The sequence below is a fragment of the Triticum urartu genome, chromosome 7A, assembly GCF_056163025.1.
Source record: "Triticum urartu cultivar PI428250 chromosome 7A, HENAU_Tu73, whole genome shotgun sequence".
In the NCBI taxonomy this organism is placed as follows: Eukaryota; Viridiplantae; Streptophyta; class Magnoliopsida; order Poales; family Poaceae; genus Triticum; species Triticum urartu.
This window is the reverse complement of record NC_141879.1, coordinates 169,172,963-169,245,051: the sequence shown is the minus strand read 5'-3', so window position 1 is coordinate 169,245,051 and position 72,089 is coordinate 169,172,963. Positions and strand designations below refer to the sequence as shown.

Below are 72,089 nucleotides of genomic sequence, written 5' to 3'. Positions count from 1 at the left end.
TAAGTCTGTGCCCAGGCCCTCTCAATGAGCCTCATGATGAATGGACCATATATAGGGCACTTGTGCTCAGACACGGCAGAGAGAAGTTCAGACCACATGACATGAGAAATATCCAGGCTCTCTCCAGTGCTTGCTTCCTTCTCATGCTGACAGAAAAGGAGCATGTCCACAAGGTAAGAGTGGACCATATCCAGATTCCCGATCTGAGGGAAGAGAGTCTCACGGAAGATGCGATGAAGAATGTCCAGATACGGAGACAGCTCATAGGTCTTCTTCTCAGTTACTGGGTGAACTTTCACAATGCAGTAGGGCCAAAGGGCTTGCTTGTGGGTGGACGTAGCATTGCGGTGAGGGCGGAAACCGATAGGAGTCTCAAGCCCGTGATCCACCACATCAAGTAACTCCATGAAAGCCTTCCACTTGACAGAAAGTAGCTTGCCATTGGTCATCCATGTCAGAGTCCTGTCGACATCCGTCCCAAGATGGACGGTGGCATAGAATTGAGCCACCAAATCCGCATCGAAATCCTTGTTGAATTGCATGATCCTGAGAATGTTCAGCTGAGTGCACATCTGAAGGGCTTTGCCAAAGTACTCTGGGTCCTTCTCCATAGCATCAGTGTCAATGGAGCGAACATCAACAAAAAGATTCTTCTTGGCCTTGATCACATCAAAGTAGATGGCAAACTGAAAATAGTTCCAGAACGGGCGGTTGACCAAAGTGGGTTCTTGGTCCACCGCATAGGGGTTGCGGCGACGCTTCTCCCAAAACTCCTTGTTGGTCATCTCAGTCATAGTCTTCCCCTTTGGCTTGTTGGCGGGTCACTTCGATTGCTGAGGAGGTGGAGGAACACTTGCAGATGCACTTGCTGGAGGCGGTTGGGTGCTCGAGGAACCACCGGCTGGCTCTGAGGTGCGGTAGCGTTTTGATGTAGCACGCCCGGGGTTGATACGGTGACCTTGCTGCTCGAAATGGTCATCACCTGGAGCCAAACACAAGAACACGCAAAACAACCAGAAAGAACGAGCATAAGCCAACAAACTCAACAAAAATGATCAAGGTAAGGCAGGAAAATAATGGAATTTGGCATGCAGCGGTAGTACCATGACATGCCCGCGGTAGTACCGCCCCAAGCGGTAGTACCGCCCCAAAGAGAGCGGTAGTACCGCTCGAGGTCAAGTGGTAGTACCGCTCCAATGAGAGCGGTAGTACTGCTCGAGGCGGAGAAACAACAGTTTCCTACATCACGAGGCGGTGAAACAGCGGTTTCCTACTACCGTGGTCAGATCCGGCACTACCGGCCTACCAAATTCAAAAATATTCCTACCAAACTCTAATCGAGATAGTCTAGTTGCCTTCTCCCACCAACTCAAGCCTAGATTTGGCCAAAAATCTAGAGATGCAACCACCATTGCCCCTAAGAAACAAGATCTGAAAACGAGACAAAAGGAAAGAAGGAACGGGGGCAATACCGGCATCCATGGCAAGAGAACGGGGTGGGGATCGACTCCACCAAAGGAAATGGAGAGGAATGCCCCGGAGACGGAGATCCGCCGGAGCCCTCCCGCGGCGAGTGGAGGCTAGAGAGAGGAAGAGGAAAGAGGGGGCGAAGTGAATGGGTATGGGGGAGAAGAAACCTCCCCCTGCCCCGACTTAACCCCCTGGTCCCGTCTCTCAGCGGTAGTACCGCTCATGAGCGATAGTACCGCGCACCACCAGTGGTAGTACCGCCCAGCACACCATGGCAACCAAACCAACAAGGCTTTTGCTCGAAGGAACGACAAAAACGGCAAGAGAAAAAAGAGAGCCAGCAAAAAGACCAAGACACACCTCTTCAAACGAGGGCGGTAGCCGAGGCCACCTATGTTTGAGTCAAAAGTATGGCGCCGCGAAGATTTTAACCTTGGGCCCATGACCAAAACTCGTCTTTGAAGCACAAGTACCATCAACAATGGCTAAAGTGAAAGACTTGATCAATTTATGCATAATGGAGGGAGGGAGAGTTCATTGAGAGAACAACACTCCCCCTATGTCCATGCCTACACCTAAACTAGACAACAAATTGAGCGTGGTGGGGTGTGCAAGGATTCAACCCACATTGCTCGAATCAATGGTATTTAGCTCATGCCTTAACTCGCGAAATCTTGCTTCATCCAAGGGCTTCGTGAAAATATCTGCAAGGTTGTCATGAGTGTTGACATAGTTGAGCTCGATCTCTCCTCGCCTAATGTGATCCCGGATGAAGTGATACTGAATCTCAATATGCTTCGTCTTGAAGTGTTGCACCGGGTTGAGAGAGATCTTGATGGCACTTTCATTGTCACACCAAAGAGGCACTTTGTCACAAGTGACACCGTAATCCTTTAAAGTTTACCTCATCCATAGGAGTTGTGCACAACAACTACCGGCGGCAACATACTCTGCCTCAATGGACGAGAGAGACACACAACTTTGCTTTTTGGAAGACCAACTTACCAAAGAGCAACCAAGGAATTGGCACCCTCCGGAAGTGTACTTCCTATCTACTTTGTCTCCCGCCCAATCGGAATCCGAGTACCCTACAAGCTTGAAGTTTGATCCTCTTGGGTACCATAAGCCAAAGTTTGGGGTATGAGCCAAATATCGAAAGATTCATTTGACCGCCACATAGTGACTTTCCTTAGGTGCGGCTTGAAACCGTGCACAAATTCCCACACTTAACATGATGTCTGGTCTAGATGCACAAAGGTAAAGAAAGGATCCAATCATGGAACGATATACCTTTTGATCCACCACTTTACCATTGGGATCTAAGTCAAGTTGGCACTTGGTGGGCATTGGAGTGGAGGCCGGCTTGACGTCACTTATCTTGAATCTCTTGAGCATGTCTTGAGTGTATTTTGATTGATTGATGAAGGTTCCTTCTCTTATTTGCTTCACTTCGAACCCTAGAAAGAACTTCAACTCTCCCATGGAGGACATCTCGAACTTTGAGGTCATGAGAGCGGCAAATTCCTCATTGAAAGCTTTGTTAGGAGAACCAAAGAGAATATCATCAACATATAATTGGCACACAAACAACTCCCCTTTGACCTTCTTAGTAAAAAGAGTGGGGTCGATTAGCCCAACTTCAAAACCACGGTCTTGTAACAACTCGGTAAGGTGGTCATACCATGCACGTGGGGCTTGTTTAAGGCCATAGAGTGCCTTATCGAGTTGATACACATGATCGGGAAAGTAGGGATCCTCGAACCCGGGGGGTTGCTTGACGTAAACCAATTCATTAATAGGACCATTAAGAAAAGCACTCTTCACATCCATTTGTTGTAACTTAAAGTTATGATGAGAAGCATATGCAATCAACATGCGAATGGATTCAAGACGAGCAATGGGAGCAAAGGTTTCACCTAGTCGATACCCTCGACTTGGGAGTAGCCTTGTGCTACCAAACGAGCCTTGTTGCGAATGATAATCCCATGGGCATCTTGCTTGTTCTTAAATATCCACTTGGTTCCTATGACATTGTGATTCCCAGTCGGTCTTGGCACCAATCTCCACACTTTGTTGCGCTCGAAGTTGTTGAGTTCTTCATGCATGGCATTGAGCCAATCTGGATCTTCTAGCGCTTCATAGACCTTGTGGGGGTTCCACACAAGAGGCAAATGCGTGATGCTCACAATAATTTGCTAATTGTTTATGAGTGCTTACCCCCTTTCTTAAGCTTCCAAGCACATTCGTCATGAGATGATCCTTGGTGGAGAGCTTGGAAGCAACCTTGGCGACATGACGCTCTAATTCCTCCTCGGGGGTGAGACAAGGAGTGGTCACTTGATCATCTTGAGCGTCGTCTTGGGCTTGTTCTTGTTCTTGAACTTGCTCGGAGGAGAGAACTTGACCTTGGGCATCACTTGATGTGTCAACACCGTCTTGAGCGTGATCTTGCCCTTGGTCATGTTCTTGAGGATGAGGGCCTTCATGTTGTTCTTCGGAAGCGTGTGGGCCTTGGGTTGGTGATGTCTCCACTTGAATGGAGCTTTGTCCTTCTCCTTCGGCCACAAGGGGTTTCTCAATGGGTAGGATAAAGCCAACACCCATTCTTCTTATGGCTTGGGGAGGAATTTCATCACCTACATCACAAGTGCCACTTTGCTCCACTTGGGAGCCGTTATTCTCATCAAACTCCACGTTACACGTCTCCCCAATAAGTCCCATGGATTTATTGAGGACACGGTAAGCATGAGAGTTTGTAGCATAGCCAACAAATATGCCCTCATAAGCTCTAGCCTCAAATTTAGACAACCGAACACCTTTCTTGAGAATGAAACACTTACACCCGAATACCTGGAAGTACTTGAGATTGGGCTTGTTACCGGTGAGTATCTCATATGGAGTCTTGTTCAAGGCCTTGCGGAGGTAGAGCCGATTAGATGCATGACACGCGGTGTTGATGGATTTGTCCCAAAAGTTGTACGGAGACTTGAACTCCGCCATCATGGTCCTTGCCGCATCCATCAACGTCCGGTTCTTCCTCTCCGCAACACTGTTTTGTTGAGGGGTGTAGGGTGCGGAATATTGATGCTTGATTCCCTCATCACTAAGAAATTCATCCAAGGTGTAGTTCTTGAACTCGGTGCCGTTGTCACTTCTTATTGGCAAGATCTTTGCATTGTGTTGACGTTGTGCTTCATTTGCAAAGTCAATGACGGTTTGTTGGGTCTCGCTCTTCCTCTTGAAGAAATACACCCAGGTGTACCTTGAGTAGTCATCCACAATCACCAAGCAATACTTCCTACCTCCAAGACTATCGAAAGATGGAGGCCCAAAGAGATCCATGTGAAGGAGCTCCAAAGGCCTCTTCGAATAAATGATCATCGTGGGAGGGTGAGCCTTCTCATGTAGCTTTCCTTCGATACAGGCACTTCAAGCACGATCTTTAGCAAAACTAACATTCGTTAGTCCACGGACATGGTCCCCCTTGAGGATACTTTGCAAAGATCTCATATTGACATGGGCTAAACGGCGATGCCAAAGCCATCCCACATCAACTTTAGCCATTAGGCACGTCGCGGTCTTAGTGGGTCGCTCCGAAAAGTTAATCACATATAGACCGTTCTCGACATGTCCAACAAAGGCTACTTTAAGAGTCTTGCTCCACAAGAGGGCCACGGTATCGATATCAAAGAAAGTGGCAAAACCCATGATTGCAAGTTGACGAACGGAAATTAAATTGTATGCAAGGGACTCAACAAGCATGACCTTCTTGTTGGGGAACGTTGCAGAAAACAAAAAATTTTCCTACTCGTTTCACCAAGATCCATCTAGGAGTTCATCTAGCAACGAGTGATTATATGCATCTACGTACCTTGTAGATCGCGAGCGGAAGCGTTCAAAGAACGGGGATGATGTAGTCGAACACGACGTGATTCAAATCACCGATGATCAAGCACCGAACGGACGGTGCCTCCGCGTTCAACACACGTACGGAACGGATGACGTCTCCTCCTTTCTTGATCCAGCAAGGGGGGAAGAGAGGTTGATGAAGATCCAGCAGCACGACGGCGTGGTGGTGGATGCAGGGCGTCATAGTAGCAGGGCTTCGCCTATACTACGAGAGAGAGACGTAACGGGGAGAGAGGAAGCACCAAAGGCTGAGGTATGAAATCCCTCCTCTCCCCCACTATATATAGGAGGGCCAAGGGGGGTGGTGCGCAGCCTAGGAGATCCAATCTCCTAGGTGCGGCGGCCAGGGGAGGGTTTCCCTCCCCCCCAAGGCACCTCGGGGTGCCTTCCACCACTTGGACTCCTCCGTGGTGGAAACCCTAGGCGCATGGGCCTAGTAGGGCTGGTGCCCTTGGCCCATATAGGCCAAGGCGCACCCCCTACATCCCATGTGCCCCCCGGGACAGGTGGCCCCACCCGGTGGGCCCCCGGGACCCCTCCGGTGGTCCCGGTACAATACCGATAACCCCGAAACTTGTCCCGATGGCCGAAACAACACTTCCTATATATAATTCTTTACCTCCGGACCATTCTGGAACTCCTCGTGACGTCCGGGATCTCATCCGGGACTCCGAACAGCATTCGGGTTTCTGCATATACATATCTTCATAACCCTAGCGTCACCGAACCTTAAGTGTGTAGACCCTACGGGTTCGGGAGACAAGCAGACATGACCGAGAAGACTCTCCGGTCAATAACCAACAGCGGGATCTGGATACCCATGATGGCTCCCACATGCTCCACGATGATCTCATCGGATGAACCACGATGTCGAGGATTAATCAACCCCGTATACAATTCCCTTTGTCAATCGGTATGTTACTTGCCCGAGACTCGATCGTCGGTATCCCAATACCTTGTTCAATCTCGTTACCGGCAAGTCACTTTACTCGTACCGTAACGCATGATCCCGTGACCAACCACTTGGTCACCTTGAGCTCATAATGATGATGCATTACCGAGTGGGCCCAGTGATACCTCTCCGTTATATGGAGTGACAAATCCCAGTCTCGATCCGTGTCAACCCAACAGACACTTTCGGAGATACCTGTAATGCACCTTTATAGTCACCCAGTTACGTTGTGACGTTTGATACACCCAAGGCACTCCTACGGTATCCGGGAGTTACACGATCTCATGGTCAAAGGAAAAGATACTTGACATTGGAAAAGCTCTAGCAAACGAACTACACGATCTTTGTGCTATGCTTAGGATTGGGTCTTGTCCATCACATCATTCTCCTAATGATGTGATCCCGTTATCAATGACATCCAATGTCCATAGCCAGGAAATCATGACTATCTGTTGATCAACGAGCTAGTCAACTAGAGGCTTACTAGGGACATATTATGGTCTATGTATTCACACGTGTATTACGATTTCCGGATAATACAGTTATAGCATGAATAAAGACAATTATCATGAAGAAAGAAATATAATAATAATGCTTTTATTATTGCCTCTAGGGCATATTTCCAACAGTCTCCCACTTGCACTAGAGTCAATAATCTAGTTACATTATGATGAATCGAACACCCATGGAATTCTGGTGTTGATCATGTTTTGCCCTAGGGAGAGGTTTAGTCAACGGATCTGCTACATTCAGGTCCGTATGTACTTTACAAATCTCTATGTCTCCATTTTGAACATTTTCATGAATGGAGTTGAAGCGACGCTTGATGTGCCTTGTCTTCTTGTGAAACCTGGGCTCCTTGGCAAGTGCAATAGCTCCAGTGTTGTCACAAAAGAGTTTGATTGGCCCCGACGCATTGGGTATGACTCCTAGGTCGGTGATGAACTCCTTCACCCATATTGCTTCATGTGCTGCCTCTGAGGCTGCCATGTACTCCGCTTCACATGTAGATCCCGCCACGACGCTCTGTTTGCAGCTGCACCAGCTCACTGCTCCACCATTCAACATATACACGTATCCGGTTTGTGACTTAGAGTCATCCAGATCTATGTCGAAGCTAGCGTCGACGTAACCCTTTACGACGAGCTCTTCGTCACCTCCATAAACGAGAAACATGTCCTTTGTCCTTTTCAGGTACTTCAGGATATTCTTGACCTCTGTCCAGTGTTCCTTGCCGGGATTACTTTGGTACCTTCCTACCAAACTTACGGCAAGGTTTACATCAGGTCTGGTACACAGCATGGCATACATAATAGAACCTATAGCTGAGGCATAGGGGATGACACTCATCTCTTCTATTTCTTCTGCCGTGGTCGGACATTGAGCTGAGCTCAATTTCATACCTTGCAAAACAGGTAAGAACCCTTTCTTGGACTGATCCATTTTGAACTTCTTCAAAATTTTATCAAGGTATGTGCTTTGTGAAAGACCTATGAGGCGTCTTGATCTATCTCTGTAGATCTTGATGCCTAATATATAAGCAGCTTCTCCAAGGTCCTTCATTGAAAAACTTTTATTCAAGTAGGCCTTGATGCTGTCCAAGAGTTCTATATCATTTCCCATCAAAAGTATGTCATCTACATATAATATGAGAAATGCTACAGAGCTCTCACTCACTTTCTTGTAAACGCAGGCTTCTCCATAAGTCTGCGTAAACCCAAACGCTTTGATCATCTCATCAAAGCGAATGTTCCAACTCCAAGATGCTTGCACCAGCCCATAAATCGAGCGTTGGAGCTTGCACACCTTGTTAGCATTCTTAGGATCGACAAAACCTTCCGGCTGCATCATATACAATTCTTCCTTAAGGAAACCATTAAGGAATGCCGTTTTGACGTCCATTTGCCATATTTCATAATCATAGAATGCGGCAATCGCTAACATGATTCGGACGGACTTCAGCTTCGCTATCGGTGAGAAAGTCTCATCGTAGTCAACCCCTTGAACTTGTCGATAACCCTTAGCGACAAGCCTACCTTTATAGATGGTCACATTACCATCCGCGTCTGTCTTCTTCTTAAAGATCCATTTATTTTCTATGGCTCGCCGTTCAACGGGCAAGTCAGTCAAAGTCCATACTTCGTTTTCATACATGGATCCTATCTTGGATTTCATGGCTTCTAGCCATTTGTCGGAATCCGGGCCCGCCATCGCTTCTTCATAGTTCGAAGGTTCACTGTTGTCTAACAACATGATTTCCAAGACAGGGTTGCCGTACCACTCTGGTGCGGAACGTGTCCTTGTGGACCTTCGAATTTCAGTAGGAGCTTGATCAGAAGTATCTTAATCATCATCAATAACTTCCTCTCTAGTCGGTGCAGGCACCTCAGGAACATTTTCTTGAGTTGCGCCATTTACCGGTTCAAGAGGCAATACTTCATCAAGTTCTACTTTCCTCCCACTTACTTCTTTCGAGAGAAACTCTTTCTCTAGAAAGGACCCATTCTTGGCAACAAAGATCTTGCCTTCGGATCTGAGGTAGAAGGTATACCCATAAGTTTCTTTAGGGTATCCTATGAAGACGCATTTTTCCGACTTGGGTTCGAGCTTTTCAGGCTGAAGTTTCTTGACATAAGCATCGCATCCCCAAACTTTTAGAAATGACAGCTTAGGTTTCTTCCCAAACCATAATTCATACGGTGTCGTCTCAACGGATTTCGACGGAGCCCTATTTAAAGTGAATGCGGCAGTCTCTAAAGCATAGCCCCAAAAAGATAGCGGTAAATCGGCAAGAGACATCATAGATCGCACCATATCTAATAGAGTGCGATTACGACGTTCGGACACACCGTTACGCTGAGGTGTTCCAGGCGGCGTGAGTTGTGAAACTATTCCACATTTTCTTAAGTGTGTGCCAAATTCATGACTCAAGTATTCTCCTCCATGATCTGATCGTAGAAACTTGATTTTCCTGTCACGTTGATTTTCAACCTCACTCTGAAATTCTTTGAAATTTTCAAAGGTTTCAGATTTGTGTTTCATTAAGTAGACATACCCATATCTACTCAAGTCATCAGTGAGGGTGAGAACATAACGATAGCCTCCGCGAGCCTCAACACTCATTGGACCGCACACATCAGTATGTATGATTTCCAATAAGTTGGTTGCTCGCTCCATTGTTCCTGAGAACGGAGTCTTGGTCATTTTTCCCATGAGGCATGGTTCGCACGTGTCAAATGATTCATAATCAAGAGACTCTAAAAGTCCATCTGCATGGAGCTTCTTCATGCGTTTGACACCTATGTGACCAAGGCGGCAGTGCCACAAGTATGTGGGACTATCATTATCAACCTTACATTTTTTGGTGCTCACACTATGAACATGTGTAGTAATACGCTCGAGATTCATTAAGAATAAACCATTGACTATCGGAGCATGACCATAAAACATATCTCTCATATAAATAGAACAACCATTATTCTCGGATTTAAATGAGTAGCCATCTCGTATTAAACGAGATCCTGATACAATGTTCATGCTCAGACATGGCACTAAATACAATTATTGAGGTTTATAACTAATCCCGTAGGTAAATGTAGAGGTAGCGTGCCGACGGCGATCACATCGACCTTGGAACCATTCCCGACGCGCATCGTCACCTCGTCCCTTTCCAGTTTCCGTTTATTCCGCAGCTCCTGTGGTGAGTTACAAATATGAGCAACGGCACCGGTATCAAATACCCAGGAGTTACTACGAGTACTGGTAAGGTACACATCAATTACATGTATATCAAATATACCTTTGGTGTTGCCGGCCTTCTTGTCCGCTAAGTATTTGGGGCAGTTCCGCTTCCAGTGACCCTTCCCTTTGCAATAAAAGCACTCTGTCTCAGGCTTGGGTCCATTCTTTGACTTCTTCCCGACAGCTTGCTTGCCGGGCGCAGCAACTTCCTTGCCGTCCTTCTTGAAGTTCTTTTTACCCTTGCCCTTCTTGAACTTAGTGGTTTTATTCATCATCAACACTTGATGTTCCTTCCTGACTTCTACCTCTGCTGATTTCAGCATAGCAAATACTTCAGGAATGGTCTTTACCATCCCCTGCATATTGAAGTTCATCACAAAGCTCTTGTAGCTTGGTGGAAGCGACTGGAGGATTCTGTCAATGACCGCGTCATCCGGGAGATTAACTCCCAGCTGAGTCAAGCGGTTATGTAACCCAGACATAGTGAGTATGTGCTCACTGACAGAACTATTTTCCTCCATCTTACAGCTAAAGAACTTATCGGAGACTTCATATCTCTCAATCCGGGCATGAGCTTGAAAAACCATTTTTAGCTCTTCGAACATCTCATATGCTCCATGTCTCTCAAAACGCTTTTGGAGCCCCGGTTCTAAGCTGTAAAGCATGCCGCACTGAACGAGGGAGTAGTCATCAGTACGTGTCTGCCAAGCGTTCATAGCGTCTTGGTTCTGTGGGACGGGTGGATCACCTAGCGGTGCTTGTAGGACATAATCTTTCTTGGCAGCTATGAGGATGATCCTCAGGTTCCGGACCCAGTCCGTATAGTTGCTGCCATCGTCTTTCAGCTTGGTTTTCTCTAGGAACGCGTTGAAATTGAATACAACGTTGGCCATTTGATCTACAGGACATATTGTAAAGATTTTAGACTAAGTTCATGATAATTAAGTTCATCTAATCAAATTATTAATGAACTCCCACTCAGATTAGACATCCCTCTAGTCATCTAAGTGTTACACGATCCAAGTCAACTAATCCGTGTCCGATTAACACGTGAGACGGACTAGTCATCGTCGGTGAACATCTCCATGTTGATCGTATCTTCCATACGACTCGTGTTCGACCTTTCGGTCTCTGTGTTCCGAGGCCATGTCTTCACATGCTTAGGCTCGTCAAGTTAACCCTAAGTGTTTTTGCATGTGTAAAACTTCTTACACCCGTTGTATGTGAACGAAAGGATCTATCACACCCGATTAACACGTGGTGCTTCGAAGCGACGAACTGTAGCAACGATGCACAGTTAGGGGAGAACACTTCTTGAAATTGTTGTAAGGGATCATCTTATTTACTACCGTCGTTTTAAGTAAACAAGATGCAAAACATGATAAACATCACATGTAATCAAATAATAATAGTTACATGATATGGCCAATATCACATAGCTCCTTTGATCTCCATCTTGGGGCTCCATGATCATCCTTGTAGATCGTCATACTCATCTACATGTAAGTCGTGATTCCTTGTACAAGAACATGATCAATCTCATACATCACATATATCATTCATCACATCCTTTTGGCCATATCACATCACATCGCATACCCTGCAAAAACAAGTTAGACGTCCTCTAATTGTTGTTTGCATGTTTTACGTGGCTGCTATGGGTTTCTAGCAAGAACGTTTCTTACCTACGCAATGACCACAACGTGATATGCCAATTGCTATTTACCCTTCATAAGGACCCTTTTCATCGAATCCGATCCGACTAAAGTAGGAGAGACAGACACCCGCTAGCCACCTTATGCAACTAGTGCATGTCAGTCGGTGGAACCTGTCTCACGTAAGAGTACGTGTAAGGTCGGTCCGGGCCGCTTCATCCCACGATGCCGCCGAATCAAGATAAGACTAGTAACGGCAAGCATATTGAACAAAATCAACGCCCACAACTACTTTGTGTTCTACTCGTGCAAGAGAACTACGCATAGACCTAGCTCATGATGCCACTGTTGGGGAACGTTGCAGAAAACAAAAATTTTCCTACTCGTTTCACCAAGATCCATCTAGGAGTTCATCTAGCAACGAGTGATTATATGCATCTACGTACCTTGTAGATCGCGAGCGGAAGCGTTCAAAGAACGGGGATGATGTAGTCGAACACGACGTGATTCAAATCACCGATGATCAAGCACCGAACGGACGGTGCCTCCGCGTTCAACACACGTACGGAACGGATGATGTCTCCTCCTTTCTTGATCCATCAAGGGGGGAAGAGAGGTTGATGAAGATCCAGCAGCACGACGGCGTGGTGGTGGATGCAGGGCGTCACAGTAGCAGGGCTTCGCCTATACTACGAGAGAGAGACGTAACGGGGAGAGAGGAAGCACCAAAGGCTGAGGTATGAAATCCCTCCTCTCCCCCACTATATATAGGAGGGCCAAGGGGGGGTGGTGCGCAGCCTAGGAGATCCAATCTCCTAGGTGCGGCGGCCAGGGGAGGGTTTCCCTCCCCCCCAAGGCACCTCGGGGTGCCTTCCACCACTTGGACTCCTCCGTGGTGGAAACCCTAGGCGCATGGGCCTAGTAGGGCTGGTGCCCTTGGCCCATATAGGCCAAGGCGCACCCCCTACAGCCCATGTGCCCCCCCGGGACAGGTGGCCCCACCCGGTGGGCCCCCGGGACCCCTCCGGTGGTCCCGGTACAATACCGATAACCCCGAAACTTGTCCCGATGGCCGAAACAACACTTCCTATATATAATTCTTTACCTCCAGACCATTCCAGAACTCCTCGTGAAGTCCGGGATCTCATCCGGGACTCCGAACAACATTCGGGTTTTTGCATATACATATCTTCATAACCCTAGCGTCACCGAACCTTAAGTGTGTAGACCCTACGGGTTCGGGAGACAAGCAGACATGACCGAGACGACTCTCCGGTCAATAACCAACAGCGGGATCTGGATACCCATGATGGCTCCCACATGCTCCACGATGATCTCATCGGATGAACCACGATGTCGAGGATTAATCAACCCCGTATACAATTCCCTTTGTCAATCGGTATGTTACTTGCCCGAGACTCGATTGTCGGTATCCCAATACCTTGTTCAATCTCGTTACCGGCAAGTCACTTTACTCGTACCGTAACGCATGATCCCGTGACCAACCACTTGGTCACCTTGATCTCATAATGATGATGCATTACCGAGTGGGCCCAGTGATACCTCTCCGTTATATGGAGTGACAAATCCCAGTCTCGATCCGTGTAAACCCAACAGACACTTTCGGAGATACCTGTAATGCACCTTTATAGTCACCCAGTTACGTTGTGACGTTTGATACACCCAAGGCACTCCTACGGTATCCGGGAGTTACACGATCTCATGGTCAAAGGAAAAGATACTTGACATTGGAAAAGCTCTAGCAAATGAACTACACGATCTTTGTGCTATGCTTAGGATTGGGTCTTGTCCATCACATCATTCTCCTAATGATGTGATCCCATTATCAATGACATCCAATGTCCATAGCCAGGAAATCATGACTATCTGTTGATCAACGAGCTAGTCAACTAGAGGCTTACTAGGGACATATTATGGTCTATGTATTCACACGTGTATTACGATTTCTGGACAATACAGTTATAGCATGAATAAAGACAATTATCATGAACAAAGAAATATAATAATAATGCTTTTGTTATTGCCTCTAGGGCATATTTCCAACACTTCTCGATCGTGAGATCATGAGAGATGACCACCTTGCCAAGTCCCAATTGTCGTGGTAACGATTCCGACAATAAAAGAGGGGTAGGATAAAGGAGCATGATCTATCGAGATGCATATGGGTGACACGGTGGTTTTAGCGAGTTCGGGCCTCTCATGGTGGAGATAACAACCCTATGTCTCGTGCTCCGGAGAGGCTTTGTTTTATCTTAGAATGTATCCGGAGATTACAATGAGAGGGGAACAGATCCCCGTAGTCCTGAGACTAATGGTGAAAGAGAGAGAGAGATGGAAGAAGAAGGACCCCTTAGTCTAGCGGTGGGGGTGGCTTATATAGAGTGCGCCACCCCCTCACCTCCTATGTTACAAAGTGGGGGCGTTAATGCCATAACTCAGCCTACTACTAAGATGATGCTTCGCGTGCCTTGTCGACTGCTGGTCTGCGCATATCTGAGTGAGTTACACGGCCGAGTGGAATGAGTTCGTCGAGTGGAGTGACGTGCTCCGTGTGGTTGATGCCGTCCGAGTGACTTTCAAGTTGCGGTACATCTGGACGGCAATCTGGCCCAGGGGCCCAGTACAAAGTGTATGGTGCCCATGGGTAGGGTCTTTAGGTCAGGCCTGTTACCCTACCCCCAATACATGTCCTCGTCATTAGCCCCCGAATCGGTCGAGGTTGAGCGGGTCGAGTCGAGGTGAATTCTTAGATGAGTCGAGTGCTACGGAGGCACTTATGAACTCCCTTTAGTCACCCGGCGGTCTTAGCTCCGCATGTTGCCTTGACGGATTCTGGACTGCATGGTGTCCGAGTGAAATGAGCTCAAATGGGTCCGCGGAGGAGCGTTAAACTCACCTTATAGCAATTTTTTTGGAGTGATTTGGAGCTGGTCCTGCATCGAGTAACTGATTACTCGGAATTTCTTCACGTGTGGAACGTGTCCTTTTTATTGTTTGGCCGTCACTCGGACCGAGCGGACCATTCCGAGTGGATAGCATTCCAGTGGGGGCACGCTGAGTTTGGAGCTGGTCCTGCATCGAGTAATCTGATTACTCGGAATTTCTTCATGCCTGGAACGTGTCTTTTTTTTATTGTTTGGCCGTCACTCGGACTGGGCGGACCGTTCCGAGTGGATACCATTCCAGTGGGGGCACGCTGAGTGCACCCACTGGGTGTAGTCCCTGAGACTGTCGTCGACTGCGGGTAGTCGGTGGGAGTCTTAGAGCCTATCTTTTTTGTTGTTGTTCATCACTCGGACTGGTCAGGCCGTACCGAGTGGAGATTACTCCAGTGGGGGCACGCTGAGTGCACCCACTGGGTGTAGTCCCCGAGACCGCCGTCGACTGCGGGCAGTCGGCGGGGGTCTGAGAGAACTAAAAATCTTCTTAGCTGGTACTGATCGAACTTGTTCTTCTCTGACTCTGAGGTCGAGTAATTCTGGAGCTTGTTTTGCATCGAGCAAAATGTTTCTTTATGAGTTCTCTTCCAGTGGGGGCACGCTGAGTGCACCCACTGGGTGTAGTCCCCGAGCCTCTGTCGGACTAGATGAGTCGGGCAGAGGGTTCAAGTCTCCTGGTAAACCTCCTGGTAAATATCTTTTAGTTTGAAATTGAGTCAATCAGATGCATCTTCAGGCGCTTGACATGGAAAGTAAGCTCAGCCTGGAGCTGAGTCAGTCGAGCTGATCTTCGTGCACTCAGCATGGAATAAATTCAGCCTGGAACTCGGTCAAGCAGCTGAATCTTTGTGCTCTCGGCACGATGAATGAATTCGGCTTTGAAATTGTCGACTGTAGAAAAAAGCTGGACACTCCAGGGAGTAATCGTTCCAGTAATACTTCTTATAACCATTAGATTTTGCGTGAAAGGGGTGTTTGTCCGAGTAGACGTGCTTCCCAACTGATCGGGGTATGTTGACTGCAAGGAAAAACTCGGTGGCACTCGTATTTCTCCCGAAGGAGATAGACTAGTGGTCTGACGTGGACGTGCCATGAAACCCGAGTGGCGAGGCTAGTGTGTGGGCTAACTATCCTGAGAGACGCCACTCATTATCCCGGGGGAACACTAGCACATGCCATCTCTGAGTCCAAGTTTGTGAAACTGAGGCCTTGGAGCCTAGGATAAGGGCCAAGTGTATCCGTAGAGGACCGCCATTTTCACCCTTTTGCAGTCCTTAAGATGACTTCAAGAAATGATTTGGGCGATCGTCCGAGTGGACAGTACTACCCTTATAGATGTTCGGTAGAACGAGCATGTATGGTCAGAAAGATATTCCTGATGTGGTCAATGGGTTGATCGAATGGGTGTAACCCCTGAGGGCAGCATGGACAACGGCTATGCGTAGCCCCCGAGTGATGCTCGAAAGAGGTAAGCTTGCTACAGAGTGTGATATGAGGTTTGATCATATGAGTAACTTAGTCATTCCCGTGCTGGGGGTGTAGAGGTAAAGACATGCCCAACTGATGGTGACGCGCGAGGTGGCTAAGGGGCGATGATGTGTACAACCGAGTGACGACGCGCGGGGCAGTCGAGTGGTGAAGACATGCACAACCGAGTGGCGACGCGCGGAGTGGCCGAGTCATGATGTGCGAGGTGGTCGAATGATGAAGACATGCACAACTGAGTGGCAACACGCGGGGCAGCCGAGTGGTGAAGATGTGCACAACCGAGTGGCGACGCGCGGGGCGGCCGAGCGAGGATGCGCGAGGTGTCCGAGTGAAGGACTACGTGTCCAGCCAAGTGGTGACGCGCGGGGCGGCCGTGTGGCGAAGGCATGCACAACCGAGAGGCGACGCGCAGAGCGGCCAAGTGGTGAAGACGTGCACAACCGAGTGGCGACGTGCGGGACGGCCGAGTGAGGATGCGCGAGGTGTCCGAGTGAAGGACTATGTGTCCAGCCAAGTGGTGACGCGCGGGGCGGCCGTGTGGCGAAGGCACGCACAACCGAGAGGCGACGCGCGGAGCGGCCAAGTGGTGAAGACGTGCACAACCGAGTGGTGATGTGCGGGACGGCCGAGTGAGGATGCGCGAGGTGTTCGAGTGAAGGACTATGTGTCCAGCCAGGTGGTGACGCGCGGGGCGGCCGTGTGGCGAAGGCATGCACAACCGAGAGGCGACGCACGGAGCGGCCAAGTGGTGAAGACGTGCACAACCGAGTGGCGACGTGTGGGACGGCCGAGTGAGGATGCATGAGGTGGCCGAGTGAAGGATTATGTGTCCAGCCAAGTGGATGAAATTGTCTTCGAAGGAGTTAGCCAGATGCTTTCGAAGTTAATGTAGCGACGAGATTGATGTAGTGTGGTTGCGACGCAACAAGACCGGCGTGACAACTAAGTCTGAGTAGGAATGAAGATGGCGCGCACAGCGTCTGGGTGATTATAAAGCTTGTCAAAGTGGCGGATCAAATGCACTTGTTGAAGTGAAGGATCTGACTGGTGATGAAGTACTCGACTACTCAGGAGAGTGTCATTCCAAATGAGATGCATCCCCCAAGTGTGGCATATCCCCCGAGCGTACTACAGGCTTCGACAACGGACATGTCGAAATACGAGAAATATAGTGTTGAATGGATAATTTGTAATTCATTGAGTCGGACTCGGGTAAAGATGAGGAGAAGCTTCCGAGTGATGCTCGAAATAGGCAAACTCGCAAAGGAGTGAAGTGTGAAGTTTAATTGTAAAAGGGACTTATTTGTCTCATGCCTGGCGGGGTCTATATCATTGATACGATGAAGAGGATTCCACAGAGGGGTTGGCTGGATGTGTTTGAAGTCAATAGAGCGACAAGCCCGGTGTTGTGGTGCGCTAGGACCGGTACGGTGACCGAGTCCGAGCAGCGATGAAGTTGGCGCATAGGGACGTTGAGTGATCGCGTAACTTGTGTAAAAATGGCACAAGCCAATGAGATAATTTCTCGAGGAAATTTGATGTGTGCTAAAATGATTTGTGTGAATAACACCCATAGACACCCGCTGGGAGTGCAAGGGGCTTGCTGGTTAACCAGCAAGAGTCTGAAAGAGCGAAGGATCCGTTCGAATTTGTCGAAGCGACGGATCCGACTAAACTCATTGGAATACTGGCTCAAATAAAATGGAAGTGTAGTGTTTCAACTGAGTTGCAGCCTCGGAGGATCGATGCAAACTCGAAATGAAGAATGACACATGGTGTTCGTGAATGATGTATGCGAAAAAATGGAAGCTGGACTCGTGAGTCACATAACCAGTACTAAGCCAGTATGTGAAAATAAGCAGCCGAGCGTTGAGGTACACTCGGTGGCGTGGCCTCCGAGTGAACGTGATGTGTGAATTACGGGACACTCGGGAAGACGGAAATAACAGGATGTAAAATGACTTAGCTGTCTGAAGGAGCGCGAGTGGCCGAGTGGTGACGAGGCGATGGTGACAGTCGACCTTCGTCTCAGTGTCCTTGCGGATAAGGATGGAGCGCACATTATACTTGTGATGCAGCTCCTTGAGTTAGAGGTTTGCTCTTGTCTCAGTTAGATTTTGGCTACTTAGGCGAGTCCTTGGACTGCAGCTAAGCCTCCGAGTGGGAGGCTTGCTCTCCACTCGGTAGGATTTCAAACACTTAGGCGAGCACTGGACTGCAGCTAAGCCCCCGAGTGGGAGGTTTGCTCTTCACTCGGTAGGATTTTTTCGAACTTAGGCGAGTACTGGACTGCAGCTAAGCCCCCGAGTGGGAGGTTTGCTCTCCACTCGGTAGGATTTTTTTCAAACTTAGGCGAGTACTGGACTGCAGCTAAGCCTCCGAGTGGGAGGTTTGCTCTCCACTCGGTAGGATTTTTTCAAACTTAGGCGAGTACTGGACTGCAGCTAAGCCCCCGAGTGGGAGGTTTGCTCTCCACTCGGTAGGATTTTTTCGAACTTAGGCGAGTACTGGACTGCAGCTAAGCCCCCGAGTGGGAGGTTTGCTCTTCACTCGGTAGGATTTTTTCAAACTTAGGCGAGTACTGGACTGCAGCTAAGCCCCCGAGTGGAAGGTTTGCTCTCCACTCGGTAGGATTTTTTTCAAACTTAGGCGAAACAGATTCGCAGCTAAGCCCCCGAGTGAGAGGCTGACTCATCACTCGGTAGGATTTCTTGAACTTAGGCGAAACAGATTCGCAGCTAAGTCACCCACTGGGGGATTTTGGTTACAAGTATAAGCAACAACAATTATTTTAGAAAAAACTGTTAAAATCAGTGTGGTGATGAGGTGACCAACCGATGGCGATGCGCGGGGCGGCCGAGCGGTGATGAGGTGACCAACCTTGTGGCGACGCGCGGGGCGGCCGAGTGGTTATGAGGTGACCAACCGAGTGGCGACGCGCGGGGTGGCCGAGTGGTTATGAGGTGACCAACCGAGTGGCGACGCGCGGGGCAGCCGAGTGGTTATGAGGTGACCAACCGAGTGGCGACGCGCGGGGCGGCCGAGTGGTGATGAGGTGACCAACCGAGTGGCGACGCGCGGGGCGGCCGAGTGGTTATGAGGTGACCAACCGAGTGGCGACGCGCGGGGCGGCCGAGTGGTTATGAGGTGACCAACCGAGTGGCGACGCGCGGGGCGGCCGAGTGGTGATGAGGTGACCAACCGAGTGGCGACGCGCGGGGCGGCCGAGTGGTGATGAGGTGACCAACCGAGTGGCGACGCGCGGGGCAGCCGAGTGGTTATGAGGTGATCAACCGAGTGGCGACGCGTGGGACGGCCGAGTGGTTATGAGGTGACCAACCGAGTGGTGACGCGCGGGGCGGCCGAGTGGTGATGAGGTGACCAACCGAGTGGCAATGCGCGGGGCGGACGAGTGGTGATGAGGTGACCAACTGAGTGGCGACGCGCGGGGCGGCCGAGTGGTTATGAGGTGACCAACCGAGTGGCGACGCGCGGGGCGGCCGAGTGGTTATGAGGTGACCAACCGAGTGGCGACGCGTGGGGCGGCCAAGTGGTTATGAGGTGACCAACCGAGTGGCGACGTGCGGGGCGGCTGAGTGGTTATGAGGTGACCAACCGAGTGGCGACGCGTGGGGCGGTCGAGTGGTTATGAGGTGACCAACCGAGTGGCGACGCGCGGGGCGGCCGAGTGGTTATGAGGTGACCAACCAAGTGGCGACGCGCGGGGCGGCCAAGTGGTGATGAGGTGACCAACCGAGTGGCGACGCGCGGGACGGCCTAGTGGTTATGAGGTGACCAATCGAGTGGCGACGCGCGGGGCGGCCGAGTGGTTATGGGGTGACCAACCGAGTGGCGACGCGCGGGGCGGCCAAGTGGTGATGAGGTGACCAACCGAGTGGCGACGCGCGGGACGGCCTAGTGGTTATGAGGTGACCAATCGAGTGGCGACGCGCGGGGCGGCCGAGTGGTTATGGGGTGACCAACCGAGTGGCGACGCGCGGGGCGGCCAGGTCTAGCAAGTTGATGAAGATGTGCTTAACTGAGCGGCGCACGGGGCGGCTGAACGGGCAAGCCGATGAAGATGTGCTCAACTGAACGGCGACGCACGGGACGGCCGAGCGGCAAGTTGATGAAGTCATGCCCAACCGCTTGGCAGTGCGCTGGGTGACCGAGTCGAGCATGTTGTCGAAGATGTGCTCAACTGAGCGGTGACGCACGGGGCGACTGAGCGGGCAAGTCGATGAAGATGTGCCCAACTGAACAGCGACGCACGGGACGGCCGAGCGGGCAAGTTGATGAAGTCGTGCCCAACCGCTTGGCGGATTGACGGTGCGCGGGAAGTCCGAGTGATTTAGACTCGTCCCGCGGATTGGCGACGTGCGGGGCGTCCGGGCGATGTAAACGCGTGCCGCAAAGTGACGATGCGCGCGGAGGCGTCCGTGTGATGTCGACGCGTCCCGCGTTGTGGCGACGCAGGGGTCCTCCAAGTGAAGTAGAGCCGTCCCATGGAGTGGCGACGCGCGGGGCGTCTGAGTGAAGCGGACGCGTTCCGCAGAGTGACGATGCGCGGGACGTCCGATCGATGAAGACGCATCCATCGGAGTGGCGGCGCACGGGCCGTCCGAGTGTTGTAGACGGATGCAGTGGTCATGGTCGTTGCTATGGAGGATCTGTCGAGGGCCGTCGCCTCAGGCATCACCAGTCCATTATGGTGGCTGGACATCAGCCGGCAGAGTAAAAGGGTGAACCGGCCGAGTGGACCCGCGACCTCACGGCCGAGTGAGCCCTGTTCGAGCGGACGTCTCATTCGAGTGCTCCTGCCTGTCCGAGTGAACCGCAACCATCGTTGTGGAGGTGCGATACAGATGACGCAGCGATGCGATACCTTGCTGGAGCTGGGCGGCGGACGAGAGGTCAACTTGGTGCAGCGCTCGGTCAGTAACGGGGCAATAAATCCCTGTTAATTAGGTGTAATTGTTTGGCTAGCCAACGCATGGAAGGAGTTGCCCACGTCCAGAGTCCGTAGACGGAACCTACATGCAAGAGGCATTAATTAGTGCTAATTAAGCAAGGATTAAAGATAATTCTGCATGCAGTGGGAGTTTCCCTTTCCCACGGATTTATCTCCCACTGCATGCAGAGGCAGCCCGGAGGAGAGCCCCGCGTCGTGGAGGTCGCCAGCGGGTAGGCGACCGGTCGGAGGAGCTCCGCGCTGCCGGGCAGGTTCGTATCTCTCTGCCGAGCGGAAAGGGAGGAGTCTCCCGTCCCCGGTCGGTCCTACGCCTCCACGGTGCGGACACCGTCGTCGAGCAGGCGATCGGCTGTGGAAGCCCATGGCGTGGAGGCCGTCGACGGACAGTTGACCGGGCGGAGGAGCTCCGCACTGTCGGCCAGGTTTGTGTCTCTGCAGAGCGGAAAGGGAGGAGTCTCGCGTCGCCGGTCGAGCCTATGCCTGCACGGTGCGGACACCGCCGTCAAGCTGGTGATCGGCTGGGGAAGCCCCGCGATGTGGAGGCCGCCGGCGGGCAGTCGACTGGGCAGAGGAGCCTTGCGCTGCCGGCGAGGCGGGCGCCTCCACGGCATGGAAGCCGTCGTCGGGCAAGCGAATGGGCGGGGGAGCCTTGCGGCGCTGAATAAGGATGAATTGTCTCTCCTCCTTTTTACTTTAATGATTGATCACGCTTTGGTGATGTCTGATCCTACGGGAGAAAAAGATCAACCCATTGTTAGATGATTAATTCAAAGAAAGACTAGATCGAATGGATACTTCCCTGATCCTTGTGTTTGTACTACTGGCGCGGTGGCCAGAATTCCAGCAAGCCCATCATTGAACTGCTGCTGAAAATAGATGGAAAAACCATTTGCACCATGGCTTGATAGACGCCATGCCCCAAGGTGGGCGCCAACTGTCGTGGTAACGATTCCGACAATAAAAGAGGGGTAGGATAAAGGAGCATGATCTATCGAGATGCATATGGGTGACACGGTGGTTTTAGCGAGTTCGGGCCTCTCACGGTGGAGATAACAACCCTACGTCTCGTGCTCCGGAGAGGCTTTGTTTTATCTTAGAATGTATCCGGAGATTACAATGAGAGGGGAACAGATCCCCGTAGTCCTGAGACTAATGGTGAAAGAGAGAGAGAGATGGAAGAAGAAGGACCCCTTAGTCTAGCGGTGGGGGTGGCTTATATAGAGTGCGCCACCCCCTCACCTCCTATGTTACAAAGTGGGGGCGTTAATGCCATAACTCAGCCTACTACTAAGATGATGCTTCGCGTGCCTTGTCGACTGCTGGTCTGCGCATATCTGAGTGAGTTACACGGCCGAGTGGAATGAGTTCGTCGAGTGGAGTGACGTGCTCCGTGTGGTTGATGCCGTCCGAGTGACTTTCAAGTTGTGGTACATCTGGACGGCAATCTGTCCCAGGGGCCCAGTACAAAGTGTATGGTGCCCATGGGTAGGGTCTTCAGGTCAGGCCTGTTACCCTACCCTCAATACATGTCCTCGTCACCAATACCTTAGAAGATGAGGCGTCACCCCACTCGACATTGGTGGGCATAGATGGAACCTTGTGCACGTCCACCACCAAGTCCTTGCTTCCGGTCATATGATTTGTAGCTCCGCTATCGAGCAACCATGATCCACCACCGGAAGCAAACACCTACAAGAGATCAATGCTTGGTTTTAGGTACCCATTTTGTAATGGGTCCTTTGATGTTAGTAACACGGGTCTTTGGAACCCAAATAGACCATTCAATGTACTCATGAAGAGAACCAACAAATTTGGCATAAACATGCCCATCACTAGCACGACATAACACATAAGAAGGATTAAAATCGCCGGCTTTGTTGGGAGGGGTGACATAGCCCTTGTTGACATTGTTCTTCTTCTTCTCCTCGGAGGCACTCTCTCCCTCCTTCACAAAGGTTTGCATGAGAGGAGGAGGTCATTTGGTCTTGTCATTCTTCTTCTTGTTCTTGGAGTCGGGCACGTACCCAACCCCTTCCTTGGCCACAACCCCCTTTTGGTTGATCAAGAGATCGTTGAGGTTCTTCTTGCCTTGTATGCAAGTTGCAAGACCTCTCTCAAGTTGTCCCTTTAGCTTAGCATTCTCCTCAACGAGATGCACATGCTCACAACACGGGTTAGTACCATTTGCATTATCAATTAACATCATACGAGGGAAAGTGGATTTTTCCTTGGTTAGCTGTACTTGAAGTTGATCATGAGACTCTTTGAGGCTAGCATGAGCACCCTTCAAGACCTTGTGAGCCTTGTCAAGTAGATCAAACTCCTCTTTGAGTCTAGCAAGATCGACCTCAAGTTCGGCCTTCTTGGAGTTTAGCACATGATAAACTATGAGGGCATGATCATAATCTTTCTTTAACTTAGCATGATCAACGTTGTGTGACTCCTCAAGAGCCAAACGTAGACCACGCTCTTCCTCAAGAGCATTGGAAAGATCCTAAATCTCATCGGCATAGTCACGACTATGCCCTTCCATCTTAGTGATGGTGTCTTCGTGAGCCTCGATCATCTCATTGGCTTCACCAAGTTGTTCCAAGAGAGCAACAAAGTGCTTCTTGGATTTTCCCTTGAGTTTGCCCATAAAGGCCTCAAACTCGTTAGCCTCCACATTAGCTCCCTCAAGTTCATTAATGCTATCCATCGGAGAAGGATGATTAATGATGGTAGTTTTGATGTTGGGGGTTACCTTGTTGGTGGCTTTAGCCATGACGCACTTGGCGGTGATGCTCTCATTGGGTGAGTCGAAGAGAGACACCCGTGACGTCGTCGCAATGGCAACGGAGGCCATGGCAACCGACTCATCATCTTCATCATCGGCATCATCCTCATTGTACTCTTCTTGCACAACCAAAGCCTTGGGAGGAGTCTTCTTGGTGAAGTTGTTCTTGTTGGGGAACGACTTGGCCTTGTCCTTTCGGATGAGCTTGCCACCATTGTCTTCCCTCTTCTCATACGGGCATTCCGCAACGAAATGACTCACGTTGCCGCAATTGTAGCAAGTCCTTACACGTTGCTTGCCCCTTGTACCAATCGAGTTGTTTTTGCTAAAGTTTGGCCTCGAGTTTTTCTTGCTCCAAAATTGCCTTGAAGCAAGTGCCATGTGTTCATGATATGCATACTTCGTATCTTCGGGGTTGCTCTCCTCTTCTTCCTCTTCTTCGTCTTCCACGATGAGCTTGGCCTTCAATGCAAGGTTAGGCTTCTTTGCCCGTTGAGAATGGAGCACCGCATTGTCGGCGGTCTTGTCCAAAATGTTCATGGCCACAAACTCATCCAACACTTCGCTTGAGGTCAAAGTGTGGAAGTCCGGTCTTTGACAAATGACGGAGGACATGGCCTTGTGATAGGGCATCATTGCCTTGAGGAATTTGCGCTTGATCCAATTGTCATCCGTGTCCTTGCTCCCGTGATCTCGTAGTGAGACCGTGAGTTTGGTTACTCTCCGATAGAGCTCACGAGGTTCTTCATCTTCCTTCATTGCAAACTCATCGGCCTCATCTTGTACCACTTCATAGTTGGAGCGTTGAATGCTTGCGCTTCCCCGGTAGAGAGACACGACACAATGCCATGCATCTTTGGCCAAGGCGAAAGGACGAAGATGAGGTAGGTCTTCGGGTGAAATTGCATCTTGAATGATGAAGAGAGCATTCTCATTGAATTGATTGTCCGCGGCTTCTCGAGGAGTGAAGTTGCTTGGATCATGTGGATAGAAACCTTCTTCAATGATTCTCCAAAGGTTAGTGTTCACATGATTTAAATGACGTTTAAAGCGGTAAACCCAAGAATCAAAATCCTCATTTTTCACAATCTTAGGGGGAGGACCGGCATGATTCAAATGAGTGAAAGGAACCGGTCCACCATAAACAAGTGGTGGTTCCACATGGGCAAAGATGCCGGTGCAGGTAAGAAACGTTCTTGCTAGAAACCTATAGCAGCCACGTAAAAACTTGCAACTACAATTAGAGGACGTCTAACTTGTTTTTGCAGCATGTGCCGTGTGATGTGATATGGCCAAAAGGATGTGATGAATGATATATGTGACGTATGAGATTGATCATGTTCTTGTAATAGGAATCACGACTTGCATGTCAATGAGTATGACAACCGGCAGGAGACATAGGAGTTGTCTTAATTTATTTATGACCTGCGTGTCGACATAAACGTCATGTAATTACTTTACTTTATTGCTAAAGCGTTAGCCATAGTAGTAGAAGTAATAGATGACGAGACAACTTCAAGAAGACACGATGATGGAGATCATGATGATGGAGATCATGATGATGGAGATCATGGTGTCATGTCGGTGACAACGATGATCATGGAGCCTCGAAGATGGAGATCAAAAGGAGCAAATGATATTGGCCATATCATGTCACTATTTGATTGCATGTGATGTTTATCATGTTTTACATCTTATTTGCTTAGAACGACGATAGCTTAAATAATATGATCCCTCGTAATAATTTCAAGAAAGTGTTCCCCCTAACTATGCACCGTTGCGAAGGTTCGTTGTTTCGAAGCACCACATGATGATCGGGTGTGATAGATTCTAACGTTCGAATACAACGGGTGTAAGCCAGATTTACACACGCAATACACTTAGGTTGACTTGACGAGCCTAGCATGTACAGACATGGCCTCGGAACACGGAAGACTGAAAGGTCGAACATGAGTCGTATAGAAGATACGATCAACATGAAGATGTTCACCGATGATGACTAGTCCGTCTGACGTGATGATCGGACACGGCCTAGTTGACTTGGATCATGTTTCACTTAGATGACTAGAGGGATGTCTATCTGAGTGGGAGTTCATTGAATATTTTGATTAGATGAACTTAATTATCATGAACATAGTTGAAAGGATCGATATGGTTGACTAGAGGGGGGGGGGTGAATAGGCAACTACCAATTTTTACTTTTCTTTACCAAATTAAACTTTGCATCAAAGTAGGTTGTCTAGATGTGCAACTAGGTGAGCAACCTATATGATGCAATAACAACAAACATACAAGCAAGCAAGGGAAGAAACACTAAAGAGCTTGCACAAGTAAATGTAAGAGATAACCAAGAGTGGATCCGGTGAAGACGAGGATGTGTTACTGAAGTTCCTTCCTTTTGAGGGGAAGTACGTCTCCGTTAGAGCGGTGTGGAGGCACAATGCTCCCCAAGAAGCCACTAGGGCCACCGTATTCTCCTCATGCCCTCACACAATGCGAGATGCCGTGATTCCACTATTGGTGCCCTTGAAGGCGGCGACCGAACCTTTACAAACAAGGTTGGGGCAATCTCCACAACTTAATCGGAGGCTCCCAACAAGACCACAAAGCTTCACCACAATGGACTATGGCTCCGTGGTGACCTCAACCATCTAGGGTGCTCAAACACCCAAGAGTAACAAGATCTGCTAGGGATGAGTGGGGGAATTGAAAATCCCTTGGTGGAAGTGTAGATCGGGGCCTTGTCAACCACTCCCAAGCAAATCAACAAGTTTGATTGGCTAGAGAGATAGATCGGGCGAAAATGGAGCTTGGAGCATTTAATGGAGCTTGAGCAATAAATGGAGCTTGGGGGAGGAAGAGGTAGGTCAAAGAGAAGAAGGGGACTCCCTTTTATAGTGGGGGCAACAATCCAACCGTTGCCCCCCACCGACCAGCCCCGCACAGGGCGGTACTACCGCTGAGAGGGGGCGGTACTACCGCCAGGACAACGGTACGGCCGCGCCAGCCAGCGGCACTGCCGCGCAGAGGAGACTAGAAAGAAAGGACCCAACCGCGGTACTAGCGCGGTGGTAGGGACGGCACTACCGCTCCTAGAACGGTACTACCGCCTCTACAACCGTGACTAGTGCCGCAAAACCCGACACGAGAAAAAGACCTCTCGAATCGAGGCGGTAGGAGCCAGACTGCCCAGCGGTACTACGGCAGCGGGGTCACGGGCGGTATTACCGCTGTGGAGCGGTACTGCCGCTTGTGACCCTTCGGCCGTACTACCGCTGGCAGTGCCGTACTACCGCTGGGGCGCATAAGAGATAGAGAGAATCTCTCAAAAGAGGCTGAGGACGAGGCAGAGGTGCCAGGCACCCCAACGGTACTACTGTTGTGGAGCCATGGGCGGTACTACCGCTGTGGAGCGGTACTGCCGCTTGGCTCCTCAGCGGTACTACCGCTGGGTTGCGCGGTACTACCGCTTGGACCCAGACAGGACAAGGAAGAGAGGAGAGATCTCTTCAATGGAATGGAGATGCTTGAAGGGTGAGAAGCTGATGTGTACGTGATGATTCCACCCATGCAATACCCTAGCGGACCCCCTCTTGATAGTACGGTGCCCTCTATGCAACTAGTCCACCGAGAAAGAAACGAAAGAGCTACACCGTCTTGAAATACACTCCGAGGGGAAGAAAGCGTCGCGTGCCAGGGGAGAATCTGTGAATTATTCAAAGCACAAGATTAGTCCGCAAACATGTTGTCATCAATCACCAAAACTACCTTGAGAGAGATATGCCGTAACAATAGTCTAAATTGTCTTTGCAAATATGTTGTAGATAAATGGCTCACGTTGTAGCTCCCTATTTCAATACGTTCCTAGAGAAAGACCAAGTTGAAAGATATTGTAAGCAATGATGCGGACTGGGTCCGTAGTTCGAGGAGTGCCCTCACTGCTACACAGAAGGCTTACGTCTTTGATGCACCGCTCGATGTGCAAACCCCTACAACGTCGTCTGTGGAAGTTGTGAACACCTGACAGACACATCCTGATGACTACTTGATAGTTTAGTGCACCATACTTTACGGCTTAGAATCGGGAATCCAATGACGTTTTGTACGCCATAAGACATATGAGATGTTACAAGAGCTGAAATTGGGATTTCAGGCTCATGCCCGTGTTGAGAGGTATGAGACCTCTGACAAGTTCTTTTGCCAACAAGATGGAGGAGAATAGCTCAGCTAGTGAGCATGTGCTCAGAATGTCTGGGTGCTACAATCACTTAAATCAAGTGGGAGTTAAACTTCCAAATAAGATAGTGTTTGATAGAGTTCTCTAGCCACTATCACTAAGCTACTAGATCTTCATGATGAACTATGACATGCAAGGGATGGAGTTGATCCCGGAGCTGTTCGGTGCTTAAGACCCCAAAAGGTAGAAATCAAGAAGGAGCATCAAGTGTTGATGGTTTAACAAGACCACTGGTTTTCAAGAAGGGCAAGGGCTATAAGGGAAACTTCATGGATGGCAAACCAGTTGCCGCTCCAGTGAAGGAACCCAAGGTTGAACCCAAACCCGAGACTAAGTGCTTCTATTGTAAGGGGAACGTTCACTGGTAGCGGAATTACCCCAAATGCATGGTAGATAAGAAGGCTGGCAACTTCAACAAAGCATATACGTGTTATTAATGTGTACCTCACTAGTACTCCTGGTAGCACCTGGGTATTGGATACCGATTCAGTTGCTATTATTGGTGACTTGAAGCAAAAGCTACGGACTAGACGGAGACTGGCTAAGGGCGAGGTGATGATGTGTGTTGGAAGTGTTTCCAAAGTTGATGAGATCACCATCGCACGCTCCATCTGCCTTCGAGATTAGTATTGAACCTAGATAAATGTTATCAGGTGTCTACGTTGAGCATGGATATGATTAGATCATGTTCATTCCAATACGGTTATTCATTTAAGTTAGAGAATAATGGTTATTCTATTTACATGAATAATACCTTTCATGGTCATGCACCCTATGTGAATGGTTCATTGAATCTCGGTCGTGGTAATACGCATGTTCACGCCAAAATATGTAGAGTTAATAATGATAGTACCACTTTCTTGTGGCACTGCCGCTTAGGTCATATTGGCGTAAGATGTTGGGGAACATAGTAATTTCAAAATTTTCCTACGCACACGCAAGATCATGGTGATGCATAGCAACGAGAGGGGAGAGTGTGATCTACGTACCCTTGTAGACCGACAGCGGAAGCGTTATGACAACGCGGTTGATGTAGTCGTACGTCTTCACGACCCGACCGATCAAGCACCGAAACTACGACACCTCCGAGTTTTAGCACACGTTCAGCTCGATGACGATCCCCGGACTCCAATCTAGCAAAGTGTCAGGGAAGAGTTCTGTCAGCACGACGGCGTGGTGATGATCTTGATGTTCTACCATCGCAGGGCTTCGCCTAAGCACCGCTACAATATTATCGAGGATTATGGTGGAAGGAGGCACCGCACATGGCTAAGAAAACGATCACGTGGATCAACTTCTGTGTCTAGGGTTGCCCCCTGCCCCCGTATATAAAGGAGCAAGGGGAGGAGGCCGGCCGGCCCTATAGGCGCGCCAAGGAGGAGTCCTCCTCCTAGTAGGAGTAGGACTCCTATTAGGAGGGGGAAGGAAATGGGGAGGGAGAAGGAAAGGGGGGCGCCGCCCCCCCTCTCCTAGTCCAATTCGGACCAGGGGGGAGGAGGTGCGCAGCCCACCCTGGCTGCCCTTCTCTTTCTCCACTAAGGCCCATATGGCCTATTGCTTCTCCGGGGGGGGGGGGGGGGGTTCCGGTAACCCTCCGGTACTCCGGTTTTCTCCGAAATCACCCGGAACACTTCCCGTGTCCGAATATAGCCGTCCAATATATCAATCTTTATGTCTCGACCATTTCGAGACTCCTCGTTATGTCCGTGATCACATCCGGGACTCTGAACTAACTTCGGTACATCAAAACTCATAAACTCATAATATAACTGTCATCGAAACCTTAAGCATGCGGACCCTATGGGTTCGAGAACAATGTAGACATGACCGAGACATGTCTCCGGTCAATAACCAATAGCGGAACCTGGATGCTCATATTGGCTCCTACATATTCTACAAAGATCTTTATCGGTCAGACCGCATAACAACATACGTCGTTCCCTTTGTCATCGGTATGTTACTTGCCCGAGATTCGATCGTCGGTATCTCAATACCTAGTTCAATCTCGTTACCGGCAAATCTCTTTACTCATTTCATAATACATCATCTCGCAACTAACTCATTAGTTGCAATGCTTGCAAGGCTTATGTGATGTGCATTACCGGGAGGGCCCAGAGATACCTCTCTGACAATCGGAGTGACAAATCCTAATCTCGAAATACGCCAACCCAACATTTACCTTTAGAGACACCTGTAGAACTCCTTTATAATCACCCAGTTACGTTGTGACGTTTGGTAGCACACAAAGTGTTCCTTCGGCAAACGGGAGTTGCATAATCTCATAGTCATAGGAACATGTATAAGTCATGAAGAAAGCAATAGCAACATACTAAACGATCGGGTGCTAAGCTAATGGAATGGGTCATGTCAATCACATCATTCTCCTAATAATGTGATCCCGTTAATCAAATGACAACACATGTCTATGGTTAGGAAACATAACCATCTTTGATTAATGAGCTAGTCAAGTAGAGGCATACTAGTGACGTTTAGTTTGTCTATGTATTCACACAAGTATTATGTTTCCGGATAATACAATTCTAGCATGAATAATAAACATTTATCATGATATAAGGAAATAAATAATAACTTTATTATTGCCTCTAGGGCATATTTCCTTCATAAGATGCATGAAGAAACTCCATGTCGATGGATGTTTGGAGTCACTTGATTTTGAATCACTTGACACATGCGAGCCATGCCTCATGGGCAGGATGACTAAGACCCCGTTTTCAGGTACAATGAAATGGGCAAGTGACTTGTTGGAAATCATACATGCTGATGCGTGTGATCCAATGAAACTTGAAGCGTGGGGTGGATATCGCTATTTTCTCATCTTCACTGACGATTTGAGTAGATATAGGTATATTTACTTAATGAAGCACAAGTCTGAAACATTTGAAAAGTTCAAGCGGTTTCAGAGTGATGTTAAGAACCATCATAAAGATCAAATTCCTACGATCTGATCGATGAGAATTTCTGAGTTATGAGTTTGGCAATCACTTAAGACATTGTGGAATTGTTTCACAGTTGAAGCCACCTCGAACACCACAGGGTAATGGTGTGTTTGGACGTCGTAATCGAACCTTATGAGATATGGTGCGATCTATGATGTCTCTTACCGATCTACCATTTTCATTTTGAGTATATGCATTAGAGATAGCTGCATTCACTTTAGTTAAGACACCATCTAAGTCCGTTGAGATGATGTCCTATGAATATGGTTTGGCAAGAAACCAAAGTTGTCGTTTCTTAATGTTTGGGGCTTCGATGCTTAAGACTTCAACCGGAGAAGCTCGAACCCAAAAGCGGACAAACACATCTTCATAGGATACCCAAAGGTGACAGTTGGGTATACCTTCTATCTCAGATCCGAGGGCAAATTGTTTGTCGCTAAGAACGGGTCCTTTCTCGAGAAGGAGTTTCTCTCGAAAGAATTGAGTGGGAGGAAGATAGAACTTGATGAGGTTGTCGAACCTTTACTTCAACCAGAGAGTGATGCAACACAGAAAGATGTTTTCTGTGGGGCCTACGTCTGTTGAATAGGAAGTTAATGATAGTGATCATGAAGCTTCGGATCAAGTTGCTATCGAACCTCGTAGGTCGACAAGGATATGTACTACTCCTGAGTGGTACGGTAATCCTGTCTTAGATATCATGTTGTTAGACAACAATGAACCTACGATCTATGGAGAAGTGATGGTGGGCCTGTATTCCGACAAATGGTTAGAAGCCATGAAATCTGAGATAGGATCCATGTATCAGAACAAAGTATGGACTTTGGTGGACTTGCCCAATGATCGGCGAGCCATTGAGATAAATGGATCTTTAAGAAGAAGACGGACGTGGGCGGTAATGTTACCGTCTATGAAGCTCGACTTGTGGGAAAGAATCTTTTCACAAGTTCAAGGAGTTGACTACGATGAGAATTTCTCACCCGTAGCGATGTTTAAGTCCGTCGGAATCATGCTAGCATTAGCTGTATTTTTCTATTATGAAATCTAACAGATGGATGTCAAAACAAGTTTTCTTACCAGTTTTCGTAAGAAAAGGTTGTATGTGATACAATAAAAGGTTTTGTCGATCCTAAGGATGCTAAAAGGTATGCTGGCTCCAGCAATCCTTCTATGGACTAGAGCAAGCATCTCGGAGTCGGACTATATGCTTTGATGGAGTGATCAAAGCTTTTAGGTTTATACAATGTTTGCTAGAAACTTGTATTTACAAGAAAGTGAGTGGGAGCACTACAACATTTCTGATAAGTATATGTGGATGACATATTGTTGATTCGAAATAATGTAGAATTTCTGGAAAGCATAAACGGTTGTTTGAAGAGTGATTTTCAAAGGAAGACCTGGATAAAGCTGCTTACATATTGGGAATCAAGATCTATAGAAATAGATCAAGACGCCTGATGATACTTTCAAAGAACGCACACCTTGACATGTTTTTGAAGGAGTTCAAAATAGATCAGTCAAAGAAGGGGTTCTTACCTGAGTTGTAAGGTGTGAAGTTGAGTAAGACTCAAAGCTTGACCACGGCAGAAGAAATAGGAAGGACGAAGGTCGTCCCCTATGCTTTTGTCATGGGCTCTATACGGTATGCCATGCTGAGTACCGCACCTGATGTGTGCCTTGCCACATGTCTGGCAAGAGGGTACAAAGGTGATCTAGGAGTGGATCACCAGATAGCAGTCAAAATTATCCTTAGAGGAATAAGGAAATGTTTCTCGGTTATGGAGGTGATAAAGAGTTCGACGTAAAGAGTTATGTCGATGCAAGCTTAACACCTATCTGGATAGCTCTGAGTAGAGATACCGGATACGTATAATGGAGCAACTATTTGGAATAGCTCCAAGTGGAACGTGGCAGTAACATCTACGATATGACATAAAGTTTTGCGAAATACATAGGGATCTGAATATTGCAGACCCGTTGACTACAACCTCTCTCACAAGCATAACATGATCAAACCCAGAACTCATTGAGTGTTAATCACATAGTGATGTGAACTAGATTATTGAGTCTAGTAAACTCTTTGGATGTTGGTCACATGGCATGTGACCTGTGAGTGTTAATCACATGGCGATGTGAGCTAGATTATTGACTCTAGTGCAAGTGGGAGACTGTTGGAAATATGCCCTAGAGGCAATAATAAATTATTTATTATTATATTTCATTGTTCATGATAATCATTTATTATCCATGCTAGAATTGTATTGATAGGAAACTCAAATACATGTGTGGATACATAGACAACACCATGTCCCTAGTAAGCCTCTAGTTGACTAGCTCGTTGATCAATAGATGGTTACGGTTTCCTGACCATGGACATTGGATGTCGTTGATAATGGGATCACATCATTAGGAGAATGATGTGATGGACAAGACCCAATCCTAAGCCTAGCACAAGATCGTGTAGTTCGTATGCTAAAGCTTTTCTAATGTCAAGTATCATTTCCTTAGACCATGAGATTGTGCAACTCCCGGATACCGTAGGAGTGCTTTGGGTGTGCCAAACGTCACAACGTAACTGGGTGGCTATAAAGGTGCACTATGGGTATCTCTGAAAGTGTCTGTTGGGTTGGCACGAATCGAGAGTGGGATTTGTCACTCCATGTAACGGAGAGGTATCTCTGGGCCCACTCGGTAGGACATCATCATAATGTGCACAATGTGACCAAGGAGTTGATCACGGGATGATGTGTTACGGAACGAGTAAAGAGACTTGCCGGTAACAAGATTGAACAAGGTATCGGGATACCGACGATCGAATCTCGGGCAAGTATCGTACCGATAGACAAAGGGAATTGTATACGGGATTGATTGAATCCTTGACATCGTGGTTCATCCGATGAGATCATCATGGAGCATGTGGGAACCAACATGGGTATCCAGATCCCGCTGTTGGTTATCAACCGGAGAGTTGTCTCGGCCATGTCTGCATGACTCCCGAGCCCGCAGGGTCTACACACTTAAGGTTCGATGACGCTAGGGTTATAGGGAAAGTATGTACACGGTTACCGAATGTTTTTCGGAGTCCCGGATGAGATTCGGGACGTCACGAGGAGTTCCGGAATGGTCCGGAGATAAATATTTATATATGGGAAGTCCCGTTTTGGTCACTGGAAAAGTTTCGGGTGCTATCGGTAACGTACCGGGACCACCGGGAGGGTCCCGAGGGTCCACCAGGTGGGGCCACCAGCCCTAGAAGGCTGTGTGGGCCAAGTGTGGGAAGGGACCAGCCCCAGGTGGGCTGGTGCGCCCCCCACCAAGGCCCAATGCACAAGGGAGAGTGGGAGGGGGCAAACCCTAGGTCCAGATGGGCCTTAAGGCCCACCCTAGGTGCGCCCCCCTCTCTCCTCCCTTGGCCGCCACCCTAGATGGGTTTTGGGGCTGCCGCCACCCCTAGGGAGGGAACCCTAGATAGGGGCGCAGCCCCTCCCCTTACCCTATATATACTTGAGGTATTGGGGGCTGCAAGAGACACGAGATCATCTCCCTCTTGGCGCAGCCCTACCTCTCTCCCTCCTCGTCTCTCGTAGTGCTTGGCGAAGCCCTGCTGGAGTTCCGCGCTCCTCCACCACCACCACGCCGTCGTGCTGCTGATGGACAGAGTCTTCCCCAACCTCTCCTTCTCCCCTTGCTGAATCAAGGCGTGGGAGACGTCACTGGGCTACACGTGTGTTGAACGCGGAGGCGCCTTTGTTCGGCGCTTAGATCGGAATCAACCGCGATCTGAATCGCTACGAGTACGACTCCTTCATCCGCGTTCTTGCAACGCTCCCGCTTAGCGATCTACTAGGGTATGTAGATGCACTCCCCTTTGAAGGAAATATGCCCTAGAGGCAATAATAAAGTTATTATTTATTTCCTTATATCATGATAAATGTTTATTATTCATGCTAGAATTGTATTAACCGGAAACATAATACATGTGTGAATACATAGACAAACAGAGTGTCACTAGTATGCCTCTACTTGACTAGCTCGTTAATCGAAGATGGTTATGTTTCCTAACCATAAACAAAAGAGTTGTTATTTGATTAACGGGATCACATCATTAGGAGAATGATGTGATTGACTTGACCCATTCCGTTAGCTTAGCACCCGATCGTTTAGTATGTTGCTATTGCTTTCTTCATGACTTATACATGTTCCTATGACTATGAGATTATGCAACTCCCGTTTGCCGGAGGAACACTTTATGTGCTACCAAATGTCACAACGTAACTGGGTGATTATAAAGGAGCTCTACAGGTGTCTCCAAAGGTACATGTTGAGTTGGCGTATTTCGAGATTAGGATTTGTCACTCCGATTGTCGGAGAGGTATCTCTGGGCCCTCTCGGTAATGCACATCACATAAGCCTTGCAAGCATTGCAACTAATGAGTTAGTTGCGAGATGATGTATTACGGAACGAGTAAAGAGACTTGCCGGTAACGAGATTGAACTAGGTATTGAGATACCGATGATCGAATCTTGGGTAAGTAACATACCGATGACAAAGGGAACAACGTATGTTGTTATGCGGTCTAACCGATAAAGATCTTCGTAGAATATGTAGGAGCCAATATGAGCATCCAGGTTCCGCTATTGGTTATTGACCAGAGACATGTCTTGGTCATGTCTACATTGTTCTCGAACCGCAGGGTCCGCACGCTTAAGGTTTCGATGACAGTTATATTATGAGTTTATGAGTTTTGATGTACCGAAGGAGTTCGGAGTCCCGGATGAGGTCGGGGACATGACGAGGAGTCTCGAAATGGTCGAGACGTAAAGATCAATATATTGGACGACTATATTCGGACATCGGAAAGGTTCCGAGTGATTCGGGTATTTTTCGGAGTACCGGAGAGTTACGGGAATTCGCCGGGGAGTATATGGGCCTTATTGGGCCATACGGGAATAGAGGAGAGAGGCCAAAAGGAAGGAGGCCTGCGCCCCCCCTCTGGTCCGAATTGGACAAGGGGTGCAGCCCCCTTTTCCTTCTTCCTCTCCCCCTCTTTCCCCTTCTCCTACTCCAACAAGGAAGGAGGGAGTCCTACTCCCGGTGGGAGTAGGACTCCCCTTGGCGCGCCCCCTCCTAGGCCGGCCGCCCCCTCCCCCTTTCTCCTTTATATACAGGGGCAGGGGGCACCTCTAGACACACAAGTTGATCTTCGTGATCGTTCCTTAGCCGTGTGCGGTGCCCCCCTCCACCATATTCCACCTCGGTCATATTGTAGCGGTGCTTATGCGAAGCCCTGCGACGGTTGAACATCAAGATCGTCACCACGCCGTCGTGCTGACGGAACTCCTCTCCGAAGCTTTGCTGGATCGGAGCCCGGGGAGCGTCATCGAGCTGAACGTGTGCCAAGAACTCAGAGGTGCCGGAGTAACGGTGCTTGGATCGGTTGGACCGGGAAGACGTACGACTACTTCCTCTACGTTGCGTCAACGCTTCCGCTTCGGTCTACGAGGGTACGTAGACAACACTCTCCCCTCTCGTTGCTATGCATCACCATGATCTTGCGTGTGCGTAGGAATTTTTTTGAAATTACTATGTTCCCCAACACCCTTCCCCTCGTTGCTAGATTACTCCATAGATTGATCTTGGTGATGCGTAGAAAATTTTAAAATTCTGCTACGATCCCCAACATGAAAGGACTCTTTTGGAATAGCAAAGGTCTAGCAGACTTGGCTAAACAACGATTCTTAGCAGAGACAACGTTAGAACATCACTTAGATTTCATTGCACTTTTGGAAACTGGACGAGATAATTTCACATCCCAATTCTTTCAAACCCTCTCCCATGGTATCGATTTTGACTGGCACATTCTACCTCCTAGAGGAAGATCCGACGGGATTTTACTAGGAGTACGATGTGAGACGTTAGAGGTGCTTAATGTGGTTCAGGGAGACTTTTCGGTTAAATTCGGGGTAAGATCAAAATTGGATGGGTTCCGATGGTCACTAGTTGCGGTATATGGGGCAGCACAACCTGAATTTAAACCTGATTTTCTAGCTGATCTAGTGCGGATTTGTGGAGATGAAAATCCGCCACTACTATTCAGGGGGGATTTTAATATCATTCGGAGGAGAGAACAAAAGAATAATGACAATTTCGATGGACGTTGGTCTATGATGTTTAACATGATTATCGAGAGCCTCAATTTGAGAGAAATTGAGCTCACCGGTAGACAGTTTACATGGGCCAACTCGTTACCTATTCCGAATTATGAAAAGTTGGATAGGGTACTTGCTAGTGTGGAGTGGGAACAAAAATATCCGTTGGTGTCGGTCCATGCGATGCAGAGAGCGATCTTGGATCATACACCACCCTTTTTAGATTCGGGCGAGACTACCCATGTTGCAAATAAAAATATCTTCTCCTTCGAGCAAAGCTGGTTTGAACGAGAAGGGTTTATGGAGTTGATTGCACGCGAATGGGCTAAGCCGGTTACGGGAAGGACACATGTCGAGAGATAGCAGAATAAGATTCGACACCTCCGACAATTTCTGAGAGGATGGGCCAGAAATGAGAGTGAGATTTATAAGCAGAAAAAGAACGTCTAACTCAACTCATTGAAGCACTAGATGTAAAGGCCGAAACCACTCTCCTTTCTGTTAATGAGCATCGAACCAAGTCTGAGGCTGAGCAAGGCCTACGTGCTCTCTTGAGAGGGGAGGAGCTAAAGTGGGCGTTGCGTGCGAAAACGCTTAAGGTGGTCCAAGGGGACGAAAACACACAGTTCTTCCATATGGTTGCAAATGGTAAACATAGGAAGAAGAAGGTCATGCAGCTTGAACAGGACGAGGGGACAAATAGTGGGGCATGAAAATCTGAAAGCGTATATTTCCAACTATTATAAAAACCTATTTGGACCCCCGAATACATCCACGGTGTCCCTTGATGAGCCTGTTATTGATGATATACCTCAATTACAGGCAACAGAGAACGATGTTCTCTCTGCACCATTTACTGAAAAATAAGTTCGTCTGGCCATAACCCAAATGAAGCCGAATAAAGCACCGGGACCAGATGGGTTTCCAGCTGAATTCTATAAGAAATTTTGGCATATCATTAAAGATGATCTTATGCCTATGTTTCATGATTTTTTCGATGGCCATTTGGAGTTGTTTCACATCAACTTTGGTACGATAACATTGTTACCTAAGAAGAATGAGGCGGTTCGGATCGAACAATTCCGACCCATTTGCCCGCTGAATGTGAATTTTAAAATATTCACAAAGGTAGGAACCAATAGATTGACACAAATTGCTCACTCAGTGGTTCAACCTAGTCAGACAACTTTCATGCCGGGACGACACATACTAGAAGGAGTGGTCGTCTTACATGAAACACTCCATGAGATTCACTCGAAGAAACTAGACGGGGTTATCTTCAAAGTGGATTTTGAGAAGGCTTATGATAAAGTAAAATGGCCTTTTCTTCAGCAGGCAATGCGCATGAAGGGTTTTAGTGAAACCTGGAGGAACCAAGTTGATACTCAAGTCCAGAAAGGTAGTGTCAGAATTAAGGTGAACGATGACATCGGTCACTACTTCCAGACGCATAAGGGGTTGAGACAAGAGGATTCCATGTCACCTCTTCTGTTCAATATTGTGGCAGATATGTTGGCCGTAATTATTGGCAGGGCCAAGCAGCATGGCCATGTAGAGGGTCTAGTTCCTCATCTAGTTGATGGAGGGGTGTCCATTCTACAATATGCCGATGACACTATTCTGTTCAGGGAACATGACATGGCTAAGGCACGTAACATGAAACTTATCTTGTGTCTATTCGAACAATTGTCTGGCTTAAAAATCAATTTTCATAAGAGTGAGGTGTTCTGTTTTGGGAAGGCCAAAGACGAAGAACATACATACAGACAATTGTTTGGATGCGAATTAGGTGCCTTACCTTTCAGTTACTTGGGCATTCCGATTCATCACCGTAAGCTATCCAATAAAGAATGGAAATGTATTGAAGAACGAATTGAAAAAAAACTCAGCTGCTGGAAGGGAAAGCTGATGTCATATGGAGGTCGGCTAGTTTTGATTAACTCAGTATTGACTAGCATGCCAATGTTTTTACTTTCGTTCTTCGAAATTCCGAAAAGGGTCCGAAAGCGACTTGATTTCTTTAGATCTCGTTTCTTTTGGCAGTCTGATGAGGCCAAGAGGAAATATCGTCTCGCGCGATGGGATATCCTTTGTCGACCTGAAGACCAAGGGGGCCTCGGTATTGAGAACTTGGAAATTAAGAATAAATATCTTATGAGCAAATGGTTGTACAGGTTAGAGACAGAGCCGGAGGGCATGTGGTCTCAAATCCCGCGCAATAAGTATTTGCACTCAAAAACGCTAGCCCAGGTTACCATCAGACCTACTGATTCGCCGTTCTGGAAGGGATTTATGAGAACGAAGGATATGTTCTTTCGTAGGGTCAAATTCTTGGTTGGCAATGAGATGTCAACAAGATTTTGGGAGGATACGTGGTTAGGAGAGACGCCTCTGGCCTTACAATATCCCACCCTCTACAATATTGTGCAACGTAAGGAGGATTATGTAGGTATCGTCCTTCAAACTATTCCCTTGAACATCCAATTCAGACGTACGTTAGTGGGTGAGAGATGGACAACCTGGATGCACTTGGTTCGAAGATTGATTGAAGTTCGACTCTCCGACATGCCGGACTCAACACAATGGAGGTTAACTAAAAATGGGATATTTATGGTGAAATCCTTTTATACGAATCTGATCAATTATGGCCCCCACTCAAGGTCACTACATATATGGAAGGTTAAGCTTCCTTTGCGGATTAAATTTTTTATGTGGTTTGTCCACAAGCAAGTAATACTCACAAAGAACAACTTACTTAAGAGGCGATGGGTATGCAATTCACGGTGTTGTTTTTGTGCTCAAGATGAGACAATACAACATTTATTCTTTGAATGCCCACTTGCCAAGTTACTTTGGAGAACGATTCATATATCTTTTAATATCAACCCTTCAGTAGATATTGCGTCTTTGTTTGGGACGTGGTTAGCTGAGGTTAAACAGATCACGGCAGCTCGTATTCGGATTGGAATATGTGCGTTATTATGGGCTATATGAAACTGCAGAAATGATATGATTTTTAACAGATAACACAAATTAACTTTTTTGCAGGTTATCTTCAGAGCTACAGCTTGGATCTGTACGTGGTCCTTACTCACTCCTATGAACTCCAGGGAGCCTTTGGTTACTGGGTGCAACCAATGGGAGATGGTGGCTCGGGTTATATTCAACCGGTTCGGATGGCGTTCGCATAACAAGATAGGAGTCTAGAGAGCTTATCCTTATTATTACCGTATCGGTTGTTTTTGTTCGCTTGTAATTTTCCAGTTTATGTACTTTGTTTTGCTCCGTTTGTGAGCTGTAAGACCTTTACAAGAGTTGTTTACCAGCAACCACCACATTATGGGCTAGGGTAACAGATCAGTACCACAATTGAGGCAGGGCACACAAAACCACCAACAATGGGGCTAATCTGTAACGCGGAGCACTGACGCTGTGTTTTAGCCCAGAAAATAGCGAATCTGACAGGTGGGTCCCGCATGTCAGGCTGACGTGGCGCGTGTTGACGGACGCCGTTAGACGGCGAGAGACGGCCGTTTCGGCGCGCCCGTTCAAGTGGCCCGTACCGGTCGGTGTTCGAACCAGACCAGCCATTTCCTCACTCTCTCTGTCCTCTCTCTCGACCCCGACCACCGCCGGCGCCGCCACTGTCGACTCGCCGCCTTTCGCTGCTCCGCCATGGTTTCTTGGAGCGACCAGTCCTCGAGCTCTTCTTCGGACGGCGAAGAAGTCACTAGCCAGGTATGCGTGTTCGCCTCTCGCCTCCCCCACGGATTAGGGTTCATCCCGCTAGGGTTAGGGTTCATCATTTGGGGATTTTTACCAGGCCGCTGATTTGTGCAATTTGTGTGCTGGTTAGCTTCCTAGGACTATCTCTTGCTATGAATGGAGTGGCATTGCTCATGACCTGTCGTCTCGTTGTCTGCATCAAGCACCTTGCGTCAGGCTTGTTGCATTTGAATCTATGGACACAGGCAGACGTTTTCTTGCATGTGCTGAGGAGAAGGTATGTTGCTTCTGTTGCTTCTGTTGCTTCTGTTGATGTAATAGTTGTTGCCCATAATCTATGCATATACAATCTTATAGATGGAAAAAATTATATATGCTTTTATAATTGGTTCTGCCCATAATTTGTGCATACAATTTTGACAATATATCTATTAATTAAGAGTGATGTAATATTTGATTTAGGCACCAATTGATGCATAGAATATAATTCAGTGGATAGAACTAAACTAAAATTCAGTGGATATAACTGAACTACAATTCAGTGGATAGAACAAAGTAGAGAGTGTACAGAGTATTATAGAATTTGTGCACATTTCATACAATTTCTTATTGAGAACATATTTATTTAATTGTAGGCAGAACTAAAGTGCAATTATCTGGAGTGGATAGACCCAGAGTGGTTAGTGGCTATGCAGTTCACCCTCACTGAATTGTGGAGCATGTATAACAAAGAAATCGATGACAGGCTGAAAGAAAATGTTGAGCTTGGTGAAAGAAATTACAAACTAGTTGGAGAAAAGAGGAAGATGGAGGAAGATCTGAGGTTTTTCAAACTGGACTTTGCAAAAATGGTTGCTGACAAGGAGGATGCTATCACAGAGCTGGGCAATGTTAGGTTGGCTCTAAGTGATCTCAAAGAGGAGATGGAGAAGAAGAAGCTGGCAGACCATGGTTGTACCAATCTTCATCAGGTACTTAGGGCAAAGGCAGAGAAAGAGAGGGACCAGCTAGTGGCAGAGAGAGACCAAGTTGTGACAGAGAGGGACCAACTAAAACAAGAGAAGAAAAAACTGGAGTACATGATTGCAGATCTGCTCAAACAGAAACATGGGTACAAGGACAAGATCAAGAAGTTGAAGGACATATGTGATGATTTTTAAGTATGTATTGTGGTGTGGTTTAGGGTAGCACTGTAGTTGATATGAATGTGCTCTTATGCACTTCCAAAGCTGTGATGCTTTATGTATCTTTATGTCCAAGACTTGTGTTGTGTACTCCGAAGACTTGTGTTGTGTACTCCCAAGAACTAATTAATGTTCTACTTATTATCAATGTATCCTTGGATCAATGGCCTACTTATTAATGTATTTTGTTTGTATCAAATGAAATGTTTGTAGTTGTCCATACTATTTGCACAGAACATATATTGCACAGATCTTTTTTGCTCAAAATTTATTTTGCACACAACATATATTTGCACAGATCTTTTTTGCTCAAAATTTATTTTGCACACAACATATATTTGCACACAACATATATTGCACAGATCTTTTTTGCTCAAAATTTATTTTGCACACAACATATATTTGCACAGAACATATATTGCACAGATCTTTTTTGCTCAAAATTTATTTTGCACACAACATATATTTGCACAGAACATATATTGCACAGATCTTTTTTGCTCAAAATTTATTTTGCACAGAACATCTATTTGCACAGAATTTTAACAGCAGGAGATAACCATAGATAACTTCAAAGTGCCATACATAGGTTCACAACTCCATACATAGGTTTTAACAAACATAGGTTCTGAGTGCCATACATAGGTTCATAATGTCATAAAGAAAGTGATGTAATGCCTGATTTAGCACACACAGACTTCAAATTTGAGCATTTAGTAGTTCCCACTGGCATAGAAGTACCCCTCCATCCTCTTGCTCATGTACTTTGTCCTCTTTGGCCTACTGCCTGCAGGCTGGCTAGTAGAAGCTTCTGCAGAACTTCTTGGAGGCTTGAACCTTTTTGCACCCCTTCCAACAGCAGTGGAAGATCTTGCACCTCTACCAGCAGCAGTAGGAGAAGAACTAGCACCCCTTCCAGCAGCAGGAGTAGTAGCAGACCTTGCTCCTCTTCCAGCAGCAGCAGGAGTAGTAGCAGACCTTGCTCCCCTTCCAGCAGCAGCAGGAGTAGTAGCATACCTTGCTCCCCTTCCAGTAGCAGCAGGAGAGGAGTTTGTAGTAGATGATGATGGTGCACCCCTAGCACTTCCAGTAGCTGATGAAGCTGCACCATGGTGCCATTCTGGTACAGTCCTGTTTGCCTGTAATCAAAAAATTAAACAACTTTATAATGATCAGTCAATAGAAAAGAACATTCAAGTGATTTCAAAATGAAAATACCATGTGCTTGTTCTTCCTGATTTGCAGATCAGGCCTCAATGGCTTTGGACAACTTGTGTACTTGTGTCCTTGCAGCTTGCAGTTCCCACATGTTATAGTAGCCATCCTAGATGTCTGCTTTGCTTGAGGTGGCTCAAACTTTCCTTTTTTCCTTTTCTCTTCTGCTGGCCCCTTCTTGTCATCTTTGAACTGTGGTGGTTCAATGTCAGGTGTTGGAGTTTTCACCCAGCTATCTGGACCAGGAACAGGGTAAATCACTGGCTTATATGCCTCCAAGTACATAGATTTCTTGAAAAACACATTGATATGATCCTCTGACAGCTGTTTAGACCTATAGATGGCAGAACAAGCATGTTTGCAAGGAACTCCAGTGATGTCCCATTTCTTGCACCCACATGTCTGTATGTTTGTGTCAACACCATAGGTCTTGTCTCCACTAGTGACTTGGAAAAGTCCTTGGCCAGCTATGAGTGCTTTGCAATCCCTTGCATACTTCTTGTTCATCTCCAACTTCTCTGCATAGGTTGGTGCAATCTCCCATCTAGCACATTTTCCACCCTCTCTCTTCTGGTGGAACCTCACTAGCAACTTGTCCTTGATCCCATTGATCATTGTGACAATTGGCTTGTTCCTTACATCTAGAATGTACTTATTAAAAACTTCACTTAAGTTATTCACCACTAAATCAGTTTTGCAATTAGTGTCCATTGCATGCCTAGACCAAGCTTTAGCAGGAATTCTTGACATCCACTCCCAAGCAGCAGTGCACTCAGCCTTCATGCTTTCCATGGCCAAATTGAAGTCATGTTCAGTGTAAGCATAGGCAGCTGCATCCATGCATCTCTTCAAATCCTCTCCTCCAAATCCTGCTCTCTGGAAGTTTGCATAGATGTGCCTCAAACAGTACCTATGATGGCAGTTTGGGAATACTGCTGTCACTGCATTGAGTAGACCCTGCATGAAAATGATTTTAAATGATTTTAAATGATTTTATATGAGTTAATATGATTTTATATGAGTTAATATGATTTTATATGATTTAAAATGATTTTATATGAGTTAATATGGGTTAATATGATTTTATATGAGTTAATATGATTTTAAATGATTTAATATGATTTTATATGGGTTAATATGATTTTATATGAGTTAATATGATTTTATATGAGTTAATATGATTTTAAATGATTTTAAATGATTTTATATGAGTTAATATGATTTTAAATGATTTTATATGATTTTATATGAGTTAATATGATTTTAAATGATTTTATATGAGTTAATTAGATTTTAAATGATTTTATATGGGTCACCCTAGTCACCCTAGGCTATCTATGCCTAAGTGTCGACAAGAAGGGTTACGACTCGACACCTACCAACTAGTCATGAACAAGTAAATGAACTAAATGAACATGTAAATGAACAGGTAAATGAACTAAATGAACAACTAAATGAACAAGCAAATGAACTAACCTTCTGTCTATCAGACATGAATGTGTACTTTCCAAACTTGCCCTCTTCACTTCCCCCTAGAGCATACTTTAGCTGTGTCAAGAACCAGGACCAGTTAACTGTATCTTCAACTCCAACCACTCCAAAGGCAATGGGGTACATATTGTTGTTTGCATCCCTTCCAGTAGCTGCTAGTATCTGTGCACCACTAGTCAATTTGATGAAGCAGCCATCTAGACCTATGAATGGCCTACATCCATTCAAGAAGCCCTCACAACATGCATTCAAACTGAAAAATAGACCATGGAACCTTGGTCCAGCAGTAGGATTTTCTCTGGTTCCACTAACAGTAGTGACAATGCACCTAGATCCAGGATTTGTAAGCTTCACAGTCTCCAAATAGTCTCTCAGCCTCTTATATTGCTTCTTGTGATCACCAAGCACAATCTCTTTTGCTTTCTTCTTAGCCCTCCATGCCATCATCCTAGGAATCTCAAGCCCAAATTGCCTCTTTGCCTTGTCAACAATAGCAGGTACAGTAGTGTTGGGATTTGATCTGATGGTCTCAAGCATTTTGTTGCCAAGCCACCTTGAACTAATCCTAGTTTTCTCAGACTGGGTGGGACATGTGTGCTCCAACCTCATCTTCTTAATGCAGAAAGTGGGCTCATTTGTTATCTGTGCTGCTACCATGTAGAACTGACAACCATCTCCCTCACAGCAAACAATTACCCTATCACTGCAGTTTCTGTGGTATTTATACCTTCTAAGTTGTTTCACATGCAAATTGACTAGGGCCTCTCTGAATTGGTAAACATCTTTGAAACAGAGCTTTAGCTGGAATTGCTGTTCTGGATGCATCCTGTCCTCATCATACCAGACCCTAGGTGGTCTTTTCTTAGCCCTACTCCTTCTGCCAGAGCTGATAACAAAGGACATTGGTTCATTTCCATCATCATCTGCTTCAAAGTCTGTATCTTCCTCTTCTGAAGATGGAAACCAATCAGGATTAATGCTTGGACCAGCACTAGAGTGGGACCTACTAGTAGGACCTGGCCTCTTTGCCTTCTTCTTAACAGGCTCAGGAACTGGAATCTCTTGGGCCTCCTCATCATCTTCTTCCTCCTCCATGTCATATATATCTTCAGGATCTGTGTCCCCCTCACAGTGTGTACTTGACATATATTCAGCTCTCTTCCTCTTTATTTCAGAAAGAGTTTCATCTAGCTCAGGTTCCTCTGTCCTCCTATTTGCAATTTGTTCTTCTACATAATGCACTGAATCTGAGTCATCTTCTTCTTCTCCTGCATCTAAGTGGTCAACATCAACTACAAAATCTTCATCACTGCTTGAACCTTCCTCACTAACTGCATTGTCCTCCTCATCAGTGTCCATGCCTACAGGAATTGCTTCCTCACTAACTGCATTGTCCTCCTCATCTGAATCAAACTGAAAATCAGCATAATTGACACTTACTTCAGTGTTAAGCTGTGTCCCAAAATGGAACTGATAGTTAGGAGGAACTGATGTGAGTGGCAAAAAATTTACACTTTCCTGTGTCCCAAGATGTAACTGACAGTTAGGAGGAACTGTTTTGTGCACAACACCTGATTCAGCAACAGCAAAAACAACAGGTGCCTCTTCTTCTATTTGCTGTGCATGTTGATCTTCTCCAACTGCTGGTTCAATAACTACCTTTCCCTTTCTAACTGTCAGTGACAATGTCTGGGTGCTCTCAAATTGTCTCAGCATGTGAATTACTTCAATGTTGCCTTTAATCACACAAACACCTTGCAGCCCTATATTTTCATCTTTCAAGTAGCAAAGACTGTCATCCTTACAGTATCCATTGCTGACCATTACATTGAAAAAACTACCATAAGTGGTTTCTCTTTCAGACATCTTAACAAGAGCATACTTCTCTCCAGGAAACTGGAAATAGATTGACCATAAATCTTCAGGCCTAAAATAGACATACAAATGAATATTAACAAGTCAATTGTATTAACATAACTGACCATTATATCTGACAATTATAATGAACTATTTTAAATTATAGTAACTGGCAAATCAGTACTAACATTACTATCAGTGTAAGCAAAATTTTAAATTACAGTAACATGACAATGCAGTGTAAGCAATTCAGGCCTAAAATAGACATATATTAACAAGACAATATCTACAAGCCTAATATAGCTCAGACTAGTTACAATGCAGTGTAGTGTAGCAATACCATAAATGAAAACTACAGTGTGATTTTCTCCAAAAATTCAGAACCATGCAGTACTACTAAGATAACTGAACCCTAACTAAAGATGTGATAGTCGACAAAAATTCAGGACTACAATCACTTCTAAATGACTAACAAATCAATGTTTAAAACAGATGCTGCAGTAAGGAGGAAAGATTGAAGCCCGGTGACGATGGGATGATCCTGTAGTCGATAAACATGGCCAAATGATCCTGCAGTAAGAACAGATTTTGAAAGATTCAGATTACCTAGCTGAAGATGGGACGAACGGGAGCACATCCGCGGGACCAATCTGCGAAGCTGCTTCCTTGGTACCATGCTCCGGCGACAGGCCCGCCGCCGCGGCAGACTCTGGATCTAGGTCGCAGCCGCCACCGGTGTGGGGGGCGATGACCCCGCATTGCGAGCGCAACAGCTTCTGCCCTGAAGTAGTACCAAGGCCCTCGCCGCTGAGTGCGGCGTCGCCGCTTCCGTCGACTCCGTGTGCGCCGTCGCTGCCGGAGCTGGTCGCCATCGGAGCGGAGCGGGGAAGGACTGAATCGACTGGATTTAATCGAGCGGGGGAAGGGAACGGCTTGACCTCGTAGACGGGCGCGCCGAAACGGCCGTCTCTCGCCGTCTAACGGCGTCCGTCAACACGCGCCACATCAGCCCGACATGCGGGACCCACCTGTCGGATTCGCTGTTTTCGGGGCTAAAACGCAGCTCAGTGCTCCGCGTTACAAATTAGACCCATTGTTGGTGGTTTTGTGTGACCTGCCTGAAATGTGGTACCGATCTGTTACCCTAGCCCATAATGTGGTGGTTTTGGGTAAATAACTCCCTTTACAATGATGCTTTCTGGATTTTTAATAAAAGGGCCGCATGCATCATCATGATGCAGAGGCCGAGGGTATACCTCCATTTCTAAAAAGAATATACCCAACCAAAATACCAGACTGAGCTACACAAACATGGTATAAACTTCGTCGTTGCAAATTTGAGTCGATGCCCCTGTAAGGGTGTAACTTCAAACATCAAGTCATGTTGTATTTTCTCAACGCATTCCTGGCAACTGTGCAACACAGAAGTCATGTGTTACATATCAAGATTCGATCGCATAAATCTGCAAAAAAATATAAGACCTACACAACAATCAAACAGAATTAGTTCGAAGAACACTCTGAAATTTGATATGGAATGTCACCAGCGACAGTGCATTCACAACCCGCATGTGGCCAGTATGTATTGGCATTCTGATTCATATTCCCAAGCATCCAAAGTTCTGGAACTTGCATGGAACCTCTGGAGAGGCAGCAACCTTCTCCAAATCAAGGTATCTTGTGTTACTCAACTCACTCCTGCATGTAGGACGGCGATTATAGACCCTTGGCTTGCATTGAGAACAAATAGTATGCCCATTGGAGCACTGCACGCATAAATGTGACAAAATAGTTAGAGAACCTCTAGACACATTCATAAGTTTCTTTCTGAGCTTAAGAATATGTGGTGTAAATTCAAAATAGTCATGAGATATCAGGCCCTCCTAGTAGAATCATTTGACAAGTTGGACAACATTGAAAATAAAAAATGGAAAAGATGACGATTTTTTTTCGAAAAGGAAAAGATGATGAATAGATTGAAGTTTCTGTGTCTGGAAAAGAAAAAACTAGAGCCGGATGCTTATATTTGAGAAATCAACGGAAGCGCATCGGAACTGTACGGAGCATTCGGATGGGTTTACGATGCTTGGACAAAGCCGCTGCAACATTGGTAAACGAGAATCCTGGAATGAGAAAGTCAGAACTCGCCGGCGTCGAAATCAACGGCCAAGTGCTCGCCCCCCAAGCACGACGCACCCACGGTTTACATCGCTGCTCGCGCCCGATCGCCTGGAGATCTACGTACGTACAACCCACGCAGGATCCTCCTGCCACACGACTATCCATCGATACATATAACCCTGTTACCCAGGCACGTAGTACGTTGAGCAAGAAAGCCATTGACAATGGCCACTTGCATGGATTCAGTCTCTCGATCTTCGCCCAAATCTCAAGAGCCATTAAGGTCCCGGCCGGTAAGCTCACGTCTGACCGCAGCCGCATGCATGCACGTCGGCGCGGCCAGTGCACATACCGTCAAACAAATTGTTTGCATGGCAGCCCAAATAACGGTACACTGACAGCTTAGTTAATCGGGAACTGCTATCGTACTACTCCGTACAACGCCACCCACAATGCATGAGTTCCTGACTATGTAATACCTAGAGGCATAGCTGAAAGCTACAACTCCCCTGGAACTGGAAGCAACCTCCCAAGCTCAGTCCGAGCGATTCGGCCGTGGTTGCGATAGATAGCTAGTATAGTGATCATGGGAGCGTACCAGCCAGTGCATCAGCAGCACAGCCAGAAGCCGTCGTCGACTCACCATGGCAGAGTCGTCTTGGCCTGGCTCTTCACCGCCGTGCTCTGCCTGGCTCTCCTCCACCTCCTCTGCTGCTCCCCGCGAGCCGCACGCGGAAACGTCGTCGTCTCGCCTCTGCTCCAGTACATCACCAGCACCTACACTGAAGGAAGAGGGTCGACTTCCACTTCCGGCTGCGACTACTCGGAGGGGCAGTGGGTGCGGGCGGCGGGGCACGCGCGGCGGTACAACGGCACCGAGTGCAACGTCAAGGGCAGCGAGGACTGCGCCCGCAACGGCCGCCCCGACACCGGCTACCTCGACTGGCGGTGGCAGCCGGCGGCGCCCGGGTGCCAGCTCCCGGGCTTCGACGCCGCGGCGTTCCTCGGCGCCGTCCGCGGCCAGCACGTGGCCTTCGTCGGTGACTCCATGGCGCGGAACCAGGCCGAGTCGCTCGTCTGCCTCCTGGGCGCGTCCTTCCCGTACCATCTCGTGTACCGCGACCCGGAGCCCGGGACGCGCAAGTTCTGGCGCTGGGCGTTCCCGACGCACAACGTCACGGTGTCCGTCTACTGGGCGCCCTTCCTGGCGCGGGCCACGGGCAGGTGCGACAACTACAGCCTGCCCTACAACTCGGTGCACCTCGAGACGCTCGCCGACCGCTGGTCCGCCGACGCCGGCGCCATGGACGTGGCCGTCGTCAGCACCGGCCACTGGTTCTGGAACCCCAGCGTCTACTACAACGGCAGCGAGGTGCTCGGCACGCACCTCCTACCCCAGCTCAACCACACCGGGATCGGCTTCCTCTCGCCGTTCCGGGAGGCCATCCGGGCGTCGATACGCCGCCTCGCCTCCGCCGGCCGCGCCCGCGCCGTGGTCCTGGCCACCTTCTCGCCGGCGCACTTCGAGAAGGCGTGGGACGACCCCGCCACGTGCGCCAGGAGGATGCCGTACACGGAGGGGGAGAGGGAGGTGGACGCCACGCACGCCCAGCTTAGGAGCATCGTCAGAGAAGAGACGACCGCGGCGGCGGCGGCGGCGACGGACGGTGGGGCGACGAGGGTCGAGGTGCTGGACGTGACCAAGCTGGCCACGATGCGGCCCGACGGCCACCCCGGCGTGTACATGAAGCGCGACCCGTTCGCGCGCGGCGTGCCGGAGCGGCTGCAGAGCGACTGCCTCCACTTCTGCCTCCCCGGGCCGGTCGACACCTTCAACGAGATTCTGCTCCAGCTCCTCCTCGCCAAGCGCGACTGATCGAGTATTGCTTACACTGTTACACATGGCATGCATGAGTGTAAAAAAAAGGTGTCAATCAAGAAAAATACACATGGCATGCACGTACTACCTGATTGCGGGATGGTAGACGAAGGTACTAGTAGGAAACCATGTCGTCGATCGGATAGTGCTCTTATCACACCCGTTTTCATATTTTCAAAACAAACATGATGTGATATGAATGTTATCATACTCCCTTCGTTTCAAAATAGATGACTCAACTTAAGTTAGTACAAAGTTAAGTCATCTATTTTGAAACGGGGAGAGTAAATATGATGTAATACGAATGCAGATCAAATCTTACGAATGGCTGAACTAAGATCGTAGCTTTCAATAACCTAAGACTGCCATCTGACGAAACAAGGATACTAGTGAGCCTTTTAGCTTTAAAGGAAGAATTCGTTCAATTAACTAGTTAACTTGTCAATTAATCCATACTCATAGGGTCATCGAGTAGCTAATAAACTAATAAATTTGCCCAATTAATTGATTAATTGTTCGATTAGTCTATTAATTCACTACTCGCCAGTGAACCGAGCAGCTACTAGTTAACGATTTTCTCAACAATGTGAAATTTACAACACATCTAACGGCTCAAATAAGCCAGATGACAGGAATGGAGGGCTAGAAACTGCGAGATCGAGAGAGGGCTAGGAATGATTTCAGTTATAGTGTCATAAATTTGTTCATTACACCGTCCATATGCAAGTTGAAGCAATAAACTTGGCCAAAGAGGGATCACACAGTGCACTATGGCTCTGCTATTATCGGAAAGGCGCAATTGCTAATAGGCTTGTCCTGCTAGTGTGACAAGCCTATTTTTGTTGTGTGGCTTCTATGCTAAGTGGTACTGTACATGATGTGTGTACCGGATAAAAATTCATCAAGTTGCTACAACAAAAGCCTCAAATTTAACATTTTATCAAATGACTATAACCTTTGGTCCAATATGCATTACACAACCCAAATTAACACTTTCACCTTATGGAAATGAAATTCCCAACCTACATGGTATGTAGGTCCCACGTAGCAAGATGATGACGATATAATGATTATAGGAACTATGATTTGGATTATACAAATTTTAAGCTTTGCGGGACATAAAACTTTGGTTGAAATTGGCATCGTAAATGGTGATGCTTAACTTGGGTAGTGTCGTGGTTCTAAGACTGACGGTAGAATGGGGGGTAGATATGAAGAGGCAAGATCCTAGCTATGGAGTAGTTGTACACATGAGTTTTACGAGTTCAGGCCCTTCTCGGAAGAAGTAACTGTTGGAAATATGCCCTAGAGGCAATAATAAATTAGTTATTATTATATTTCCTTGTTCATGATAATCGTTTATTATCCATGCTAGAATTGTATTGATAGGAAACTCAGATACATGTGTGGATACATAGACAACACCATGTCCCTAGTAAGCCTCTAGTTGACTAGCTCGTTGATCAATAGATGGTTACGGTTTCCTGACCATGGACATTGGATGTCATTGATAACGGGATCACATCATTAGGAGAATGATGTGATGGACAAAGACCCAATCCTAAGCCTAGCACAAGATCATGTAGTTCGTATGCTAAAGCTTTTCTAATGTCAAGTATCATTTCCTTAGACCATGAGATTGTGCAACTCCCGGATACCGTAGGAGTGCTTTGGGTGTGCCAAACGTCACAACGTAACTGGGTTACACTACAGGTATCTCCAAAAGTGTCTGTTGGGTTGGCACGAATCGAGACTGGGATTTGTCACTCCGTGTAAACAGAGAGGTATCTCTGGGCCCACTCGGTAGTACATCATCATAATGTGCACAATGTGATCAAGGAGTTTATCACGGGATGATGTGTTACGAAACGAGTAAAGAGACTTGCCGGTAACGAGATTGAACAAGGTATCGGGATACCGACGATCGAATCTCGGGCAAGTATCGTACCGATAGACAAAGGGAATTGTATACGGGATTGACTAAGTCCTTGACATCGTGGTTCATCCGATGAGATCATCGTGGAACATGTGGGAGCCAACATGGGTATCCAGATCCCGCTGTTGGTTATTGACCGGAGAGTCATCTCGGTCATGTCTGCATGTCTCCCGAACCCGTAGGGTCTACACACTTAAGGTTCGGTGACGCTAGGGTTATAGAGATATTAGTATGCGGTAACCCGAAAGTTGTTCGGAGTCCCGGATGAGATCCCGGACGTCATGAGGAGTTCCGGAATGGTCCGTAGGTAAAGAATTATATATATGAAGTGCTATTTCGGCCATCGGGACAAGTTTCGGGGTCACCGGTATTGTACCGGGACTACCGAAAGGGTCCCGGGGGTCCACCGGGTGGGGCCACCTGCCCCGGGGGCCACATGGGCTGTAGGGGGTGCGCCTTGGCCTATATGGGCCAAGGGCACCAGCCCCAAGAGGCCCATGCGCCAAGAATCAAGGGAAAGGAAGAGTCCTAAAGGGGGAAGGCACCTCCGAGGTGCCTTGGGGAGGAGGGACTCCTCCCTGGCCGCACCCTTCCTTGGAGGAAGGGCCAAGGCTGCGCCTCCCCCCTCTCCCTTGGCCCTATATATAGTGGGGGGAAGGGAGGGCAACCATACCTAAGCCCTGGCGCCTCCCTCTCCCTCCCATGACACATCTCCCTCCTCCCGCAGCGCTTGGCGAAGCCCTGTTGGAATCCCGCTACTTCCACCACCACGCCGTCGTGCTGCTGGATCTCCATCAACCTCTCCTTCCCCCTTGCTGGATCAAGAAGGAGGAGACGTCGCTGCTCCGTACGTGTGTTGAACGCGGAGGTGCCGTCCGTTCGGCGCTAGGATCATCGGTGATTTGGATCACGACGAGTACGACTCCATCAACCCCGTTCTCTTGAACGCTTCCGCGCACGATGTACAAGGGTATGTAGATCCACTCCTCCCTCGTAGCTAGATGACTCCATAGATTGATCTTGGTGACACGTAGGAAAATTTTGAATTATTGCTACGTTCCCCAACAGTGGTATCAGAGCTAGGTCTATGCGTAGTTTCTATGCACGAGTAGAACACAAAGTAGTTGTGGGCGTTGATTTTGTTCAATATGCTTACCGTTACTAGTCCAATCTTGATTCGGTGGCATTGTGGGATGAAGCGGCCCGGACTGACCTTACACGTACTCTTAGTGAGACTGGTTCCACCGACTGACATGCACTAGTTGCATAAGGTGGCTAGCGGGTGTCTGTCTCTCCCACTTTAGTCGGATCGGATTCGATGAAAAGGGTCCTTATGAAGGGTAAATAGCAATTGGCATATCACGTTGTGGTTTTTGCGTAGGTAAGAAACGTTCTTGCTAGAAACCCATATCAGCCACGTAAAACATGCAAACAACAATTAGAGGACGTCTAACTTGTTTTTGCAGGGTATGCTATGTGATGTGATATGGCCAAAAGGATGTGATGAATGATATATGTGATGTATGAGATTGATCATGTTCTTGTAATAGGAATCACGACTTGCATGTCGATGAGTATGACAACCGGTAGGAGCCATAGGAGTTGTCTTAATTTATTTATGACCTGCGTGTCAACATAAACGTCATGTAATTACTTTACTTTATTGCTAAGCGTTAGCTGTAGTAGTAGAAGTAATAGTTGACGAGACAACTTCATGAAGACACGATGATGGAGATCATGGTGTCATGCCGGTGACGATGATGATCATGGAGCCCCGAAGATGGAGATCAAAAGGAGCAAAGTGATGATGGCCATATCATGTCACTATTTGATTGTATGTGATGTTTATCATGTTTATACATCTTATTTGCTTAGAACGACGGTAGTAAATAAGATGATCCCTCATTAAAATTTCAAGAAAGTGTTCCCCCTAACTGTGCATCGTTGCGAAAGTTCATCGTTTCGAAGCACCACGTGATGATCGGGTGTGATAGATTCTTACGTTCGAATACAACGGGTGTTGACGAGCCTAGCATGTACAGACATGGCCTCGGAACACATGCAAAACACTTAGGTTGACTTGACGAGCCTAGCATGTACAGACATGGCCTCGAAACACAAGAGACCGAAAGGTCGAGCATGAGTCGTATAGAAGATACGATCAACATGAAGATGTTCACCGATGTTGACTAGTCCGTCTCACGTGATGATCGGACACGACCTAGTTGACTCGGATCATGTAATCACTTAGATGACTAGAGGGATGTCTATCTGAGTGGGAGTTCATAAGACGAACTTAATTATCCTAAACATAGTCAAAAGGTCTTCGCAAATCATGTCATAGCTCGCGCTTCAGTTCTACTGTTTAAATATGTTCCTAGAGAAAATTTAGTTGAAAGTTGATAGTAGCAATTATGCGGACTAGGTCCGTAAACTGAGGTTTGTCCTCATTGCTTCATAGAAGGCTTATGTCCTTAATGCACCGCTCAGTGTGCTAAACCTCGAACGTTGTCTATGGATTTTGCGAACATCTGACATATACATTTTGATAACTACGTGATAGTTCAGTTAAACGGTTTAGAGTTGAGGCACCGAAGACGTTTTGAAACGTCACGAAACATATGAGATGTTTCGAGGGCTGAAATTGGGATTTCAGGCTCGTGCCCACGTCAAGAGGTATAAGACCTCCGACGATTTTCTTAGCCTGCAAACTAAGGGAGAAAAGCTCAATTGTTGAGCTTGTGCTCAGATTGTCTGAGTACAACAATCATTTGAATCGAGTGGGAGTTGATCTTCCAGATGAGAAAGTGATGTTTCTCCGAAGTCATTACCACCAAGCTGCTAGAGCTTCGTGATGAACTATAATATATCAGGGACATATATGATGATCCTTGAGATATTCGCGATGTTTGACACCACAAAAGTAGAAATCAAGAAGGAGCATCAATTGTTGATGGTTGGTGAAACCACTAGTTTCAAGAAGGGCAAGGGCACGAAAGGATACTTCATGAAACGGCAATTCAGCTGCTGCTCTAGTGAAGAAACCCAAGGTTGAACCCAAACCCGAGACTAAGTGCTTCTGTAATAAGGGGAACAGCCACTGGAGCAGAATTACCCTAGATACTTGGTAGATGAGAAGGCTGGCAAGGTCGATAGAAGTATATTGGATATACATTGTGTTGATGTGTACTTTACTAGTACTCCTAGTAGCACCAGGGTATTAGATACCGGTTCGGTTGCTAAGTGTTAGTAACTCGAAATAAAAGCTACAGAATAAACGGAGACTAGCTAAAGGTGAGCTGACGATATGTGTTGGAAGTGTTTCCAATGTTGATATGATCAAGCATCGCACGCTCCCTCTACCATCGAGATTGGTGTTTGCGTTGAGCATAGACATGATTGGATTATGTCTATCGCAATACGGTTATTCATTTAAAGAGAATAATGGTTACTCTGTTTATTTGAATAATACCTTCAATGGTCTTACACCTGAAATGAATGGTTTATTGAATCTCGATCGTAGTGATACACATGTTCATGCCAAAAGATAGTAATGATAGTACCACCTACTTGTGGCACTGCCACATAAGTCATATCGGTATAAAACGCATGAAGAAGCTCCATGTTGATGGATCTTTGGGCTCACTTGTTTTGAAAGGTTTGAGACATGCGAACCATGTCTATTGGTGTATATGCATGAAGAAACTCCATGCAAATGGACCGTTTGGACTCACTTGATTTTGAATCACTTGAGACATGCAAATCATACCACATGGGCAAGATGATTGAAAGCCTCGTTTTCAGTAAAATGGAACTAGAAAGCAACTTGTTGGAAGTAATACATTTTGATGTGTGCAATCCAATGAGTGCTGAGGCATGTAGTGGATATCGTTATGTTCTTACTTCACAGATGATTTGAGTAGATGTTGACTATATTTACTTGATGAATCACGAGTCTGAATTATTGAAAGGTTCAAGTAATTTCAGGGTGAAGTTGAAAGATCGTCGTGACAAGAGGATAAAATATCTATGATATGATCATAGAGATGAATATCTGAATTACGAGTTTGGCACAGAATTAAGACATTGTGGAAATTGTTTCACAACTAATACAGCCTGGAACACCGTAGTGTGATGGTGTGTCCGAACATCATAACTGCACCCTATTGGATATGATGCATACCATGATGTCTCTTATCGAATTACCACGATAGTTTATGGGTTAGGCATTAGAGACAACCACATTCACTTTAAAAGGGGCACCACGTAATTCCGATGAGATGACACCGTATGAACTATGGTTTAGAGAAACCTAAGCTGTCATTTCTTAAAAGTTTGGGGCTGTGACGCTTATGTGCAAAAGTTTCAGGCTGATAAGCTCGAACCCAAAGCGGATAAATGCATCTTCATAGGACAACCAAAAACAGTTGGGTATACCTCCTGTCTCAGATCCGAAAGCAATAAGGGATTGTTTCTGGAATCGGGTCCTTTCTCGAGGAAAAGTTTCTCTCGAAAGAATTGAGTGGGAGGATGGTGGAGACTTGATGAGGTTATTGAACCGTCTCTTCAACTAGTGTGTGACAGGGCACAGGGAGTTGTTCCTGTGGCACCTACACCAATTGAAGTGGAAGCTTATGATAGTGATCATGAAACTTCAGATCAAGTCACTACCAAACCTCGTGGGATGACAAGGATGCGTACTACTTCAGAGTGGTACGTAATCCTGTCTAGGAAGTCATGTTGCTAGACAACAATGAACCTACGAGCTATGGAGAAGCGATGGTGGGCCCGGATTCCGATAAATGGCTCGAGGCCATAAAATCCGAGAAAGGATCCATGTATGAAAACAAAGTGTAGACTTTGGCAGAACAACTCGATGGTCGTAAGGCTGTTGAGTGCAGATGGATTTTAAAAGGAAGACGGACAATGATGGTAAATGTCACCATTAAGAAAGCTCGACTTGTCATTGAGATGTTTTCCGACAAGTTCAAGGAGTTGACTACGATGAGACTTTCTCACTCGTAGCGATGCTAAGAGTCTGTTGGAATTATATTAGCGATTACTGCATTATTTATGAAATCTTGCAGATAGGATGTCAAAACATTGTTTCCTTGACGTTTTTGAGGAAAGGTTGTATGTGATACAAACCGGAAGGTTTTGTCAATCCTGAAAGATGCTAATAAGTATGCAAAGATCCAGCAATCCTTCTAGGGACTGGAGTAAGCATCTCGGAGTTGGAATGTATGCTTTGATGATGATCAAAGATTTTGGGTTTATACAAAGTTTATGAGAAACTTGTATTTCCAAAGAAGTGAGTGGGAGCACTATAGAATTTCTGATGAATATATGTTGTTGACATATTGTTGATCAAAAATGACGTAGAATTTCTGGAAAGCATATAGGGTTATTTGGAAAGTGTTTTTCAATGGAAAGCCTGGATTAAGCTACTTGAACATTGAGCATCAAGATCTATAAGGATAGATCAAAACGCTTAATGGTACTTTCAAATGAGCACATACCTTGACATGATCTTGAAGGTGTTCAAGATGGATCAGTCAAAGAAGGAGTTCTTGCCTGAGTTGTAAGGTATGAAGTTAAGACTTAAAGCTCGACCACGGCAGAATAGAGAGAAAGGACGAAGGTCGTCCCCTATGCTTAAGACATAGGCTCTATAGTATGCTATGCTGTGTACCGCACCTGAAATGTGCCTTGCCATGAGTCAGGCAAGGGGTACAAGAGTGATCCAAGAATGGATCACAAGACAGCGGTCAAAGTTATCCTTAGTAACTAGTGGACTAAGGAATTTTCTCGATTATGGAGGTGGTAAAAGAGTTTGTCGTAATGGGTTACGCCGATGCAAACTTTGACACTAATCCAGATTATTCTGAGTAGTAAACTGGATTCGTATAGTAGAACAGTTATTTGGAATAGCTCCAAATGTAGCGTAGTAGTTGCATCTACAAGATGACATAGAAATTTGCGAAGTACATACGGATCTGAAAGATTCAGACCCGTTGACTATAACATCTCTCACAAGCATAACATGATCAAACCCAGAACTCATCGAGTGTTAATCACATGGTAATGTGAACTAGATTATTGACTCTAGTAGACTCTTTGGGTGTTAGTCACATGGGGATGTGACCTTGAGTGTTAATCACATAGCGATGTGAACTGGATTATTGACTCTAGTGCAAGTGGGAGACTATTGGAAATATGCCCTAGAGGCAATAATAAATTAGTTATTATTATATTTCCTTGTTCATGATAATCGTTTATTATCCATGCTAGAATTGTATTGATAGGAAACTCAGATACATGTGTGGATACATAGACAACACCATGTCCCTAGTAAGCCTCTAGTTGACTAGCTCGTTGATCAATAGATGGTTATGGTTTCCTGACCATGGACATTGGATGTCATTGATAACGGGATCACATCATTAGGAGAATGATGTGATGGACAAAGACCCAATCCTAAGCCCAGCACAAGATCATGTAGTTCGTATGCTAAAGCTTTTCTAATGTCAAGTATCATTTCCTTAGACCATGAGATTGTGCAACTCCCGGATACCGTAGGAGTGCTTTGGGTGTGCCAAACGTCACAACGTAACTGGGTTACACTACAGGTATCTCCAAAAGTGTCTATTGGGTTGGCACGAATGGAGACTGGGATTTGTCACTCCGTGTAAACAGAGAGGTATCTCTGGGCCCACTCGGTAGGACATCATCATAATGTGCACAATGTGATCAAGGAGTTTATCACGGGATGATGTGTTATGAAACGAGTAAAGAGACTTGCCGGTAACGAGATTGAACAAGGTATCGGGATACCGACGATCGAATCTCGGGCAAGTATCGTACCGATAGAAAAAGGGAATTGTATACGGGATTGACTAAGTCCTTGACATCGTGGTTCATCCGATGAGATCATCGTGGAACATGTGGGAGCCAACATGGGTATCCAGATCCCGCTGTTGGTTATTGACCGGAGAGTCATCTCGGTCATGTCTGCATGTCTCCCGAACCCGTAGGGTCTACACACTTAAGGTTCGGTGACGCTAGGGTTATAGAGATATTAGTATGCGGTAACCCAAAAGTTGTTCGGAGTCCCGGATGAGATCCCGGACGTCACGAGGAGTTCCGGAATGGTCCGTAGGTAAAGAATTATATATATGAAGTGCTATTTCGGCCATCGGGACAAGTTTCGGGGTCACCGGTATTGTACCGGGACCACCGGAAGGGTCCCGGGGGTCCACCGGGTGGGGCCACCTGCCCCGGGGGCCACATGGGCTGTAGGGGGTGCGCCTTGGCCTATATGGGCCAAGGGCACCAGCCCCAAGAGGCCCATGCGCCAAGAATCAAGGGAAAGGAAGAGTCCTAAAGGGGGAAGGCACCTCCGAGGTGCCTTGGGGAGGAGGGACTCCTCCCTGGCCGCACCCTTCCTTGGAGGAAGGGCCAAGGCTGCGCCTCCCCCCTCTCCCTTGGCCCTATATATAGTGGGGGGAAGGGAGGGCAACCATACCTAAGCCCTGGCGCCTCCCTCTCCCTCCCATGACACATCTCCCTCCTCCCGCAGCGCTTGGCGAAGCCCTGTTGGAATCCCGCTACTTCCACCACCACGCCGTCGTGCTGCTGGATCTCCATCAACCTCTCCTTCCCCCTTGCTGGATCAAGAAGGAGGAGACGTCGCTGCTCCGTACGTGTGTTGAACGCGGAGGTGCCGTCCGTTCGGCGCTAGGATCATCGGTGATTTGGATCACGACGAGTACGACTCCATCAACCCCGTTCTCTTGAACGCTTCCGCGCACGATGTACAAGGGTATGTAGATCCACTCCTCCCTCGTAGCTAGATGACTCCATAGATTGATCTTGGTGACACGTAGGAATTTTTGAATTATTGCTACGTTCCCCAACAGTAACAGCCCTACGTCTGGGTGCCCTGAGGCGGTCGACTGGATTATATGTGTGTGTGAGTTTACAAAAGATGCGAACCCTTGTGCATGTGGAGGGGGTGGCTTATATAGAGTGCGCCAGGACCCTAGCCGGCCCACGTTACAAAGGGTTTAAGGTACATTAAAGGGGAGATGTTACTGGTAACGCTAGTAAATAAAGAGACATAATGACCATTAAAGCTATGAGGTGATGTCCGACCGTTGTAGTCCGAAGCGACCTTAGACCTTCTGGTGGTCGAGTGACAGTCTCCGCGGTCGAGTGACTTCAAGTCTTCCGAGTGGAAGTCATCATGGTCGAGTGAATGATGACTCCTCTTCGAATGCTTCTGGTTTTAGGGTGACGTCCTAGGGGAGGGTGTCTAGGTCAGGACTATGACCCTACCCTAGGTACATATCTTCATCATTAGCCCCCGAATGGTTCAGGGTTCGAGTGGATAAGGAGTTGATAACCTCTTCGATTCAGCTTTTGCGCTTCGGAAATGTCTTGTCTAGAGGTCGAATGAACATTCATGATGACTTCAACTGCTTGTTCAGTCGCCTTGATCCATTCTTGGTTTTGTCGAGTGAACTTTCATTGTTAAGCTTCGAGTGTTGATATGGGAAAAATCTTCCGTCTGACGGGTTGTTCTACTGTCTGCGGATTTCGCGGGATTCGAATTTTGGGAAGCACGCCAGGCAGAGGAGGCCGCAGTAATCGGGGTGGATTAGGCAGGACGCCTCGATCACCGCGCCACCTTTTTCGCCACGTATCACGTGCGCGACTGTTGTGGGATTTGATCAGATCGCCTGGGCCCACGAGTCAGCCACTCGGAAATGACTTCATATAAGGCGTTGGACGGGGTTTTTCGCATAGTGTGTTCCCATTCTTCCCCTTCCCCCTCTGTTTTCTCCACCGCATCTGCCTCTGCTCTCGGCGTCGTCGCTCCGTTCGAACTCGATCCGCTGCCATGGGGAAGGATAATACGGTGGCGTTGGAGCGTGCGAAGAAGGCGACGACGAAGGCGAAGGGGAAGAAGTCCGGCCGGGGTGGATCTTCTTCGAGGGTCGGCTTGCCGCCGGGCTAGATCCAGGGTGACTGGATTCGCTCGACGATCCGCCAGGACGACATCGACGACCTGGTCGAGGGGGGATTGATTCCCCACGAATCGACGCAACTCCTGGGAAACGAGACCGAGCCGCAGCCATAGGAGGGCGAGCGCGTCCTCCTCGCTACTCACGTCGACCGCGGGTTTTCCTTGCCTCCCCACCCTTTCTTTCGAGGTTTCTTGAACTTCTTCGGGGCGCAAATCCGCCACTTCACCCCGAACACTATCGTGTATCTTGCTGCTTTTGTGTCCATGTGCGAGAGTTTCCTGGGCTGTAGGCCACACTGGGGGCTCTTCAAGCACATATTCACCTGCCGTTCTCAGTCGGTCAAGAAGGCCAATCTGAGTGACGAGAGAACGCAAGTGATTCAGATGTGCGGGGGTCTTGGGATCCAGATGAGGAGTAAGAGTACTTTCCCAGCCATGATCCTTCCTGAGTCGGTTCGAGGGTGGCAGTCGACCTGGTTCTACTGCAAGGACCAGCCGACTCCAGGTCAGTTGACTAGACTTCCCCCCTTTTCCATGGCCCGAGTGGAGAAGCCCTCTACTTTGAAAGTGATCCCAGAGGAGAAGGCGCAAGTGAAAGTGCTGGTTGAGCGAGTAGTTCAACTTGTTCGTGATGGGGTAACCGGTATGGATCTGTTGGAGGTCTTCCTCAGGCGACGCATCCAACCACTTCAAGCCCGTGACCATCTGATGTGGATGTATTCGGGCATCGACGACACCACTCGGATCCATCCAAAGGAGGTCGATGATGCTACGTTGGAAGGGTGGTTGAAGAGTATCATTGGCAACAAAGACAACCCCAGGGGATCCCGGAGGATTCCCCCACTCAACAACTCATACGAGACTGACAAGGTATGACTCCACATGGTCGAGTGTTTTCTTGATTTATCAAGTTGCTGTCTACTGTCACCCGATTGTCTCTTGTCTTGGTTGTTGTCTTCTAGGCCCTGACTGAGATGTACTTGATGCCCAACGGGGAGCAGGAGCAGGACCTAGAGGGAGAAGCGAGTGGAGGTGAGAGCGGCGAGTGGCGCTCTGACGACGAGGAAGACGAAGACAGCGACGACTGATACGTCTCCAGCGTATCTATAATTTTTGATTGCTCCATGCTATATTATCTACTATTTTGGACATTATTGGGCTTTATTATCCACTTTTATATTATTTTTGGGACTAATCTATTAACCGGAGGCCCAACCCAGAATTGCTGTTTTTTTTGCCTATTTTAGGGTTTCGAAGAAAAGGAATATCAAACGGAGTCCAAACGGAATGAAACCTTCGGGAACGTGATTTTCTCAATGAATAAGACCCAGGAGACTTGGACCCTACGTCAAGACACAAAAGAGGAGGCCACGAGGAAGGGGGCGCCTACCCCCTCCCCCCCAGGCGCGCCCTCCACCCTCGTGGGCCCCCTGTTGCTCCACCGACGTACTTCTTCCTCCTATATATACCTACGTACCCCCAAACGATCAGATATGGAGCCAAATCCCTAATTCCACCGCCGCAACTTTCTGTATCCACGAGATCCCATCTTGGGGCCTGTTCCGGAGCTCCGCCGGAGGGGGCATCGATCACGCAAGGCTTCTACATCATCACCATAGCCCCTCCGATGAAGTGTGAGTAGTTCACCTCAGACCTACGGGTCCATAGTTATTAGCTAGATGACTTCTTCTCTCTTTTTGGATCTCAATACAATGTTCTCCCCCTCTCTTGTGGAGAACTATTCGATGTAATCTTCTTTTTGCGGTGTGTTTATTGAGACCGATGAATTGTGGGTTTATGATCAAGTCTATCTATGAATAATATTTGAATCTTCTCTGAATTCTTTTATGTATGATTAGTCATCTTTGCAAGTCTCTTCGAATTATCGGTTTGGTTCGGCCTACTAGATTGATCTTTCTTGCAATGGGAGAAGTGCTTAGCTTTGGGTTCAATCTTGCGGTGTCCTTTCCCAGTGACAGTAGGGGCAGCAAGGCACGTATTGTATTTTTGCCATCGAGGATAACAAGATGGGGTTTTCATCATATTGCATGAGTTTATCCCTCTACATCATGTCATCCTTCTTAAGGCGTTACTCTGTTTTCATTAACTTAATACTCTAGATGCATGCTGGATAGCGGTCGATGAGTGGAGTAATAGTAGTAGATGCAGGCAGGAGGCAGTCTACTTGTCTTGGACGTGATGCCTATATACATGATCATACCGAGATATTCTCATAACTATGCTCAATTCTGTCAATTGCTCAACAGTAATTCGTTCACCCACCGTAGAATACTTATGCTCTTGAGAGAAGCCACTAGTGAAACCTATGGCCCCCGTGTCTATCTTCATCATATTAATCTTCCAATACTTTGCTATATACTTTGCTTTTATTTTACTTTGCATCTTTATCATAAAAATACCAAAAATAATATCTTATCATATCTATGAGATCTTACTCTCGTAAGTGGTTGTGTAGGGATTGACAACCCCTTATCGCGTTGGCTGCGAGGATTTATTTGTTTTGTGTAGGTACGAGGGACTCACGCGTAGCCTCCTACTGGATTGATACCTTGCTTCTCAAAAACTGAGGGAAATGCTTACGCTACTTAGCTGCATCATCCCTTCCTCTTCGGGGAAAACCAACGCAGTGCTCAAGAGGTAGCAAGAAGGATTTCTGGCGCCGTTGCCGGGGAGTCTACGCAAAAGTCAACATACCAAGTACCCATCACAATCCCTATCTCCCGCATTACATTATTTTCCATTTCCCTCTCGTTTTCCTCTCCCCACTTCACCCTTGCCGTTTTATTCGCCCTCTCTCTCTATCCTCCCTCTCTTTCTCTATTTGCCTCTTTTTGTCCGCTTGCTTTCTGTTTGCTTGTGTGTTGGATTGCTTGCTTGTCACGATGGCTCAAGATAACATTAAATAGTCTGACTTTACCAATACCAACAACAATGATTTTATTAACACTCTGATTGCTCCTCTTACTGATGCTGAATCTTGTGAAATTAATATTGCTTTGCTGAATCTTGTCATGAAAGATCCATTTTCCGGCCTTCCTAGTGAAGATGCCGCTATCCATCTAAATATCTTCGTTGATTTGTGTGATATGCAAAAGAAGAAAGATGTGGATAATGATATTGTTAAATTGAAGCTATTTCCTTTTTTGCTTAGAGATCGTGCTAAAACTTGGTTCTCTTCTTTGCCTAAAAATAGTATTGATTCATGGAATAAGTGCAAAGATGCTTTTATCTCTAAGTATTTTCCTCCCGCTAAGATCATCTCCCTTAGAAACGATATTATGAATTTTAAGCAACTTGATCATGAACATGTTGCACAAGCTTGGGAGAGGATGAAATTAATGATACATAATTGCCCTACTCATGGTTTGAATTTGTGGATGATTATACAAATTTTTTATGCTGGATTGAATTTTGCTTCTAGAAATCTTTTAGATTCAGCCACGGGAGGCACTTTTATGGAAATCACTTTAGGAGAAGCTACTAAACTCCTAGATAATATTATGGTTAATTATTCTCAATGGCATACTGAAAGATCTACTAATAAAAAGGTGGATGCGATAGAAGAAATTAATGTTTTGAGTGGAAAGATGGATGAACTTATGAAATTATTTGCTAGTAAAAGTGTTTCTTCTGATCCTAATGATATGCCCTTGTCTACTTTGATTGATAATAATAATGAATCTATGTATGTGAATTTTATTGGTAGGAACAATTTTGGTAACAACGCGCATAGAGGAAATTTTAATCCTAGGCCTTATCCTAGTAATCCCTCTAATAATTATGGTAATTCCTACAACAATTCTTATGGAAATTATAATAAGATGTCCTCTGATTTTGAATCTAATATTAAATAATTTATTACTTCACAAAAGAATTTCAATGCTTTGATTGAAGAAAAATTTCTTAAGATTGATGAGTTGGCTAGGAACGTTGATAGAATTTCTCTTGATGTTGATTCTTTGAAACTTAGATCTATTCCACCTAAGCATGATATCAATGAGTCTCTCAAAGCCATGAGAATTTCCATTGATGAGTGCAAAGAAAGAACAGCTAGGATGCGTGCTAAGAAAGATGCCTTTATAAGAGCGTGTTCTTCTAGTTGCTATGAAAATGAAGATGAAAATCTAAAAGTTATTGATGTGTCCCCTATTAAATCTTTGTTTTGCAATATGAATCTTAATAATGATGGTACTGAATATGATCCACCTTTACCTAGAAGGCGTTCCAAGAATTCAGAGTTTTTAGATCTTGATGCTAAAATTGATGAAAGTGGGATTGAAGAAATTAAAACCCTAGATGTTGCTAAACCCAATATTTTGGATTTCAAGGAATTTAATTATGAAAATTGCTCTTTGATTGATTGTATTTCCTTGTTGCAATCTGTGCTAAATTCTCCTCATGCTTATAGTCAAAATAAAGCGTTCACTAAACATATCTTTGATGCCTTGATACAATCTTATGAAGAAAAACTTGAATTGGAAGTTTCTATCCCTACAAAACTTTATGATGAGCGGGAACCAACTATTAAAATTAAAATTAAAGATCATGAGTTCTATGCTTTATGTGATTTGGGTGCTAGTGTTTCCACGATTCCAAAGACTTTGTGTGATTTGTTAGGTTTCCGTGATTTTGATGATTGCTCTCTAAACTTGCACCTTGCGGATTCCACTATTAAGAAACCTATGGGGAAAATTAATGATGTTCTTATTGTTGCAAATAGGAATTATTTGCCCATAGATTTTATTGTTCTTGACATAGATTGCAATCCTTCATGTCCTATTATTCTTGGTAGACCTTTCCTTAGAACGATTGGTGCAATTATTGATATGAAGGAAGGAAATATTATATTCCAATTTCCATTAAGGAAAGGCATGGAACACTTTCCTATAAAGAAAATTAAATTACCTTATGAATCTATTATGAGAGCCACTTATGGACTGCCTACCAAAGATGGCAATACCTAGATCTATCCTTGCTTTTTATGCATAGCTAGGGGCATTAAACGATAGCGCTTGTTGGGAGGCAACCAAATTTTATTTTTATTCCTTGATTTTTGCTCCTGTTTAGTAATAAATAATTTATTTAGCATCTGTTTAGGTTGTGTTTTTTGTGTTTAATTAGTGTTTGTACCAAGTAGAACCGTTTGGAAGGCTTGGGGAAAGTCTTGTTAATCTTGCTGTAAAAAACAGAAACTTTAGCGCTCACGAGAACTGCTGCCATTTTTATTTGGAAAGTTCTATTTAGTTAATTATTTTTTCAGATGATAAATAGATAAATTCCTGACGTCCAGCAATTTATTTTAGAATTTTTGGGGGTCCAGATCTTGTGCTAGCTACAGATTACTACAGATTGTTCTGTTTTTGACAGATTCTGTTTTTCATGTGTTGTTTGCTTATTTTGATGAATCTATGGCTAGTAAAATAGTTTATAAACCATAGAGAAGTTGTAATAAAGTAGGTTTAACACCAATATAAATAAAGAATGAGTTAATTACAGTACCTTGAAGTGGTCTTTTGTTTTCTTTCGCTAACGGAGCTCACGAGATTTTCTACTTTAAGTTTTGTGTTGTGAAGTTTTCAAGTTTTGGGTAAAGATTTGATGGATTATGGAAAAAGGAGTTGCAAGAGACTAAGCTTGGGGATGCCCATGGCACCCCCAAGATAATCTAAGGACACCTAAAAGCCAAAGCTTGGGGATGCCCCGGAAGGCATCCCCTCTTTCGTCTACTTCTATCGGTAACTTTACTTGGAGCTATATTTTTATTCACCACATGATATGTTTTTTGCTTGGAGCGTCTTGTATTATTTGAGTCTTTATTTGTTAGTTTACCACAATCATCCTTGCTGTACACACCTTTTGAGAGAGCCATACATGATTTGGAATTTGTTAGAATACTCTATGTGCTTCGCTTATATCTTTTGAGTTATATAGTTTTGCTCTAGTACTTCACTTATATCTTTTAGAGCATGGTGGTGGATTTGTTTTATAGAAACTATTGATCTCTCATGCTTCACTTAGATTATTTTGAGAGTCTTAAATAGCATGGTAATTTTCTTAAATAATCCTAAAATGCTTGGTATTCAAGAATAATAAAACTTTCTTATGAGTGTGTTGAATACTATGAAAAGTTTGATCCTTGATAATTGTTTTGAGACATGAAGATGGTGATATTAAAGTTGTGCTAATTGAGTAGTTATGAATTTGAGAAGTACTTGTGTTAAAGTTTGTGATTCCCGTAGCATGCACATATGGTGAACCGTTATGTAATGAAGTCAGAGCATGATTTATTTATTTATTTATTGCCTTCCTTATGAGTGGCGGTCGGGGACGAGCGGTGGTCTTTTCCTACCAATCTATCCCCCTAGGAGCATGCGCGTAGTACTTTGTTTCGATAACTAATAGATTTTTGCAATACGTATGTGAGTTCTTTATGACTAATGTTGAGTCCATGGATTATACGCACTCTCACCCTTCCACCATTTCTAGCCTCTCTAGTACTGCGCAACTTTCGCCAGTACCATAAACCCACCATATACCTTCCTCAAAACAGCCACCATACCTACCTATTATGGCATTTCCATAGCCATTCCGAGATATATTGCCATGCAACATTCCACCATTCCATTATTATGAGACTCTTCATCATTGTCATATTGCTTTGCATGATCATGTAGTTGACATAGTATTTGTGGCAAAGCCACCGTTCATAATTCTTTCATACATGTCACTCTTGATTCATTGCATATCTCAGTACACCGCCGGAGGCATTCATATAGAGTCATATCTTGTTCTAAGTATCGAGTTGTAATTGTTGAGTTGTAAGAAAATAAAAGTGTGATGATCATCATTATTAGAGCATTGTCCTAGTGAGGAAAGGATGATGGAGACTATGATTCTCCACAAGTCGGGATGAGACTCCGGACGAAAAAAAGAAAGAAAGAAAGAAAAGAGGCCATAAAAAAGAGAAAAGGCACAAATAAAAAAATGAGAGAAAAAGAGAGAAGGGACAATGCTACTATCCTTTTACCACACTTGTGCTTCAAAGTAGCACCATGATATTCATAGTAGAGAGTCTCTTATTTCGTCACTTTCATATACTAGTGGGAATTTTTCATTATAGAACTTGGCTTGTATAGTCCAATGATGGGCTTCCTCAGATTGCCCTAGGTCTTCGTGAGCAAGCAAGTTGGATGCACACCCACTTAGTTTTTTTTGTTGAGCTTTCATATACTTATAGCTCTAGTGCATCCGTTGCATGGCAATCCCTACTCACTCACATTGATATCTATTGATGGGCATCTCCATAGCCCATTGATACGCCTAGTTGATGTGAGACTATCTTCCCCCTTTTTGTCTTCTCCACAACCACCATTCTATTCCACCTATAGTGCTATATCCATGGCTCACACTCATGTATTGCGTGAAGATTGAAAAAGTTTTGAGAATATCAAAAGTATGAAACAATTGATTGGCTTGTCATCGGGGTTGTGCATGATTTAAATACTTTGTGTGGTGAAGATAGAGCATAGCCAGACTATATGATTTTGTAGGGATAACTTTCTTTGGCCATGTTATTTTGAGAAGACATAATTGCTTTGTTAGTATGGTTGAAGTATTATTATTTTTATGTCAATATGAACTTTTATCTTGAATCTTTCGGACCTGAATATTCATACCACAATTAAGAAGAATTACATTAAAATTATGCCAAGTAGCACTCCACATCAAAAATTCTGTTTTTATCATTTACCTACTCGAGGATGAGCAGGAATTAAGCTTGGGGATGCTTGATACGTCTCCAGCGTATCTATAATTTTTGATTGCTCCATGCTATATTATCTACTGTTTTGGACATTATTGGGCTTTATTATCCACTTTTATATTATTTTTGGGAGTAACCTATTAACCGGAGGCCCAGCCCAGAATTGCTGTTTTTTGCCTATTTTAGGGTTTCAAAGAAAAGGAATATCAAACGGAATGAAACCTTCGGGAACGTGATTTTCTCAACGAACAAGACCCAGGAGACTTGGAACCTACGTCAAGACACAAAAGAGGAGGCCACGAGGTAGGGGGCGCGCCTACCCCCCCCCCCCCAGGCGCTCCCTCCACCCTCGTGGGCCCCCTGTTGCTCCACCAACGTACTTATTCCTCCTATATATACCTACGTACCCCCAAACAATCAGATACCGAGCCAAAACCCTAATTCCACCACAGCAACTTTCTGTATCCACGAGATCCCATCTTGGGGCCTGTTCCGGAGCTCCACCGGAGGGGGCATCGATCACGGAGGGCTTCTACATCATCACCATAGCCCCTCCGATGAAGTGTGAGTAGTTCACCTTAGACCTACGGGTCCATAGTTATTAGGTAGATGGCTTCTTCTCTCTTTTTGGATCTCAATACAATGTTCTCCCCCTCTCTTGTGGAGAACTATTCGATGTAATCTTCTTTTTGCGGTGTGTTTGTTGAGACCGATGAATTGTGGGTTTATGATCAAGTCTATCTATGAATAATATTTGAATCTTCTCTGAATTCTTTTATGTATAATTAGTTATCTTTGCAAGTCTCTTCGAATTATCGGTTTGGTTCGGCCTACTAGATTGATCTTTCTTGCAATGGGAGAAGTGCTTAGCTTTGGGTTCAATCTTGCGGTGTCCTTTCCCAGTGACAGTAGGGGAAGAAAGGCACGTACTTTATTGTTGCCATCGAGGATAACAAGATGGGGTTTTCATCATATTGCATGAGTTTACCCCTCTACATCATGTCATCTTGCTTAAGGCGTTACTCTGTTTTCATTAACTTAATACTCTAGATGCATGCTAGATAGCGGTCGATGAGTGGAGTAATAGTAGTAGATGCAGGCAGGAGTCGGTCTACTTGTCTCGGACGTGATGCCTATATACATGATCATACCTAGATATTCTCATAACTATGCTCAATTCTGTCAATTGCTCAACATAATTCATTCACCCACCGTAGAATACTTATGCTCTTGAGAGAAGCCACTAGTGAAACCTATGGCCCCCGGGTCTATCTTCATCATATTAATCTTCCAATACTTTGCTATTTACTTTGCTTTTATTTTACTTTGCATCTTTATCATAAAAATACCAAAAATATTATCTTATCATATCTATCAGATCTCACTCTCGTAAGTTGCCGTGTAGGGATTGACAACCCCTTATCGTGTTGGTTGCGAGGATTTATTTGTTTTGTGCAGGTACGAGGGACTCGCGCGTAGCCTCCTACTGGATTGATACCTTGGTTCTCAAAAACTGAGGGAAATACTTACGCTACTTTGTTGCATCATCCCTTCCTCTTCGGGGAAAACCAACGCAGTGCTCAAGAGGTAGCAACGACCCGAGTGATGAAGAAGAGGTCGACTCTCCTCCTCTTAGGAAAAACGATCCAAGCTTTCTCACGATCCAGCAAGTGCCCGCGGCAGGGCGGCCGCGCAGACTGGGCAGTCATCGAAGCGCCCTCGAACGTCTTCTCTAGCGCCGACTGAAAAGGCGTCGAAGCAACCGAAAGCTACACCGTCCAAACCGCCAAAGGCCTTGCCGAAGATCAAAGTGGCCATCCCCATTACTTCCGGGTATTAGTTGGACTTTGATTTCTTGTTTTAGTATGAATCTGGATTTGAGTCGATGCATTTCGTCAGACATGACCGACTGAACTCTGAAATTTGTAGTGCCGCTACCTCTGGGACTTCCACTCGCCAGTATGAAGACGAGGACATGGAAGATGCGGTCACCTCCAACCCAGGTATAAACCTAGTGATCTCGTTCTCGATTGTATGGTCGATTAACTTCTGGTGACTCATCTGGAGTCGGCTGACTTTTTGCATCCCCTCCCAATGTCATTGAGCTTCTGGATGATGACGAGGACATGCCGTTGAGGCCCAGGAAGAGCAAGAAAACAACAGTTGGCAAGATATCTCAGTCGGAACCGGCGATAGAACCGACAGTCCAACGGCCCGAAGATGCGAGTAGAGCCTCTTTAACCTTTGTTGTCCCAATGTCGAGTGAGCACCCCACACCATCGACTGTACCAGTGTTTTCTTCAGCCATCCAACCTCATGCCTCGGAGCCCCAAGCTGTTGCGTCTGGACTGTCTGTCCCTTTCTTCACCACCTATCATGTTCCGGAAAGCCAGTCAGATGCCGCCGTGGAGGCTATCCGTCAGGATGGCGTAATGATGGAGCGAATGAAGGCGGTGCACGAAAATAGTCAGGCTGCTTACGACGCCAGCGCGGCTCTTCGAGCCAATGTCCAGGTAAGTTGACTTCTGACTGAACTTGTCCTATTAGGATATGCTACCTGAATATTTTCCTTCACACAATCTCTTATCGTCTGCTTCGAATC

General features: G+C 46.4%; 2 protein-coding genes and 1 pseudogene across 2 annotated transcripts; 2 read left to right on the top strand and 1 right to left on the bottom strand.

Annotated features, from left to right (window-relative positions):
- Positions 1–40,942: 40,942 nt before the first annotated feature.
- LOC147958810 (uncharacterized) lies at positions 40,943–42,153 on the top strand. Its single transcript, XM_087535818.1, has 3 exons — positions 40,943–41,005; positions 41,124–41,270; positions 41,629–42,153. Exons 1-3 carry the CDS (start codon positions 40,943–40,945, stop codon positions 42,151–42,153), a joined length of 735 nt encoding a protein of 244 aa, XP_087391944.1.
- Positions 42,154–42,890: 737 nt separating this feature from the next.
- Positions 42,891–46,749, bottom strand: LOC147958809 (uncharacterized). The gene is made up of 3 exons (XM_087532317.1): positions 44,869–46,749; positions 43,396–44,349; positions 42,891–43,316 (listed from the first exon to the last, which is right to left on the bottom strand). Exons 1-3 carry the CDS (start codon positions 46,747–46,749, stop codon positions 42,891–42,893), a joined length of 3,261 nt encoding a protein of 1,086 aa, XP_087388443.1.
- Positions 46,750–49,341: 2,592 nt separating this feature from the next.
- On the top strand, positions 49,342–50,893 carry LOC147958808 (xyloglucan O-acetyltransferase 1 pseudogene; annotated as a pseudogene).
- Positions 50,894–72,089: the final 21,196 nt, after the last annotated feature.

Excerpts from the sequence above, each read along its gene's own strand:
- LOC147958809 (XM_087532317.1), bottom strand. The coding sequence starts at position 46,749 with ATGTCTGAAAGAGAAACCACTTATGGTAGTTTTTTCAATGTAATGGTC. Across the intron at positions 44,350-44,868 it reads TCATGTCTGATAGACAGAAG|GGTCTACTCAATGCAGTGAC; the intron begins GTTAGTTCATTT and ends ATTTTCATGCAG. Across the intron at positions 43,317-43,395 it reads TCAGGAAGAACAAGCACATG|GCAAACAGGACTGTACCAGA; the intron begins GTATTTTCATTT and ends TTTTGATTACAG.
- LOC147958810 (XM_087535818.1), top strand. The coding sequence starts at position 40,943 with ATGGTTTCTTGGAGCGACCAGTCCTCGAGCTCTTCTTCGGACGGCGAA. Across the intron at positions 41,006-41,123 it reads GCGAAGAAGTCACTAGCCAG|CTTCCTAGGACTATCTCTTG; the intron begins GTATGCGTGTTC and ends TGTGCTGGTTAG. Across the intron at positions 41,271-41,628 it reads TTGCATGTGCTGAGGAGAAG|GCAGAACTAAAGTGCAATTA; the intron begins GTATGTTGCTTC and ends ATTTAATTGTAG.